Source organism: Echiichthys vipera (genome assembly GCF_963691815.1).
Source record: "Echiichthys vipera genome assembly, chromosome: X".
Classification (NCBI taxonomy): Eukaryota; Metazoa; Chordata; class Actinopteri; order Perciformes; family Trachinidae; genus Echiichthys; species Echiichthys vipera.
The window spans coordinates 28,123,014-28,194,659 of NC_139825.1; the positions used below are offsets into that span (position 1 = coordinate 28,123,014).

Sequence of the window (71,646 nt, forward strand, 5' to 3'; positions counted from 1 at the left end):
AGCTGTATGTCTATTTATGTGTAAATTGAGAGTGACAAAAAGCTGCAGTCAAATTCCTTGTATGTTGTAAGTTACTTGGTCATTAAAGCTGATTCTGATATTAAATATAGTCACGTCACGATATTGATATAATCGGTATACTGCATAGGGTAGAGGTACACAAGGAGAAACATGAGCACAACTAAACAAGTGGATGTGCTTGTGGGCGCGTGCATATGGACATGATAATGAGCGCGCGCGACTCTCACTTCATTCATTCCTGCCTGTGAGACTGAAGGGGCTCGCTCTGCTCAGCACGCGGGGAAGAAGAGGCGTTAAACCGGGACTATGAGGGGCTCGTGCCGCCCGAGAAACACACGGGACAGGACAGGTAGGCTGCAAACTCCTGCTGCATTCTCACTTTTGTTTTTCTTATGGTTTTTGTCTGACACTCTTGTCAGTCGACATTGTGTGCAGTGAGAGCTCCAGAGCAGCTGGGCCAGCGAGCGGATGAAGTAAACAAGTCTGTGTCACGTAGGCATGCTTCAGAGCTGACAGGGCTGCTTCCTACCGAGGAGAGGCGGGACTGGCTACGACGCACAACCGCGACATTTAGGATAGACTGGGGTTGCTTCAGATTTCACGTAGCAAAGAAATAGTTTGCAAATGCCAAGGCTTGCTTTGGGTAGCTATAGCATCTTCCTATTTGCTGCTAAGCCTGGCTGCAGGCAGCTGCTGGTTTATCTAGCCTGTAAGCTACTGTAGCCTGTGGATGTAAACACGACTGTTTGTTTCAAGAAGCTTTTCAAACATAGTGCCACTTATTCTAATGTGTCAAGGCTTAAGCTGGGACTCAAAAACGTTTGAGAAATGTATACAAATATTAGTAATTGTTATGGATCTGCTCATGCAAAGTAAATACTACTGTGTGACAGGAGGATAGAGTAAAACGTATCATCTTTGCATGACCTGACCTCCAGGATTATTTTACTTGTGTATACAGGCAACCACTGGTTTCCCACACATTTAGGGGCTGTCCATATGGCTCACTATAGTGGTTCTTGTTGCCTCAAAATATGTGCATCAGAAAGACTGATTTTAATAAATGTGTATGTTAAATGTGTAACACTAGATGGGACAGATGGAGAAGAGATTTCAGTGTTAATTTGGGTCCAGAGTCCTGGTCTAACAGGTGCTGGTTTGTGTCAAAGGCGCTGAATGTACCTCAGCAATATGAACTTTTGTGTGTTAACTTTTGCATGCTCACAAACCCAGTCTACTGTATTCTCCCTGTGATTGAAGTTCCTTCATGAAAAGCCTACTCCGCATACTACAAAAGATTATGTGCATATGAATAGCATCTGGACCAGTGCTAATACTATGGCCTATATAATCCAGAGACTCAGTTATTAAAAGAATAGGCTATTACGTAACTCTATTCGACATGTACATGCCTGGAGGGCCTGTTTAACGATGTGTTACTGTGCTGTCATGTTGACAAACACCATGTAGAGAGACAGACTCCAACACGTCTCCAATAGACTTTGCATCTACAGCGTCTTGTACGAATATGGTCACAGTTGTTTTAAATGTCTGCAGTCCGAGCTGTCGTGACATATGTACGAGGGATGAACAGCTTGGCGAGTAGAAGATGTGCTCTGCTGCTGGCTTGTCTGTCTGCCAACACAGAGAAAGAGAGGTGGGGCTAAGCAGAAAAACAGGAAAAACATGCTAGAAAGTTCTATTCTTGTGCATTTGTGGGGGCTCGTCCAGTTATTTTAAGTAATTATAAACTGCTACATTGTATTTTCGCTTCAGTAGAGTGATAACAGTTTACATGCATATTAAGCTGCACCTCATGTTAACAGTGATGTCCACATGATATCAAGAAGATACTGGTTGGGAAAGCATTGAGTTAGCTTTGAGTGCCCAAATAGCCCGTATGTGTTTGCAGGCGGAGAAAAATATGCTTCGGTGGGTGCAGCAGACACAACACACAGATGATATCCCTACATGCACTCCGCAGTGGGAGTGGACATTTACCCACATGCCTTAGATGCTGCCAGCTGCAGCAAAACTACCTTTTCCCACCCTCTATTTCCAACTCTATTATACTCAATAATCCTTATTTTCTCAGTTTTTATCTCAGTCAGATCCCTACTGTGAATAATCACATTAAATCACTTCCTATCATCCTTGTTCATCGACTCTCGCTGGCTTACTGCACCTCCCTCCCTCCCTCCCTCTCTGTGTCTGCTCTCTATCTGGGGGAAAGTTCACCCGCTCACTCAGAATCTCATTATAGGCTTCAGGCGGAGCAGCAGCCTCCATGTGTATGTGTAATGTCTATGCAGCCATCGTGTGCCTGCTCAGTGCACTGACCGAGCTGATGTTTTGCATCTGGGAGCATTCAAGTGCAGCGTTGTTTGTGTTGTTTATGTTGTTGATGTTTGCAAATGTAGCTATATTTATGCACAATGGAGAAATTAGTCTTGATTGCTCAGGCTCAGACAAAAATGCCTTTTCTGTCCTCCTTCGTCGCATGTAACACAGGAAACTTATAGAGCTATTCTGGCTTGCAGCATTGCACAAATAAGTGCCAAAAGATTAGTCCACAGAATTAATGGCCAACATTTTTGATGATCAAGTATTGGTTTAAGTCATTTATCAAGCAAAAATGCAAAAAATAAAAAATAATAATCTGTTTGCAGCTTCTCCAATGTGGGTGTTATTTTTTTGTAAAATTAATGTCTTTGGGTTTTGGTCTGTTGATTGGACAAAACCAGCTATTTTAGGGCGTCATCTTGAGCTTCATGTGAATGCTGCGGTGCCACATAATTTTATTCGGATTCTGGTTTTCATGGTTTGGGCTAGACCCCTTAGTTCTGCTGGACATGTTAATGGCACAGCATTCAGTGGTATTTTAGGCAATAGGCAATTGTGTGCTGTCGTTTTTTGTGGTGTTGTGGGAAATTTGTCATTAAGATTCAGCGAAGAAAGATAAAGAGACAATCATATCGGCTTCTCCATGTGAGTTTATTCCAAATCATTTCCTTGCAACGAAAGCCGTCTTCAAGACACCTGCACAACCGGCTCCTGTCTGGATGTTTTGCCCTGAAGGTCAGTTTCTGTGGAGTTTAAATACAGATAGCACAAACAGCCCAGCTGGCATGACGTTTACAGCAACAGATACAGATTATAAGTATGACACAGAGTCATAATTATAAATTTCGGTCCCACTTGTATCACAGGATAAAGGGAAGTATCTTCACAAGATATACTGGGCTGTACATTGCGTGCAAAGATTAAGAAAACTTCTGCATCACGAGGAGATAAAGAATATGTTTTGTCCCCTGTTTTAAAACACAAAACATGTTAATTTGAATTCCCGTCCCAGTGCACAGAGGTCCTGTCATCTTGGAAAGGGAAAGGTCTTCTCCCCCAAACTGTTGCCAAACTAGGTTCATAATGAAATGTTTTTCTTGATTTGATGCATAGGAAGTTGACTGGCCTGCACAGAACCTTTTTCAATGCAAGTATGAATCATATATTGGTGTAATGTTGGCCTTGAATTATATACAAAGAAGCAGAAATGAGCCAAAATGAGGTCCTGATCTTTTTAAATTTAAAACAACTGGATGTGCTCTTGCCTAAACCGCTTTTAGATTATAGACTCAAAATTATGTTTTATTTTGTTTCTGTTAATACAGGATCCAGGCTAGATAGTGTAAACATGGTACGCAAAAGGAGGTTTAACCGTGTATCAGCTTGCTGCAAATAACACTTGGAATTGTAAATGGACTTGTACTTATATAGAGTCCTTCTGGTCTTCTGACTACTCAGGTCACTTTTACACTACTTGTTACATTCCCATTCATACACTGATGGCAGAGGCTACCTGCCCATCATCTAATCTAATCTGATCTAATCACTGCAGCAATGTCGGCTTCAGTGTCTTGCTCATGTCTACTTCGACATGTGGACTAGAGGAGCCGGGATCGAACCGCTAACTGAGGACGATCTGCTCTACCTCTGAGTCACAGCCACTGCACACTTCACTGCCATACACTGATCACACTCAGAGCTTGACACTAACTTCTTTGATCACCAGCCGCCCCTTTTCAAAAGTTACTAGCCACTCAGCATTCTCACTAGCCACAAATTTGTATATATAGTATATTAAGAAAGAAATACCCTATTAAAGGGCAGCTTCTTATCCATATAGAAAACAATGGTGCAGGGATGTAGAAGATTAATTAGAGAGATAACTCTACTGAAAAAAACTGGGAAGATGAATACTGTCTGTTTCAATACCGCATTTATTAACAACATCATTCATCTACATGTATAACAACAATAACACTGAAGTCTAATGCAATTCAAATACATACAATTCATAAAACACAGAACAAAGCCTTACTAATTACTCTATATGCAGGATATCTAAGCAGCAATCACGTACAGGTGCATCTCAGATCAATAGACCACCATGACATTTTTCCCCCCATATGAGATTACTGAAACGTTGTTCTGTTACAGTTTCAAATGTGAAGTTTGTATTACAAATCACAAACGAAACCCCTTTTGCTTTTACCCCGCCGTAAGAAACTACAATCTGTGCAGTACTTTGTTTCCCTAATGGCATCATACGTTAGCCGCTCTCTACCTGCCTTCCACATGTAGTTGATCTGTCTGGACCTACTTCTGTAGTTGTAGATGTGTTTCTCGACGTAACTGTCTGTCAGGAGTGCTCATGGGAGTTGAAGTGTTATTGTATCACTTTGCCAACAGTTTATTAATTCAGATGACCTTTGAGAAGACTCCAATTAAGTTCAACCATTCAAAGTTGCTAGTAGGAGCAACTGTGTTACCCACCACAGCTGAAATTCACCCGCATTTTGGTGCATTTGTGTGTGTGTGTGTGTGTGTGTGTGTGTGTGTGTGTGTTTGTGTTTGTGTTTGTGTGTGTGTGTGTGTGTGTGTGTGTGTGTGTGTGTGTGTGTGTGTGTGTGTGTGTGTGTGTGTGTGTGTGTGTGTGTGTGTGTGTGTGTGTGTGTGTGTGTGTGTGTTGTGCTGATGGGATTAGTGCTGCTGACTCACTGACTGTCACTGCGACAGCGTCCTGGGACCTCTGGATGTGATTACTGTCACAGTGGACACTGAACTGATAAAACAGCCGCCTGTCAGATAGCCTGATTAAAGCATGGGCCGATACCGAGTAATGATCTGATACCAGTATTTAATCAAGTGTGTGAAAGTGTGGATCACACTTTTATGTGTAAGACAACATCCGGCTTGACTTAAACATTACCTTCCTAACTATGCAAAACAAAATGTAAACAGATAGGTAATGGATATACATTTACTGAATTGTTATTTATTAATAAGATGATTTATATTAATGCATCCGTGCTACTGCTCAGAAGAACACTTGGCCTACATCCTTGTCTCAACTATCTTCCTCACTGAAGTCCAAACTGGCCTTTAAGGCAGTGCACAGCGCGGCCTGGTGTTTCAACTGTGACACTACAAGTCTCATCAGGCTCAGAACAAACACAAAGTCGGGATGTTGTAAATTTGACATGTCTCAGTCATTACTTTAAAGTGAAACTTGAACCAGTTGTGTATCGTTGCTGAATCGTTGCTTGTTTTTTTCTTGTCTTGTGCAGAACTTTACTGTTGTCAAGTCAACATTTTCTCACGTTTGCATCTAATGTTTTAGTTGTGCAAAGTTTAATCGCACATTCTACGTATTCCCTGCAATGAGACAACACTGATGCATTTATGAAGACGTAACTGTACTTGAGAACACATCACTGGTCTTGTGCTGGATTGATTAGTCGATTAACCAATTAGTTGAGCCGCAGACTCTCAATGTGAAGTAGGGCTGGACACTATGTCCAAAATCTTCTGTCCTGATATAGGTCATTTCATATCTCGATGACTATTTATCACAATGTAGCATTTTTTCTGGTAATTCAATAAATGAATAGTCTTTTTCAACCACATATTTCATAATAACCAGATGGTAAACGCCTGTTTTTATACTCCTGTGTGAATTTAATACATGATAAATTAAAAATACTGAGGTTTTTCTCATTTTTATTAAGAACTTAAGTGCAAAATATAAACTTTAATTAGATTTTCTAAGAAATTTGAGTTAGAATGTGTTTGTTTTTTATCAATTTAGATATTGTGTATCAAAATATACACATGTTTTTATATAATTGCAAATTTTTTTGGGTTTGGGATTATTGATTAGACAAAACAAGCAACATACTACACCATGACTTTGTTCGTCATACTATGACTTACTACGCTATGTACTATAGAGAGAAACCTTCTCTTGTTTGTTGTGGGGGTTTTGTTGATCTTTCGGGTCAGTTTTAAAATGTATTTTCATGCAAATTCAAGATGGAGAATACAACTAATTACATTTTTTTTTTTTTGCTTTAATCCATGTACTCTGAAAAATAAATATCTATAAATTGATGAAAATCTCTAAATGTACTATGTTTTAATCCTCACAATGGATTTACCTGTTGTGTGACTGTCTTTCTCTTAAAACTAATAATAATGATAATAATAAATAATGCAATAATGCATTTTTTTACATTGTTGATTAGGTTCCCGGGGTCATGGATACGGTGTGATACTCTGTGGGGCCCGTGGCTGGGTCGTGTAAAACTTATGACTTTGGCCGTTTTCGTGACGTTGATCTGAGCTCCATGCAGTCAGCACGCCCTCCCCATCCCCGATCCGCCCCTCCTATTGGCTGCTGGTCCGCTCTTCTCTCCCCTGATTGGTTCAGTTGTAACTGCATTCACTGCTCATGTGTGCTGCATGTGAACAGCTGAACGCTTGTTTTCACCAAACATCTGTTTTTTTTTCAGCTTATCTTGCTCACTCCCCGCGTCATTACGGTAATGTTTAAAACGTTTTCGTTGAAATTAGTATTTGTTTGCTTATGGTCTGGAAATATTTAGGAAAAGATTCAAGGAAGTGCATTTGATGACAAACGGAAAGTTAATTAAAATGTAAAACATAACAACCCTGACCAAAAGAGACAAAAACGTGCTGCAAAAAATGAATAACTCAAACAAAGCCTCCTGTGAATAATGACTCTAAATGTGTTTATATAATGGATTACAGAGGATTTGCTTTCTATAAATGATAATCTGGGTGTGTTTTAAATTAATATTTAATATCTAGTTTATATACTATGGATTTCTCATATATATATTTCTAATACGTGTTTTCAAAGCTACTAACATATAATTTGTCTTAAAACATGGAAAGCAGTAGGCTAAAATACCAAAATGGTCTCTTAAGTGCATGGACTGGTCATACAAGCGTCTGTCTCGTGTGTTTAAGAGAGATGCTGTTATATTGTTTTATATACTAGAAACCAAATCATGTGATAGTGGTGCACTGGGTTAATTTCTCGACTTCTGTTTATTTTCCCACAATGACTTCCAGTCCCATATAAAAGTTTTTTTTCTTGTTTAAAAGTGCTGAATATCTTTCTACATGACACAAAAGTTTAGTCAAACTCAAAGAGAAATAGGTGCGTAAAGAAAAATTATGAAAAACGTCCTCTTCCTGTTTTTAACATCTGTAGTTACTATGACACCCACAGACGCTCTCAGCTGATACACCGACAGTTAGCCATTGTCTTTCTAACCTCTGAAAAAATATGCTAAGTAGACATGGATTCAGGATGATTTTGTCAAACATTAAAGCTTATTTCTATTCATCTTTTCAATTAATATATCATGACTGGCAAAAGTCCCTTCCAGTATTATTAGTGTAGGCCTATCTGTGTCTGGGATAACACTGTAACACAACATTAGTGAACAATTGAAAACACATTGAGGCGGTTATTTGAGGTTAAAACAACACGACTGAAATGCTGGTTAAGCAAAGTTAAATCCGGTATCGGGCTCCTTGCTGTGCTTTCTCACTTTTGTGTTGCGCTCGCTCTCCGTTCGTTACGGTATTGAGCACCGCCTGTTTCTCAGCTGATATGACATCCATCCCTCCTGCAGCCCTGCTGAATCAGACTGCCGGGGTAGCAGCCCACCGCCTCAGTTTCACGTTAGGAGGGTAACAGCAGTGATCCGGCATCCAGGATGTTAGACAACGAAGAGTTCATGTTGGAGACTTCCCCGCGGGAGCTCACCCAGAACCCGCTCAAAAAGATCTGGATGCCGTGCAGAAACGGGCACATTGCGCAGAGACGGGGTAAGATGCAGCTGGCCGGCAAGTGCAGCAAAGGATGTAACGGGGAGGTGATGTGTGGCATCTGCCGGTATTCTTTTCCCATCATATTTAATTATTTAAAATCACCTGGATCCGGGAAAGGTCTTTTAACTTCAGAAATATTACGTTATGTGACATTTACGCACGGTTGTTTTTTTTTTAGATGTTGCGCTCTTATTAAAAATGCTCGTTCAAGTATTCTTGCCTTTTTCTTTTGCACTTAGCAGTGTTGCATCAGCTAACCCGGCTCATTTTCACTTCTTTCACCGCAGGCGAGGAGGCACATTTGATTCGCGCTTGGGGTAGGGTGGGGGTAATTGCAAGCTTCACTGAATTGGATTTGACCATATGACACACACATGACCAATTTGGATCAATTTACTCCACTCACACAGCCAACATGTCTGATGGGTGTTGACCTGTTCGCGTGGATGGGAGAGTGAGCAGCTGTGTTTTTCTCTCTCTGCAGGTCGGCTTGTTTCTGCTGAGTCAGGCTCTGCTTTTTTTATTGTTTCTTTTCAAGCAAGCAGTCCGGTCCTGCACTAAAAACCGAACGCACACTTTAGCTGTAGCTCTAATCACTATACAGATGAATCCTAAATCCTTTGACTGCGGTCATTTGAGATGAGGGAGTGTGTCAGTGAACATGCAGAGGCAGGCATGAGCCAATACTTTTTAAACTAGTGTAAGTTATTAAGAAATTAAAGGAAATTAGGTGAAATCATTTGTCTGCAGAATCTAAAAATGCTGCAATTGCTTCTGACATTCCTGAATAAAGTAAATTAAACCCAGAGATAGCAATTTTGTTAAAAATAAGAAAAATACGTAGAAAACAGAATGTATTAATTTATTTAACAAAACATCCTGAATGTTCAGAGATACAGCTTCCAAATGACCCAAAACTCGGACGCCCAGTATGGCGTGCCTTTCAACCTTACCTTTTTATGTTCCACATCATGGTGCTGTACTTAATTAACCAGCGTGTGCCTCTGAGCAGCTTTTTCAGAAGTATGTGAGGGTTGGAATATTGTAGAGCTCACTTTCTGCCGTCTACGTGCTCACGTTAATATGATTCTTACATTCAGTCGTTTGTCATCTCGTCATCTTTTCTCATCCTCCTTAAAAGCTTGTATAGGGACATAAATCCCAAATGAAATGCACTCTTTCTGTTGTTGTAGTGGTGACAACTCTGCTCTCTGTTGGGTGGTTTTCTGTAGCGATGTGTGTCACTGTCACACACAGGAAGCTAGAATCTCTCCGAGTGTTCCCACTTTCTGGTGTAATTACGAGCAACCTTCCAGACTAATTAAACTCTTTTGCCAATTGGAACGTGTCGACGAGCCATGCTCGGTCGATTAAAAACTTTTAAAATCTATTTAAAGTTTGTGTTTTTCTCCTTCTCTCTTTCTCTCACAGTGTGTATGACAAACTGCCCGACGCTCATTGTGACTGTTGGACTTCCAGCTCGAGGGAAGACTTACATTTCAAAGAAGCTCACACGCTACTTAAACTGGATAGGCGTGCCAACCAAAGGTGCCAGCTACACCTCCAGCACATGTACACACACATATTTACAATTAAAATATATTTACTTGCATATTATTATACATATTATAGGAACCTGTTATACTCCCATCTTCTTAAAAATACATAATTTTCATCTGTATCAGAGTTCAACGTTGGCCAGTACCGGAGGGAGTGTCTGAAGATCTACAAGTCCTTTGAGTTCTTCCGTCCAGATAACGAAGAGGGCTTAAAAATCAGACGGTAAGTCTTCACTGATTGACCAACAGTAAACAATGACGAGCCAACAGTCTGCAGGTTTTCAGGTGAGAGGTTGAATAAAAAACATGCAGACTTTAGGCTTTTGGCAAATGGTTGACCACCCAACTGATATACACCTTATAAGATAAGATTGACCTTTACTGATCCCCAGCTATATATATATTTATATATATACATATATATATATATATATACAAGCTGAATGTAATGCATGTGAGGCTGTGCTACTATAGCACAGGATATGTCTATAGATCAGATGACAACCAGTTATATTTCTGAAAGTAATGATAAGTGAACATTAATGACATTGCCCAAATTACTTTAAGTTACTTTGTGGTTAAACTTTGACATATTGTGCACACGCATTGTATTTTAATTATTATTTGAAAGTGATGGGTAGTTTTCTATCAGTAATAACCCTTTAACATCTTCCTTTTGCTTTGAGCTTGTTGGATTCAAGTTTCTTTTGTCTTAAAAACACCTATTAATTATTCACAATACAATAATTTAAACCATTTTTAATTCACGGTGTTCTCATATTGTTTATCACATATAATGTGACAAGTTTTTGCAGCACATACCGTCTAATGATAGAGTTGAAATTTCAGCAGTCGATGTAGTTTGGTAACAAACAAATCTTCTCACTGACTCTGTGCCTGCTGCCCTTCCACAGTCAGTGTGCCTTGGCAGCACTTAATGATGTCCGGCAGTACCTGAGTGTCGAAGGAGGACAGGTGGCGGTGAGTCCTGGATGCTGACCCTAATTTCTCTATACCAAATGATCATCAAATTAGTACATTAACTGTACATCAGGGCTGCATAAGGAGGGCTTCTCCTGCTGTTTCAGGTGTTCGATGCCACAAATACAACAAGAGAACGAAGAGGGACCATCGTCAAGTTCGCTATGCAAAATGGGTTCAAGGTATGTTACCCAAGGCAAGGCATTATTGAATTCAATGAGTCCCTTTGACTTGATGAAGTTTCCTTTATTGTCTCGTCGGTCCAGGTATTTTTTGTGGAGTCCGTGTGTGAGGACCCAGATGTCATTGCACAAAATATAGTGGTAAGATTTCCCTCTTTTTATTCGATCCAGAATAAATAACTGTATATTTTTTTAAAGTGATTTAAAAAAGATCTGAAAAAGTCACTCTTCCTCACATTTGATAGTTTCACATTGCCCAAGTGTGGGGGCATTTTAACACAAGCATCTTAGTCCAAATACAAGAGCACTTTATCTTAAATGCACAATATGTAATTTTCTGCCACTAGGTGTCTCTCAATCAAAACAATAAAAAAGAATTACTGAGTTTGGTGACGTTGTGAAGTAGCGTGGAAACAGAGGAGCTGTTAACAGACAAACTCTGTCTCTCCCCTTGTAGCAAGTTAAGTTGGGCAGTCCAGACTACATACACTGCAACACAGAGGAGGCCATTGAGGACTTCATGAAGAGGATCAAGTGTTACGAGTCCTCCTATCAGTCCCTGGACGAGGTTCTCGACAGGTGAGGAAACACAAAATTACTTGGATCAGATTTAACTACCTCCTCAAGATTGCAGATGGATAACTGACTCTCTCCCTCCAGGGATCTATCCTACATAAAGATCATGGACGTGGGCTGTCGTTTTCTGGTGAACCGCGTCCTTGACCACATCCAAAGCCGAATTGTCTACTACCTGATGAACATCCACATCACGCCACGCTCCATCTACCTGTGTCGCCACGGGGAGAGTGACCTCAACATCAAGGGACGAATCGGAGGAGATTCTGGCTTGTCAACCAGAGGGAAAGAGGTGTGTGTGTGTGTGTGTGTGTGTGTGTGTGTGTGTGTGTGTGTGTGTGTGTGTGTGTGTGTGTGTGTGTGTGTGTGTGTGTGTGTGTGTGTGTGTGTGTGTGTGTGTGTGTGTGTGTGTGTGTGTGTGTGTGTGTGTGTGTGTGTGTGTGTGTGTGTGTGTGTGTGTGTGTGTGTGTGTGTCACGTGTGATTTTAAATGTAGTCTGAAAGTCATGTCAGTATGATTTTTGAAGAGAAATTACTGTTCACAAATGATGGATTTGGTGTCTTGCTTTCTAGTTTGCCAAAAGTCTGGGGAAATTTATCCGGGACCAGGACATCAAAGATCTAAAAGTGTGGACCAGTCAGATGAAGAGGACAATCCAGACAGCTGAGTGCCTGGGAGTGCCATACGAACAGTGGAAGTCTCTCAACGAAATAGATGCTGTATGTTGATTCCCGTATTCATCAAAATGAGCACAACAGCCTTATTTTAAGCATTTGTGTGTTTGAGCTAAACACATCTTGTACCCTCTTTATAAAGGGGGTGTGTGAGGAAATGATGTACGAGGAGATCCAAGAGAATTTCCCTCTGGAGTTTGCACTAAGAGACCAAGACAAGTACCGCTACCGCTACCCTAAAGGAGAGGTTAGTATTCTTATTCTTTAGAAGTGAATGTTTGTTTGTGTCCTATATGTGTTTTTGACGGGTTTGTGATTCCCCCGTCAGTCTTATGAAGACCTGGTGCAGCGGCTGGAGCCTGTGATAATGGAGTTGGAGAGACAGGAGAATGTTCTGGTCGTTTGTCACCAGGCCGTCATGCGGTGTCTTCTGGCATATTTCCTGGACAAGACTGCAGGTATGAAGGATTTAGCCTCACATCTAAATACATGGGTCATAGCTCATCTCTGTTTATTTCCGTTTTGGCGCACAACTCAGCGGCCCGCCAAAGGTTGAAAACGACATAGAACTGTGACAAAAAATAAATACAGTCTGTTTAAAATGTATTTAAATAAATACCTCATTACACCAGAGGCAATGCGACGCAACAGAACAACCTTGTGGGTGTTTTTACATTCATGTTAAAATAAATGAATCGAATCGATGTTTATCCACGATCCGGTTAAATAATAAGCTTTCAAACCTGCATAACCAATTTGGCAAACTCAATATGCACACAGTGAATGCAACCAAACGCTACAAAGACGGAGTGATATAGACAGAATACAATATTCATAATTAAGTTTTCGTTAGCTTAGAATGAGCTCTCATGTCTACATAGCTAGGGGGTTCCTCTTCCACAAAGCCGCCATGTTTTGCCACCATGTTTCTATAGTAGCGCAGAATCGACAAACCAAACACTGGTTCTAGAGAGGACCTTTCACTGTTTATAGGGTACCTGAAAACCACTGTAGGTTCTACTACACACTTGAAAAAGGAAGGGGTGAGCAGAGGGGTATTGTTGGTTAGTTGGTTACAATCTGCAACCTCACCGCTAGATGCCACTAAATCCTTCACGCTGTTAATTTGAATAAAAAATGCTTCCCAGATGTTTCATAACTTTCTGTCTCTGCCTCCACAGATGAGCTGCCTTATCTTAAGTGCCCTTTGCACACAGTGTTGAAGTTGACCCCCATGGCTTACGGTGAGTTCTGTAATTTTCTAGGTTTATATTGACATATAATATTATTATTACACATTTAGTTACCCAAAAGTGCATCCATGTTTTTTTGTTGCATCATTATTTATTCTTTTTAAACTCGGCCTTTTAAAATAGTCTTATTTTCAGTTCAGTGTAAACTTGCCACCTAGACAAATATTATGACCAAAGATAACCCATCAAGTTATTATTAATAATCTTTGCTCTTTCTCAGGATGTAAAGTCGAGTCTGTGTATTTAGGCGTGGACTCGGTGAACACACACAGAGACAGACCTGAGGTAGGTATCCCAGGCAGCACACAGACAACTTGAATTCGCTTTAGTGGTGATTCACCTCAGTTTGTTTTCCATCCAGCTCTGTGACTGAGGGCTCAGTCAGGAGAATGTGTGTGTGTGACTTTCCATCCTCCATCGTATTAAGTCGGCATCTCCCTCCTGAAGCAGGCCTAGCAGTCAGTGCTGACCCATCCCTCTCTTCTTGCTGCACAGAGAATGTAAATTTTTCATGCACGGCAGAGGAAATCGTGTTCAGTCTCCGTCCACCTGTGATCCCTGACAGCAATCAAGACAACTGTGACATCCCTTACTATACACACTCCTACCTCCATCCTGTCAGCAATGTCCGTTTCTCTCATTTCATCTTTGTCTTTCAGTCTTTTGCAGATTTTATTTCACTTAAATCTTTTCCTATTTTGGCCCTGAGAGCTCAACGTACTGCAGCTTAAGAAAACACATGAAATGAGACAAAACTCTGAAAACTGAAAAAACACAACCAAAACCAGAAACTCTGCAAATCACACAGAACACAACAGAAATAAGTTAAATAAACTAGTGCACCTATTTTGGTAGCACTTCATGGCAAGGGTCCCTGAATTATCATGAATTTATGCATGCATCATTTCATGTAGTACTTCAAGAATTAATAGTATATCATATTTGAGTTAATGTAAGAGCAATACATTAAAGGTGCTATAGTTGAAATAACCCCGGGTTGGGATTGCCTCCACACGGCTCTCACCGACGGCTCCCCCAACTCGTCAAATACCACTGTTATAATAATGTTCTGAATGTCGTGTACGACCCCTTTAATTAATAACAACTTAAGTATCTCAATCATCATGTTTTTTCTTATTTATTAATGATGTGCATGTCTTCTTAATTTGTAAGTCTGCAGTTAAAGGGACAGGCTAAAAAAACCAGCAGTCACAGCAAAGCGCACGTATTCTGTTCAAGTGTTTTAATCGTGATTAACTCAGCACTTTTTCATGACTTCATTGTGTTTGTGGCCCTTCAAATAAAGTGGTGACCTGGTTCATCTAACACTGATAAATAACATCATTAGTGGTGTGTATGGTGTATTAACCGTTTGTTGCTTGTTGCTTATGACCAGTCAAATCACTGCTGCGACTGGTTAGTTTGAATTCATGCATCTGTACCGTAAAGCATGACCAGCAGATATCTGAATATCTGAATCATGCAATCAGAATGTTCAAAGGAAACAAATCTCTCATCGTTTGCTCATTTTCAAGAATTCAGTTTCAGGACAAATCAATTCGCTGTTTGTGTCTATATTTGTGAGGACCTTCAGGGGGTTCAGACTCAGTTTAGGGGTAGGAGTGAGGGAATGCATTTGTCAATTAGGTTCCTCACGTGTGTGTGTGTGTGTGTGTGTGTGTGTGTGTGTGTGTGTGTGTGTGTGTGTGTGTGTGTGTGTGTGTGTGTGTGTGTGTGTGTGTGTGTGTGTGTGTGTGTGTGTGTGTGTGTGTGTGTGTGTGTGTGTGTGTGTGTGTGTGTGTGTGTGTGTGTGTGTGTGTGTGTGTGTGTGTGTGTGTGTGCGCGCGTCGTGTGTCGGAATAAGTAGAAAATGAAGGAGAGAGCACGACAACAACCACATCATTAATATTGTTTTTAAATCTGTCTTTTGATACCCTGTAGGATTTAACATTGTGTTTCTTTAATGAATGTTTAATGATTGTAAGCCTGTTTTTTTTTATATATTTGTGTATAAAACTGACAAAAACATTTAACCTCTACATAGTTTGACTGCACATGAATTGATGCACAATATAATTTTCATTCCAGTAATGTGTCTGTTGTCTCTGTTAACACTTGTTTACTGCTTAAATGTAAAGGGTTACTCTGCAATGTCCACAAACATTTTAATCACTAGACCTCCACTCAACTCAAGATGTTCACTGGTCGTTGTTGGAGAACCCATATCCTAAAATTATTTCTTCATATGTAACTTTTTGTTTTCCGATTTTTTTGTGTTTGTGAAGGTTATTGTAAATATAAAAATCCAAATTTGATAAAACCAAAGCAAATCATCCTGCTTTTCCTGTTACTTTATTCTGGTGAATACATTAGTGATCATCATTGAGTCACAATGACTATAATGTGTCTGTAAGCACAAAACTCTTTAAGCCACAGGGGGGTTGAGTAGGAAAGGAAGGATTTGTCTCAGCAGCGACTAACATGAAGTTATCTACAGTAAAATGACCACTTCTGATTAAATTACTCATTTTTTAGATAGTTCTGTGACAAAAGAAATGTGAACCATGAGTAAGTTTACCTTTAAGAGATATATTTCATGACACTTAATTTAAAAAACACTTTTCCATTCATATATTCTTTGAATGCCAGATGAAAGCATGAGTTCTCCCATCATTAAACTAAATGTATCAGAGTCATACTATCAATCAAGATCTGAATATCAAGCGGCGTATTCAATGAACGAAAGTCAATTAATAAATGTCAGATAAATAATGTAGGATTATAACGCGGTCCTTTTCTGTCATTGTTCCAGAATGTGACTGTGCAGCGCACCACAGAGGACGCTCTGCAGACAGTCCCAGCTCACCTCTAATCCTGCACTTCCTGATGCAGCTCTTCGACTTTCTGTTCGGACCTCTGAGTTGAATTATGGGAGTGGTGCTGTTCAACTGCCCAGACTTAAACTGTAAAGCACTTTCACTAAATGTACTCCATTTTTATACGTAAACTCTGTCTTCTTGTGAACTACACTGAACTTCTACAGTAGCTCAACTCCCCGCGAGGAAAACGAAACGAAATGAAAATGCCAATATTTTTTATATGTGGGTTAATATTGAGTGATGATAATCCCTTGAAGCTCGGCACCCTTTTCCATGAGTATATCAATATCTATTATATATTGTGCACTGTGTATACTGCCATATGTTTTTACTGTATGCAAGTATCATAACCCAAAAAAAAAAAAAACTGTCAAGACTCTATAACTACTCCACTTAAGATGATTTTGATCAAAACCTTTAAAGGAAAACTTTAACCTCAAAATGACCATATGGATATCAGCACCTCATCAACTGTGACTTCGACTTCTTGGAAAAAAAACATTTTTGTGACATGCATCCATGGTAAACAGGAATGCAAATAAACTAAGCAAAGTCTTGATGCATTGAAGAAATAAGAGTCAGCGTTTAAACATCTGCAAAACTATGTCAAAACAGCTGTTTAGGCTCAACTCGTTCAACAATGTTTCCTTCAAGTATTCAAGGGAACACTCAGTGACTAACTGATATTCTGGTCATTGTGAGGGTGAAGTATTCTTTCAATCCCAAAAGTGAATGTGTTATTTATTTATTTTTTAATTGTTTAACTTTGCTAGTTATATGAATGCAGCTTTTGTGCTCAGTGTATCTATAAATATCTTTAAACATTCCAGAGGTGAAGATAAAATCAGTTCACCACAAAAGTTTGGAAATAATAATAACCGTGAATGCAGCCGACACAGATGTAGCTCATCTTGGAATGATGCCCTTCCCCTTAATGTTTAAACCAACATTTTTGGTGATAGACTTGATGGGGCTTTAAGTGATGCAGTGAAATGCTTTGATAAATCTTCAGTCATGAGCTTGTCTCTCAAAAAGGAAAACTTTGACTGACAAACTATGAAATCGTTCGCCTGTCGAGAGTATAAAAGGTACTGTGCAAACTCTAAATGCATGTTTGTTTGATGTACTTTTTGTGTGTAAATCCCAACGTATTTGTAACGTCATTTTTGGAGAACTCTGTACAATTTCTGTAATATTACACATTTGATATTGTATATTACCGTACTGAAACTATGACTCCAAATGCCTTGTTTGTCTCCAGCTGTTAAAGTCTCAATAAAACTTCAATGTATGGGTAAAGACAGAGCTGATGTTTGTGCTTCACACACATTTGAAATAAATCACTAAAATACAAAGAAGAATGTTTTTATTTATCTTCACTTTCAGCAAGTATGTTTATTTTCATAATTTCCATCTACAATAGGGTTTATTCTGTGAACTTTGTTACTAATACAAGAAATGTGCACCACCAATTGATTGCCCTCAGGTCTATGGTCTGTCAACAAAACATAGCTAAATTAAATTTGCGTTCATATAATATATATTAAAATACATTAACATTTAAATCCATATTACCCTGTGCTCATGAATATTGATTACAAATACCTTTTTAAGGACCCGCCCTGACTTTGAATGTTGTAAAGGCAGAAATTAATGTGTGGTGTGAATAGTCATTATCTACAAAAATCAATATTTTTGAGCAAAGGGGCATTTTTCAGGTTAAAAGGGCAAAACCCCCATTGGCCTGTACATCATCTGTTTTTCCACTTCTCTTGGCTGGAAAGATGTGGTCTCTGCTCTGTGATGTGAAAGCTCCACAGTGACGGCCAAGATTGCAAAAGGAATGCGTTTGCGTGTTTTCTCTCTTTCAGAACTGCAGGAGAAAAACAGAAACAATGTCTAAGCTTCAGTACATATAAAAGACATTATACCAACTTTTTTTCTGCTAATACCTCAGTCACCTTTGGTAATAGTGACATTATTTCCCTAAAATAACAGCACAATATATTACTCAAAGTCCTACCATATAAAACTGCAAAACAAATGCAAAAATTAAACCACTAGTGCTACAACTTACATTTTTGAGGAACTCCTCAGCGACAATACGAGCCCTGGCGTTGACAGACAGCTTCATTTCACTGATCTCTTTGTCAATTTCCTCCATGAAATGAATGACAAAGTCCACCAGTTTGTGTTTGTACATCTGCTCTGTGTGGAAGTTGGTGATGAGAAAACTGATGTCATAGCCCTGCGAAATGAAGACGGATGACAAAACTTTAACACAACTTTAAAACAGCAATAACTAACAATAATGCAGGTTATGTTTCTGCTTGTAACAAGTAATTTTGCAGGACATTTCCTGGATATATGTGGAAAACATTTGTGTAGCTTAAAGATAAAATGGCAATCATCATTTGAACAGTGAACAACATTCAAGAGCTCTAACCATTCAAGGCATTCAATGGTGAATGTATTGCATTTATAAAGCGCTTTTATCCAAAGTTTCAAGTTTCAATTTCGCCTCTCATTCACACACTGATGGCAGCAAGCTACCATCGGCTGGTCAACCAGCTTTTTGAAATTCTGTGTCTCAACCAAGGACACTTTCACTCGTGGACAGGAGGAGCCGGGATCAAACCACTGACTGTCCAGCTCTGTCCAACTCTCTGTGGACAACCCACTCTACCTCCTGAGCAACAGCCGCCCCACACCCGCCCGCATTACAAAACCCTTGCATATCTTTATCTTGTCCCTGACTATATTAACTACACTCATATTTGGTGTTTTATAATATTTACAACAGTTTATAGAACAAAAGAATTTTCATTTTTGTTACACATTACCTTTCAAAGGGCACCTCACTGCTCATCGGGCTATTTTGAGCACTTTTCCATAACTGTACAAGTATGTGAAGGAACCCTGTAATCGTTACTGACTCACTTTCAATGCCCACTTACCTCCACTGGCTTCCTCCTCAGGATGAAGAAGTTCTCCGCTCTCATCATCATGAAACGCATGAACTTATGGCACAAAATCTTCTCGATCTCATCTGCCTGCAGCAACAGGATATTTAAAAGGAACAGTCAGGATTACAGATACAGATCTTTTTATCAATCACATTAATCACTTTTTGCTGAGCAACCATCTGTTTAGTATCAAGGTCTAAACGTAACCACTGGCACCCAGAAAGCAGCCTGACTGACCTGCTTGACAGCGATGCTGACTCTGACAGAGTTGATGGAGCCCTCAATCAGAACTTTCTCCTTCTCGTTACGGCTGACGATCACAGGCTGGAGGAGCAACTCTTTACTGCTCCTAAAAGTGGGAGAAACAGAAATAATTACATTTCTCCACAGTACAAAGGCACTAAGAGTTGAACTCAGATTTCATGACTCACCGTACTTCCACCTCTGGCTTGTTGTGTCTCTCCACCACTTGAGAGGAGAAATTCTCCAGGCAGAGGGCAGCCTGCAGGGTGGCACGAACTGCATTGAGATATGGGCGCAAGGTTGCCGTCTGAGGGAGAAAAACGAGAAAGATTAGATGAGAATCATTCCTAAATAAAAATGTCTCAATCTACAGGCGGGTACAACTGAGGCTAAGCTGTGAGAATTCTTGAGGATCAACAAGATCAAATACACGCTCCTTCATAGTTTCACTCCAGCTGATAAAAATCTACAGTAACAGGACACTGACGGCCTAGAGTGAGCTTCTTCACATGAAACAACCAGTAGATCATCTCAACTCCATTGTGCAAGAAAAGCAATAATATAATGAATTACGATAATGGAGATTAATGCACTCAAACTGCCAAAAATGTCACACAGTTTAACTGAAAGGTTTTTTGTTACTTAAAGAAGCACTGTGTAGGTTTTTCTGCCGCCTTGTGGTAAAATTGCATATTGCATTCAAACGAATAGTGCTCTCTAACGCTTCACTTTTTCAGAAACTGCAACTACTGTAGGGGCATTGTGCCAAGAAACTGACAACATGTCATCCAATACTACTACCATGTCGTCTTGAGGTGAGCCTTATGGGAATTACAGAACTGCAGAATAACACATGTACATGAAGTTTTAGTGATGACAATCTGCAAAACATCCATGCATTTCTGCCAAATATAATTATTGAATTAATATCACATAGTGATATTAATCACATAATATCACATGTCTTCTAATGTGTAGATGTTTATTTAAGATATAAATGAGGTTACTTTGGCACTAAGACTACTGCAAAAACACAGCGTTAAGGAAGAAGCATAGTTACTCACATTGATAGAAATAACCTACATTTTACTTTTAGTGACTATCACATGTAGCACTTTGTCCACTGTTGCACTTTGTTGTATCACATTTGTCACAAATTGAACTATTTCTTTCTCTTTTCTTTCCTTCTTTTGAAAAAAAAAGCAAAAGCCAAAACATCCTAAAACTATACCAAAAGTAGACATTATTACTGTAACTTCTAAAACTAAAGAGTGTCCTTCAAGTTAAGACACAGTTTTGTTGACACTGACAAAACACTGAGCTGAAGCAGACATACTGCTCAGGGATATTTTCCAACAAACAGAACTTGACTGGTAAATCAACAATAGTTAATCACATATATAATATTACTGTACATGACATGTCATCACATATGCAATGTGAAACAGAGTTGCCAAAAATAGGATTGAGGTATATTATCAGTGTCACAATACCAGAACTTTAACATTCAATATAATACTATTGTAAAAAAATCGATACCTAATCGATGCGGTAAAAAGAAAAAAGAAAAGTCATTGGTGAGTTTGTTGCTGAAGAGAATGCCATAATGTGCACAGGTTCAGGACCAGTGGATTCCCCTCCCTGTTGTTTCATTTGTGCAGCCTTGTTTGATTGTAGATCAGCCTTTTTTATAGCTTCGGTTCTTTCTATATTGGCAAATGTATAATTAACAGAGATCGTATCATTTTAAACATGTGGTTATGGATACTTTTGACAACCTTAAATATATATATAGCCATATATAATTTGTTTATAGTCTGTGGTCACCACCTTTTAAAACTATCAGTTTCCTGCCATTTTCAACACCAACAGCAGGCAAACCAGTCAAGTCTTTGGCTGGTACCAGCTGTCAACATGATGTTGAGGAGGAGTAGCAAATCCCCTCAGCTTTTTTCAACATACGGTTAAATTGGTCACCACTTTTTAAATAATTGTACCTGCCTTGCTCAACAAGTGTAGTTAATTATAAATATGGTCTCCAATATATTATTTATCAACTATAAAATGCTGCACTTAGTCCAAAGCAAAGGTGGGGGACTCATGTATGTGAACAACCGCTGGTGTAACTAAGGACATATCTCCGTAAAGAAAGTCTCATGTTGCCGGGACTTTGAGTTGCTAGCTATGAAGGCAGCACAGCAGGAGGTGAAACACTGTGTGAGGGAAGCTAAGGACAGCTACAGGAGAAAGGTGGAGGAGAAGCTGAAGGAAAACAACATGAAGGAGGTCTGGGAAAGTAAGGACCATCACAGGTCACAACACAAAGACCAGAGCTACAGGGGGGACAATGGAGAGGGTGAACGGGCTGAATTACTTCTTCAACAGGTTTAACCAGCCTTCGTCCCCCCACCATCCACACCCCCACTGCAGCCATCTCTCCTTCTTCCCTCTACCTCAACCTCTGTTGGTGTGGAGGATGCCATCCTCTAAATGCTGCACCAAGTCCACTCCCAACTGGATAAGGGAATCGGCAAAGCGAGGATTCTCTTCTTGGACTTTCCAGTGCCTTTAATACCATCCAGCCCCCTATACTTCAGGACAAACTGAACAGGATGGGAGTGGACCCTATCTGGTGGACTAGGTCAGAGACTACCTCACTGACAGGCCACAGTACGTCAGGCTGGAGGACACCACGTCTGACACTGTGGTCAGCAGCACTGGAGCCCCTCAGGTCACAGTTCTGGCCCCTCTTCTGGCCCCATCTTCTGTTCACTCTCTACACCTCGGACTTCTGCTACAACTCAGATTGTATATTACTACTACTTACTGTATTTTTTTTATTCCTCCCTTGTGTTTTTGAAAGCTGCTGGAAATTCAATTTCCTTGCGGGAGTCATCCAAAAGGTATCAATAGAGAGAAGTTTCAGTCTATAATCTTTGTCACAACTCCTCATTGATCTCACTGTGGCGCAGTAAAAAAAACACAATGCCAGTAGAAGCAAAAAGCCAATACTAAGTTACCCTTTAGAACATACACCACATGCTGTTGAGCAAAGCAGGTACAATTATTTAAATAGTGGTGACCAATTTAACCGTATGTTGAAAAAAGCTGAGGGGATTTGCTACTTCTCCTCAACATCATGTTGACAGCTGGTACCAGCCAAAGACTTGTCTAGTTCGCCTGCTGTTGGTGTTGAAAATGGCAGGAAACTGGTAGAGTTTTAAAAGGCGGTGACCACAGACTATAAACAAATTATATATAGCTATATATATTCATAACTAAAGCTTAGGGTCAACCATAAAAACATGGGGTGTAAGCTGATTGCCTGCTGCCGTGGTCCTGCTTGAAGCTTCCTGCTGCTATTATCACTATTACTCATGTATACTATCATAAGTTTTAAAATTTGTGTACATTGTCACCAGTAATGTATGTCATTGTATCACAGCTGTTATTACCACTACTCATCATTGATCATATTTACCAATACCAATTATTATCATTGTCATATTCTATCATCATAGCCGTGCTTGTTTCTATTATTCTTCTATATTTACTGCCATAAGTCATACTCACATTACTATAGTTATTATTATAGTTACTGTTACTTTTGTGGTTGCTTGCATCTCTGGGACTGTCTGTCTCTCTTAGTCTCTCTCTGTCCATCTATCTGTCTTTCCTTCCTCCCCAACCGGTGCAGACAGATGTCCGTCCTCCACAGAGATGGGTCTGTCTGACGTTCCTGTCTGTTATAGGGAAGGTTTTCGTTGCCGCTGTGTGCTAAATGTGGAATTGTTGGGTTGTTGTAAATCATAATTAAGTGTGGTCTTTATCTGCTCTGTAAAGTGTCCTGATATGACTTTTGTTATTCATTGGTACTGTAAATAAAACTGCATTGCATCGGTTCAGCTGGTTCCAGAGTCAGCTAGTTCACCAGCTGTGTCCTTTACTGTAGTTCAGATTCTACGTTACTTAGCAACATGGAGCTACGACCACGGGTAATAACAATAACGTTAACGTTCTATCACCATGTTCACGAACTATGACGTAGCAGGATTCTATTATTTCCTCTTCGAGCTAGGAAACAGAGCAGCTACCGTTAGCCTGTTAGCTCACTGCCTGCTTAGCTAGTGCAAATACAACTGGAAGAAAACCGAGCTGCGCCTTTCTACATACATGCAATGTTAGCCGAGGAGCGGTAACGACTTAACTTCGACGCGGTTGGAGATATGTTCGTGTTAAGTTGTGTCGGTTTATCACCACATATGTCTAATTTCTCTTACCATTGCTCTGTGTGATGAGGCGGCTAAAGGCGGAAGAAGCTTCACTTGTCAGGGCTTTTCCGGGAACATACCGGACGTCAACTCTGCAAACACGACTACAAAACTACATTCTGGCAGTAAATATTCTGAATCTAAAAATACATGTAATTAAACTCTGTGTCGTTCAGAAAAACTATAATGAAAGAAAAAGCAGAATAATTTTGTTCCTCACCACAGAATAACAACCTTTTCAATACCAGTCTACCTACTTTTAGTACTACTATTACTTTAAACGAATATTTGTTTAACAGGTTATTTTATTTTTCAATTCAACTTCCTATACTGTCTTGGCCATAGTCAAATTCTCATCAAAATAAAGGTTGAATATGTAGAATCTTCATTAAAAGCTATATTTAAGTAATAATAATAAGAATACACCCATTATGCGTTTTGAGGGGTACAGAATGAAAGTATTGCTTTTCCATAAAAATGTTTTTTTTTAGTTTGAATTAATATTTAAAAATGTTTTGGTTTGACAATGACTTTCTATTTCCATTGTAGCAACCAATAGCGTTGGGCAGTGTGGGTTGCCAGGGTTGTCTGTTGTTGGGTGCAGCTACTTTAGGCTGGCACTGGTGAAATGGAGTTTGCCGATCCTGCAGCTGCTTATTTGTCACTGCAGCTGAGTCACCGGGGACGGGCAAATACAAGAGTCAATTTAGGCCAAGCATTCACTCGATGGACTGAGATAAAGGAGTAACAGTAGCTGTCAGTCAAACTCCTCTAATACTTGTTTTTATGGTGCAATTTGCCGGAGGTGATGGGTTCAAACAGGCTCAAACAGACTCCGGTCTCCTGTAGACTACTGGGCCGGGTCTGACAAACCTGGCAATCCGACCGCTGGAAAGATTTTTTGTTGTTGGGATCATAATCTTGAGACACTAGATGGCGGTGTTCTGCTCATTCTCAATATTCAACCTGTAACATCTGGATGACGGGAGCCAGTGGGGTTGTCATGGCTTGGTGGTGTGCCATAATCTCAATTACTAACAGCACAAATGCTATTTCTGTTTCATTTGATTATTTTAGCATACAGAAAGGTAGCTCTGTACAAGCTCCTTTTCTTGTCCTCTATAATATTTTTTTAGCAATCCTGACCGCTTGGAAAAGCCTTTAAAATTCTGAAAAAGAACTTGGCCCATGATAGAAGATATTAAATATACATGAAATATAGTTGAAGAAAAAAATGTAGATTGGTTAGTGGCTGGTCAGTCATTTCTGAAGTTGTGCCATTATATTTCTAAAATCCTGGCTACAGCCCTGGCAATGTGCACTTCTAGTACTATAGTTAGGCAAAGTACAGCATAGCAGATTCAGTGAAGGAAAAAGTAGATTATCCGCATACTAGATCATATTATATACTGAACTGTGTTTAGCTTTAACAGGCTTGGGGATAATCCTTTTTGTTTTGTCACAGAAAAAAACATACAGGTGCAACATAAATGATGGCTCAGTTCCATCAAGTTTCTCAGTAGGCCATAACACTGACCCATCATACACAAACCCAGGACCCTAGAACTGGCTCACCTGTGTTATCAATGCTTTTCTGGCTTTGGCTGCTGTGAAAAGGGAATGTATCGCACAGTAGGAACAGCACAGGTGTTTATAATCTAATTAATTGGTATTGTATGCTGATTCACTTGTTCATGGGTTTAGCAACACAGGTATTTACAACTAGTGTGCATAAAAGATAGCATTGTGTTCTTCAAGGACATGCAGACCCAACAGTCTGCAATTATTGTGCCTGATTCAATTTCATCCAAGCTTAGTATCACACACATTTCATGTTTCAACTCACTCTTGTACAAAATCCTGGAGAGCAAAGTGAGAATTTTTTAAGTGCTTTCTAGTGGTCCGTATTGTTTGGTTGTTGGTATTCTTGCCTGTGGTTATTATGCTACTTAAGGGCGATGATTGTCCCCCGTTCCTCTTCCCCCCACGGCCCAGGCCTGCTTGCCTCACATGTCTTGAAATGATCAGAGTTCAACAGATCATACATCTATGTTTTGGTGCACTCTTGTGGCCATAATGAGTATTGCAAAAACAAAACAAAAAAAAGAATCCCTGAATACATATTTTTCTACCGTTTTCACAAATTAAAAAAGGTTGAAAACAGACAAAAAAAAAAAAAAGACAAAGAATTTGACAATGTTTTTCCACGATGAAAGAAAATTCTCCTCTTCCTAAATCATAAACACAGAGGAGGAAACAATTTAGATCAGACTCCTCTTGTGTACACAAATACTTAAAAAAGTAATTATATTCATATTTTAAAATTCAAGTGGATACATGAAGTGAAAGAAATCAAACAAACAATATTGAGACAGCGCTAAGACCATTGGTATATTCAACATTTTTTTTTAATTTGACCTCCCAATTTTCTTTGACAACATCATTGGCATCGCAGTTTGTTTTTTTCCATAAGGAGAAGGAGTAACCTATTTCAGTTCAATCCAATAGCCATTTACCTTTACCATCTATACACTAATGTACAATCCGTCAAAAATAGTAAGTGCTTAGCCAACCTGAGCTACAAGCAGATAGAGAGAACAGCAATAACAAAGACATGACAGAAGACAGGTGAATGCTGTGTTGGTGATGGGTATTGTAATTCCACAGCGATGAAAGCTGTCTGATGAAGGACAGAACAGGTACAGCAGTAATAATAGCAGTACAAGTAATGTTAAATAAAACACAAACATTAATATATCAAGGAATGAATCTATGTTTTCCACTGTGACTGGGTTATCAGCTTTTACTTAATATCTACGTATGAACATTTCTGATTGTTCACACAACCTCGAAGGGCAAAGGCAGTACAATCCCCAGTGTTCAGCAGATTCTCAGGGGATATTTGACAGGGTAAACAAGAGGTATAATTTGAAGCTTACTAAAAAGGCGCGTGGTAGCAGACATTGTCTAAATCAGTCATCCCTCTATAATATTTAAAGGCAAAAACATAAAAAGTGCAAAAAAACAAGAATGTTTATCAGACTGGCTTGAGAAACAAAATCAGCTAATATTTAATATTAACATATAGATGTGTATATATATTGATTATCTTTTTGACAGAAAAGAAAATAGAAAACAGAAAGAGAATATTATATGACATTAGCCAACAGCATCTCACATCACAGAGCTCCAGCTAGTCCATTTTAAGTTCCCAATTTCCCCCTCATTGTGAGAGTCAGTGACCAATGTCAGAAAAATAGGTGGTTTGGACAAAAGATCACTCGCTATCGCATCAGGGACTGAGGTCAGAAGAGATGTTCTTCTCTCTTGTGATCTTGGCACTGGATTTGTAAGCGAGTGTATGCTAGTGTATTACTTTGTGTACTAAGTAGGGGGGAGGGGGCACATCCATGTGCAGATTACTGCATGAGGGGTTGTGTCAATGGAATGAACCGTGGCGTGAAGGAGGAAGACCAGTAGGGAAGTCCTTTCCCTGGGAGCAAGGTGGAGGTGATGGTGACAGGGTGTTTCAGAAAGCCGAGAGAGAGAAGATGGTCCAAGTTGTCCTTTAGCAGCTGCAGCTTTCTGCTGAAGGTTTAGCTCCGTCATACTTATCCAGTTTTATGGGCTCTGGGAACTCATTATAAAACTCCCCCTCTGTCTCCTGAAAGGCAGCAAAAGATAATAATCAGCAATGGAGAAAATTAAACGGATAAAGTCATTAAGACTGAGTTTTGAATTATACTGCTATCATTGTTGCATCAGTATCTACAAATAAAGCACACAACTTCACTTTCTTTCCTTTTTCAGTTCAAGCAACTGTTAACTCACTTGTTTGAGGGCGTTGCGTGCAATTGTCTGGAATGCGTGATCTACATTTATGGCTTCTTTGGCGCTGGTCTCAAAGTAGGGCATGTTGTTCTTGCTCTGACACCAACCCTGAGCCTTTTTGGTGGTTATCTGTGTGTATGAAGAGGAAGAGATTCATCAATATGGTGTGCTGGAATGTTCAAGGGTGAGTTCAAGGTTGTCTCCAAATGAAAAATCATTTTACATGAAGTCAGAAATGTTAAACTTAAAAGATATGTCACTTTTTTTGACAAAATTGATTCAAGATCATGATATGGCATTTAAAAAAGTCAGCATGGTGCAAAAAGATGGAAGTATTTCCACGTAAATTAAAGCCAAACTTATCATAAAACAAGAACATACCTAAGGGTAATTGAAACTATCTAAAGTTATAGAAACTATATTTGGGAAAAAGGAATTGGCGTATACTTTGATTTCTTTGGGTTCTGTGTGAAATCACAAAAAAACCCACAAATCCCCCAAAAGAATAGAGATGCACAATGGTTCTAATGGTTCTCTAACATTTTGACATCATTCCGCACACTTTGCGTGAACAAGACGCCTGGCAGCAGTAAGGCTTGAAAGAGTGGATCTTGTTTCAGAGCCGCGTTTATGCACAAATGCTAAGTGTGCCTGGCAACGAACTCCCCTCGCATTTCCCCAGGACGGGTCTTGAGCCAGATTTGCAGTGCACAACAGCGACCCTCTTATCTGCAGTAATCTCAAAACAGCCATTACCTCGCCAAGTGGTTCCGCTATGTTGGCAGTGTGGCTCAACTCCAGCATCAGCTGGACAGATTTAGTTTCATTCTCATAATATGAGAAGATTCTGAAAAATGAATTTGTCAACTAATGGAGCTGAATGATGACTGGACCAGGAAAATTATTAGTCAGGGCAGCATCAACAGACATTGCTGATATCACAGCAGCTGATGTTTCTTTTAAAAGCCCAATAATTGTGATGACACAGTGGCCTCAGCTGTTACTGTGGGGGAAAAAAAAATGTGTTGACATGAATGTGACTTCATGGTCCCTGTATCTTTTCTCTCCATGCCCTTATAAATGTAATAATCTATACACTTGTTTTGTATATTAATTATTAAAAAATGAATGAAAATTGAGGTCTCTGACTGACACCAACCTGTCTGTTCTCCAGGTCAATCTTGTTGCCTAGCACCACAAAGGGGAAACTCTCAGGATCTCGGGGGCTGGCCTGGATCAGGAACTCATCCCTCCAGCTTTCTAGTGTCTTGAAGGTGCTGGGTGCAGTCACATCAAACACCAGCACACAGCAGTCTGCGCCACGATAGAACGCAACACCCAAAGACTGAAACCTCTCCTGTCCAGCTGTGTCCCAGATCTAGACCGCCACAAGGAGACAAAATGGACATGAATATTAACAATTAAAATATTAGCAATCCAAAACTATACAGTGAACCCACTATGTAAAGCCTTTAAATGTAATTTTAACAAACTCAAATTTTCAAGACTAACACAACTTTGGCATTTTTGTGTGCAGAAATCATGGTGTTCCCAACAAAGCAACACTAAACTGGAGATTCAGTATTTGACATGACTTGCAGCAAACACTGCAATTTAAAGTTAGGCAATCACAGTTTGATTTCTGAATGCTCTTATGCAATGTTGAGGAGCTGAGTGCATCATTTCCTCCACATCTCACCAAAATGAAGTAATATCTGAGATTTTGCCCAACACATGAATTTGCTGATGCGATTCACAATTCAACCATGTTTCCACCAGTGGCGGCTGCTGGTCTTTCAAGGAGGGGAAGCTAATTTTCCCGACCTACATCATAAGTTTGTTTATTTATATGTAAATTCTAGCCTTCGTTCCTTTTAGAGTAAATGATCTGTGACCTTGTTGTACCAACTAGGAGTCTTTTCCAGGGACTTGGCCAGTGTCCTCTCAATGGCAGCAGAGCTAGGCTGCTTAAACGGCCCTGGCCCAGCTGGAGCTGGACGGGAGAGAAGCTCCGCAGCTGCCGCTGCTCGTTCGGGAAAGAAACCGCAGAGTGACAGAACAGAGTCGGCAAACACAACGCTAGTTGTTTTTAAAAAAGACAAAGTCCCTGGGGGTCGGTAAGGTCTCCGAGTTCATCATGAAGAAGCCGAGTGTCTGGGCCAGCCCACTGTCCCATAGACCTTCAGAAACGCTGAGCGTCCGATGGGCGGGACAAAGCCCAGCATTTATCCGATGACCGAATATTAACAATCGTGGCTTTTGGAGATAATGACTTTGGAAACATCATGTATTTCTTGAACTTTTGAAAAAAATGTTTTTGCATCAGTGGATTTTCTTAACTTTAAATACAATTGAAAAACAACCAAAACACAATATATTATAAAATATAGTATAATAATGATACATAATATAATTCAGTTTAAAACTATATCCTTACTTCAGAATATGTTCTAAATGTGCGAATGGAACCGTGATTAGGCTGCAGTATTGCTTAAGCAGACAGAAGGAAACATGGAAACATGCCGGTTTTTTCTTTATTAAGAAACATTTCATAAATAAAGTCACAACAAGTGAAACCATATTCCAGGGTATGTGTACAACATATTCTGCTCACAACCTACAGAAAACTTTTTAACATGTTTTCAACACTATTCAACATACTCCAGTCCCCCCCAAAAATGGAATTAATAACACAAACGAGATAGTCATTGTGAAACTGAATGTAGCACAACAACAATTTTATCTCCATTATCTTGTTTTCATAACCGTTGGAAGCCACAATCCTAAATGAAAATAAAATTTGATTAACTGAGCAGCCCTTTTTACAGACAACAGTTTCATTCTCTGTATCTGTGATCGTACTGTACCTGCATTGTAACAAGCCGGTCGTCCACCATCACCTCCTTGGTCAGAAAGTCTGCTCCTATTGTAGCTTTGTACTGGTTACTAAACTTCTTGTTCACATACTGGTTCATTAGGGAGGTCTTTCCAACACTGAAAGTAGAAGACAACAGACAGCAGGATAACAGATAAGAATGCAAATACTTTTCACAGGCAATAGCAGTGATTATGTCTTATTACTCTGCAGAAAAACGTGTGGCTGAAAAATGTAGGGCTGTTCTGCCTGGATACAGCTTATGGGAGAGTCATAACTCCTGCCAACAGGGAAGTTAAACTAACACAAACAAATCTTCAATCATTTGACTCAACAAAAATAATATCTTGGCATTTAGGGTTTTTCCCACCAAACTATTTTAGGACAGACCTAACTGGCCCTGAATTACTGGTTTTGACATGTAGGAGAGAAATATCCTGTGTTGTGACTCACCCAGAATCTCCCAGGATGATAACTTTCAAGAGTATTTTCTTCCTGGATGCCATTTTTCCACAGCTGCAGAAAGACAAAACAAAACTTTAGCATGGATACAGTACTCGAAAATGCCTTCCTAATTTTTTCATGCCAAGTCATGACCTAATCACCAGTTTCCTATTGTTCTGGGACAATAAAATCAATACAATAGGTAAAACTGTTACTAGAAGACAGACATGTTGGGAAGCAGCAGCCTACAAATGTCATGTGTAGTGTTTCATGCACCAATCAGGTTCAAATACCATTAATTCCAGTCATGTGCTCCCAAAGCTGTGAACTAATCACAAGGAACACATACATTTTTTCAACCATTTTTCTTTCAAGCATGACAGGAAGTTACCTCCTAGAGGACTAACTCCTCCTCTGTGCTACCAAGTCCAAACCAAGACAACCTACTACAGCATGTGTTGATCTGAGTCTACTCTCAAACATTGCATCTGACTGATAAGATAATTTTATTAAAAATAAATAAATAAAACAGCATTTGCAACATGCTTTGGGAGACACGTCTATCTAAAGCCCTACTGTCTGTATACAATGTATCAAAAGTGACTTTTAAAAAATCCAAAACTATAAAGTAAACCCACTATGTAAAGCCTTTAAATGTAATTTTAACAAACTCAAATTTTCAAGACTAACACAACTTTGGCATTTTTGTGTGCAGAAATCATGGTGTTCCCAACAAAGCAACACTAAACTGGAGATTCAGTATTTGACATGACTTGCAGCAAACACTGCAGTTTAAAGTTAGGCAATCACAGTTTAATTTCTGAATGCTTCTTATGCAATGTTGAGGAGCTGAGTGCATCATTTCCTCCACATCTCACCAAAATGAAGTAATATCTGAGATCTTGCCCAACACATGAATTTGCTGATGCGATTCACAATTCAACCATGTTTCCACAAGTGGCGGCTGCTGGTCTTTCAAGGAGGGGAAGCTAATTTTCCCGACCTACATCATAAGTTTGTTTATTTATATGTAAATTCTAGCCTTCGTTCCTTTTAGAGAAAATGATCTGTGACCTTGTTGTACCAACTAGGAGTCTTTTCCAGGGACTTGACCAGTGTCCTCAGGGCGCAATCACTGTCCATCCGTACCGTGCCCAAACAGGTTTTACGGGTCAAGTCTAGTTTGATTGACCAGTGTGAGTGCAACCGTACCGAGTCTAGCTGCAGCACGCTTGCCGGCCACTGACCGTTTGGGAGAGGTGGGCTTTGGTAAAGCACGTTTGCACATGTACCAGCACGAGCGTGCGCACGTGTACGAGCATGAGACCTACAGTGGTTCTGACGTAATTTTATGTGCACCTTTTCGAACATAGAAAAAGATGCACCACGTGCGGACATTTAAAACAATGGCGGTGAAAGGTTCACGCTTGTGTGATGCCAAGGTGGAGTGTTTACTGCAGATTTGGACAGATGAAAATATTCCAAAACAGTCCGACAAGATGCACAAAAACTCCAAAACAAAAACAAAGCGACGCATCGCAATGACGTCAATCAAGGCGTGTGACGTGTTACGGCGTGGTGACGTATAGGCAGCAAGAAGCATTCGCGCGAGGCCAAGGCAGTGTGAGTACAAATGGGCCTGGCCCGCGGAGGGAGAGGGAGGACAAGTGCCGTAAAGCACGGGGCACGGTACCGACGGACAGTGTGAGTGCGCCCTCAATGGCCAGCAGAGCGAGGCTGCTTAAATGGCCTTGGCCCAGCTGGAGCTGCTGCACCAGGCTACTGTGAAGTGTGACCGCCTGTGAGTGATCATGACGGGGGAGAAGAAACCGCAGAGTGACAGAACAGAGTCTCCAAACACGCTAGTCGTTTTTGACAAAGACAAAGTCTCTGGGGATCGGTAAAGTCTCCGGATCAGTTCAGAACAACGGAATGAAAAACGCTCCGCTGGATGTTTATTCTTAAAGATCGTTGATTCGCTCATTTAGCTGTCAATCAAAAAAGGATTCTGCCTCAGACAGCTCATCCAATCACCATGCAGTAGCCGAGCGTCCCATAGACCTCCAGAGACGCTGAGCGTCCGATGGGCGGGACAAAGTCCAGCATTTATCTGATGACCGTCTAGTTTCGCTGCAGTGGAAACACCCGCTCTACGCTTCCCCATTGAAGTCTGAAGAAGCTGAGAGTCCGACTCTGTAAAGCGCTGTGTGTTTCCACAAAAGTGAGGAAGTTAACAGTGCAATCCCAGAAATGACAGCAAGGAGCAGTGGGTTGCATTATGTATTACTCCTTGAGGTTTGGTGAAAATAAAAATCAGCTCAGTCAGTCGTCATTGGTGTCTGAGATGTGGAAATGACGGAGACTCAGCTTTAGTACATGACACTAAAGATAATCTGAACTGTGACTTTGGCCAAATCAATACATGGGTATTTACAGGTCATAATGTACAGACAAATAGTCACACCGTTCCACGGGTAAAAGTCTATTTCGTTTGACCAGTGTGAGTGCAACCATACCGCACCTAGCCCGCTTGCCGGCCACGGACCGTTTGGGAGAGGTGGGCTTTTGTAAAGTATGTTTGCACATGTACGTGCACGAGCGTGGGAACCTGTACGAGCCCTGCGGCAGCTCTGACGTCATTTCACATGCACTTGTTCGGACATAGAAAGAAAGAAAAAAAGACGGCCCATGCGTGGACATTTAAAACAATGGCGGCGAAAGGTTCATGTTGGTGTGATGCGGAGGTGGAGTGTTTACTGCAGATTTGGTCGGATGAAATTATTCAAAAACTGTCGGAGAAGACGCACAAAAACTCGAGGTCTATGGAAATATTTGCAAACAAAGCGACGCATTGCGATGACGTCATCAATGCGTGTGACGTGTTACCTCGTGATGACGTATAGGCAGGCAAGAAGTATTCGCGCGAGGCCTAGGTAGTGGGAGTACAAACGGGCCTGGCCCGCGGGGGGAGAGGGAAGGGGCAAGTACCCTAAAGCATGGGGCACGGTACGGACGGACAGTGTAAGTGCGCCCTTAGTAAAAAAAGTCTGTTATGAAGAATTCTGTTCCTGATTTGGCAGAACAAATACTTTCATAATTTTAAGCCAGTGAAGCACGACAACCTGTCAGATGACGACTTAACAGAAAACACGACCACTTCCCATTAGCGCTCCACGTAAGTAAACATACACCATGCACGCAAAGCACACAAGACATTTCAGACATGCCAGTCTGCCACCTTAAACAGGTTTTTGTTGTGACCCAATTATAGAACATAAGCAACCCCTCCCAAGACAAAAAGATGGAAAACAACTTTAATTCGACTAATAAACAGAATCAAACCCTTAAACTAAATCCAAATTCTGAAATGAAGCCTACACAAAAAAAACACTTAAGTTCCCATAAGAGCTGGAGAGTACACTTGAATTCCTTCTGAAAGGAACGAGCACAGCCCTCCAGTGACTACCATACTGTGAAGCACAGTATGTGACACAAGGTCGGTCATTCTAACAGTTGTACTAAAGTTAAAGTTCCTTCTGTCTGTAAATCACTGGCAGCTGGAATTCACAGATCACCTCTGACATACATTATTCACTGGACTAAATATAGATTAGAAAAAGTCAGGTGTTTCTCAAGACTCAAACCATCGTCAGAGATCAAAGTTAGGCCATCTTTTTATTTCCTGCTTAGCTACGTAATGTGCACCTTGGTTAGTGCCCATGTGATGAACAGATGGTTCACTGAGCCAGGGTTAACAGAAACTGTCACGTCAGGGTGGTCAAAGTCAGCCATATTGATAGAACGAAAAACAACAAACTCATTCTAAAATAGTGTGATTAATGCACTATACTGTGGCATTAGTTCACAATATTGTGTGCAGCAAAAGTTTTCTATAAATAATGCTTTAAAATGAGATGTTTTCCATACATACACAGATTTAATGTTATTCTAAACTATGCGTTTCCAGCACACACAAACAAACTCACAATAGTAGACCTGAAATTAAATACTACCTTAAATAGATGGATCAAATTGACAACATTTTAGTAACCTCTCCAACACTTCTCATTTTAACCTGCTGATGTTGTAATTCAATTTCAAATGGAAACAAATGCTTTGAATGAGACGACTGCTTTCCACAACAGCATAGAAAGAAATCTAGACATTCATATATAAACACCTAAGTACTACAGTACAGTGGAACAAACTGGAAGGTACACCGTGCAGCGTAAAATGAAACACAGCTGTCTGTGCTACAGTGTTAACTGTCTGAAATGCAGGCATTTTTGTCCATTACAAGCCTGCAAATGCATGAACATAAGTTGTGCTGAACAACTCATTCAAAAATATCAATCAATTCATGCCAACTCAGTGGATACAAGTCGATCTCAAACTAGAGCTGATCCAAAACTAGCAGGTGCATTAGATGTAAACTAGATAATATTTGCTAGTTGCCAGTTTACTATAACTATTTATTAAAAACAAAAATCACAGCAGTACCATGTCTCAGTCGTCACACTTGGAACATTATCTGAAGAGAATGAGATGACACTATTTGAACTTGAATCGGCAAGCTTTTTCGGCACAAGTAAAGGGGGCGTTGAAGCCACATCAGATTATTGAATTAAGTGCATACGATCAAACAAATAAACTGGAGGACATGTACCTGCGTGACTATGAGTCACAACTGAAACAAAAACAACTAAGCACAGAAAAACATGTTGCAAGTCCAGTCTGCCTGGTAACAGACATGTAGACACATTTTATATATATATATATATATATATATATATATATATATATATATATATATATATAGTTGCATATACATATAACTTTACATATAAAGCTGCTCCTACTAGCAACTTTGAATGGTTGAACTTAATTGGAGTCTTCTCAAAGGTCATCTGAATTAATAAACTGTTGGCAAAGTGATACAATAACACTTCGACTCCCATGAGCACTCCTGACAGACAGTTACGTCGAGAAACACATCTACAACTACAGAAGTAGGTCCAGACAGATCAACTACATGTGGAAGGCAGGTAGAGAGCGGCTAACGTATGATGCCATTAGGGAAACAAAGTACTGCACAGATTGTAGTTTCTTACAGCGGGGTAAAAGCAAAAGGGGTTTCGTTTGTGATTTGTAATACAAACTTCACATTTGAAACTGTAAAAGAACAACGTTTCAGTAATCTCATATGGGGGGAAAAATGTCATGGTGGTCTATTGATCTGAGATGCACCTGTACGTGATTGCTGCTTAGATATCCTGCATATAGAGTAATTAGTAAGGCTTTGTTCTGTGTTTTATGAATTGTATGTATTTGAATTGCATTAGGCTTTGGTGTTACTGTTGTTATAGCCCAATCCTGCTCCTGGAGAGCTACTGCCCTGCATGTTTTAGGTTTCTCCCTGCTGTAACACACCTGCACCAGTTTTTATGAAGCAGCTACCCTTTATATAGGGTATTTTTTTTCTTAATATACAATAAGTAAGTGTGTATCTGTCTATCCAAATGTGTGGCTAGTGAGAATGCTGAGTGGCTGGTAACCTTTTACAAACCACTAGCCACAGTGGCAGGTGAGCAAAAAAGTTAGTGTCATGCCCTTTGTTTATATAAACACTCGATACTTGAGGACAGGTTGTCAAAATCCACCTTGACATACATTTTAATCAAGCATACAGAAAGAAGGTGGCAGTTTTGCGGTGAAAGGCTGTGTGCCTCATTCATGTATAAACTAAAAAATAATACCATTTAGAAACATCAATCTTCCCTCTGTCGACATTTGGCAGATGTTTTTTATTACAATGCTTGATTCGCCCGACCCCTTCAGTCCCCCGGCTCTTTCCTCGTTGGACCCAGAGGAGCCACCCGGCCTTGTTTTTGTCAACCAGCTTCTCGAAAACACATTGCACCGTCGTTGGCGTTAAAGGATGAGTGAGCAAACACTGTACATAAAAACGGACTGTTGTCGTTTCAAGAACTTACTTTCGGCCTGTACTTCGACTTCTTGACGGAGACCGAGCCGGCTGCCAGCTAACTAGCTGTTATTGTTCAGGACAGTTAGCGTCAGCCGCTAACTAGGCGTTAGGTTAGGTTAGCGCTCTAACGTACATTTGGCAAAACATACGTTTGGATTTCTTACGGGAAAAACGGTCGCCTTTGTCGTGATCACTAACAAAACCGTGTCGTAAATTGACGTTGGAGAACTATCTACAACTGGTGTGTAAAATTGTCACTTTGCTTAAAGGTTCACCTACCAGCGAGCTCAGTTGTCTGCTACAACTTCCTCTTCCAAACGACGGCAGCGTGCGGTCAGTCGCATCAGCGGAGCGTCTCACCCTTTTATAACATGGTCTAACACGAGGCCACGCCCCCATCCCGGTGAAAATAAACTGGAAACATCTTGTGTAAATGATCCTTTAAAATTACTTGGATTTTACTGTAATTACGAATTGGCCCTAAACCAGGTGTAGTCCCCTTTTTAAAAAAAAAAAAAATTATTCATTGTTTGAGTCAATTAGGGGCTTTTATTTTGAAGGCGCGTTTTTCGTTTGACGCTCAGTTCCCTTTGGACATCCGGGTGCAACTGCGCCAAAAATAGCACACAAGCTTCAGAGAGATGCAGAGAGATGTCGCTGTTTCACTGTAACAAAGTATTGAATAAATAAGAAAACCCGCAGCACCTCTCTGGAGAGTGAACAAGGTTTGATTTTATTTGTTACGACGAATTAGTTAATGGTTTGCACGGGATATGTTCTGTGTGTTCACTTGCTAGTGTGTGTGTGTGCGTGTGTTGAAAGTGCATTTAGGCTTCTAGCTCAGCCCTCCATGTCCATGATGCTGATAATATTTTCTTTGATATGAAAATTAATTAATGTGACTATTTCTAAATGTATGTGGTGTGTGTGTGGTTTGCAGCAGGGGCCTAGTATTTTATAAGGTTGACCACTTGTTTCTGGTAACTCTTTTTTGTGTGAAATTACTTACTACACATGTTAAGGGCTATTGTTTGTATAAGTATGCAAAATGTGCAGTTTTGTTTGTTCTTTTCACTCAGCTCTTACGGTGTGTTCAGGATTATGCTCTGTGAATAAAATCTTCATGGACCATCAGTTTAAGAGTTAGCCATTGCTTAAGCTGAGGATGCTACATCCTGTAATGACTAACGTTAGTCAGGCAGACAGCGATATTATGTTGTTGCCGAGCGATGATTGACGTTATATGGAAACAATTAAAGAGTTTGTCCATACAGCCAACCGGAGGAGAAGTGGGTAAACGACCCACTCAGTGGCCAGAGGTGACACACCGTCATATTTATTTTTCCTCACTTTCTCTGTCGTTATTAAAGTGTCGTTTTAGTAGGTTCTGTGAAACAAAACAAACTGCCAATAATTTGTCGCCCTAAGGTTAAAGAGCAACTTGCAGGTTAGGGAACCCTGTTAATCAATGTGTAGGAAAATGATGTAGAAACTGAAGAAATATATATATACACACACACTATATCGACATCTGGAGTCATTTTTGTAAAGATATTTTACTTCTGCATCAAAAAAATCACCTATCCAGATGTGATGTAGGAGAAGGGAGTCTTCAGTTTCTTATATGGATCACAATGCTTATTTTGAAAGTTGACAGGGAGAGGAGAAATAACTGAAAAATATCGTTGTGTGAGAAGTGAACAGCTCTCTGTCGACCTCTGTTAGCTGACAAGCGCTAACAGCAGCAGCTAACAGTCACATCACAACACTGCAAAGTTACATCAGCCTTTAACTAAACTAGTAATTGTAATAATAATATAGCACAGGCACGGATATTAATACTTGCCACTAACAGAAACAAATGTGTATATGTTATCAGTCATATCTGGAATTACATTAAATAACTCCACACTACGTATATGGCGCTGTCAGGAACCACAGGAGAAGAGCACGGATCGAGAGAGGCTGAAATCATTTATACCCTATTTACTTTCTTACCACATGTTCTAGACCAAGTTTGAGTGTCCAGCAGCTTTTAAAACCCAGAACTCATTGTCTTTCATACCATATACCTAATGTTTTATATGTAAGGTTGACTTATCTCTTTGAACTTGCAAATACCACAGCTAAATAAATAAATAGTAACATTTTAAAACATGCAAACCTACAAACCTATGAATCAAAAAGTAAATTGAAAACTATTTTAAAACTGAATCTGGGCAATTTTCTGGACTTTTACAAGTATTACCTAATCACTACCTATATCTACATTTGATGTTAATATAATTAACTGTATATAATGTGTCCCTATCACCAGACACTCTCATTACACAGCTACTGTAAGATGCAGGTCATCTGCTCGGCCGGTGGCAGACACATTACAAAATCCTTACCTTCACGTCTGTCGTCATCAGGAGACAGTTTCCAGAAAGAGGAGGAATTTAGATTATGAAATGTCTCATTTGGGTGACAATCTACAAAATTAATCACAGTGTCTTACTGTATAAAACAGTTTATGCACTTGAGATCACATACTGCATTAATGGTTAGGCCTCCATACAGAAGTAACAAGACTATGAACCAACGTCCCTAAATATACAAACTATTAATGTATTCTTATATTCAGGAACTGCAGTTAAGGTGGAAATATTCTGCAGTACAAATGTAAGCTAAGCGTTTACTCCACCAGCAAAGCTCAAAACACATGATATGATTTAAAATATGGATGTACCATATGGTGAAAAGTAAAAAAGAGGATGTATCCATTTAAAAGAAGAAAGCAGTCACTAAAACCGTGCAATCCTAAATTATCTATTTTAATATTAGAAACGTGTTTTAATTGACTTCAAGTTTTAGATCAAAATGCACACATTGACAATCATGATATATGCAACTCAACTATGCAAAAGTGAATAGTTATAAAGGTAAAAACAATGTCTTGCAATGTTTAAAAAACTTTTATCCATGCCGTTGAATCATATGAATTGTAGACTTTGATCTGACTTTTTCTTGATGAATGATCTTAAGCAGTAAACTTTCACACTGATGTCCTGTGTTAAACTGTGAATGTTGTGTGACAGGCCAAATGTCCCCGGTGATGTTTTGGCAGGTGTGGAAAGGGAGGTACAGCAGTCTTTGATGAGATGATGATGTGATCTGTTAGGGCAAATGCGAATGCTGAGGAAGCAAACATGCTTTTAAATCAGATTCAGTGATTCAGTGTCTCACTGATAGGGTGATCAGATGTCAGCATCACTGGTCCATCAACCTCTCAGGTGCTTGCCAAGAGAGCCTGGAGAAAATGCAGATTATGCAGCTCAATTTTATAATTTGTGAAGAAACACAGAGGTAAAGACAATATAGTATAAAAATAAAATCTAGTATGTAGAAAACCTGTTAAAAAATGTAGTCTGACACAAGAGCCCCGCAATGAATTCTATGTACATGAAGTTTACAATGTTTTTTGTTCAAACTGTTTTAGAGATGATTAAGCTTTATTGTTTGTTTTTTATTAGTCTGCAGTTGAATCATATTTGAGGTGTTTATAAGTCCAGTTTTGAGATGAGTTCATCACATTATATGTCATTTGTAACGGGTGGTGTATGGACCCAATTGCAGTACAAAGGACTCAGAAACAGTGGTAAAAGTTCAACGGTTTACTCAGACTCAGGCAGACAGGCCAACGGTTCAGAAAACGGCAAACAGGAATCAGGAGAGGAGAGGCTAAACTATTGGTTTGGGACGGAAGGCTGGGTCGATTTACCAAGATGCAGACGAAGCAGGGACAGGCGAGGTCGGTACCAGGAAGACAGGCAGAAGAATGCTGGAAAGTCTTGCATGGCATAGAACAATCTGGCAAAGGAGTGAATGTGGAGCTGGTGATTATATACTTGGCTGATTGCATGTGATGAGAGGCAGCTGTGTGCACAGGTGAGTAGAGCTGAGTTGGGCAGAGGCAGGATCAATGTCAAACTACTGAGGGCTGGATGACTGAACTGTGACATCATTGAGATTATCATTATATTATCATTGAGGTCAGAGGGGTAGAGTTGTATCTGACTGCATTATACTCAGTGGTGTTATGTTACATCCTGTGAGTGGAGTGGATATATCTGTTTACTATAGAACATGTACAATTAACAGTTCATCAGAATCAGAAATACTTTAATAATCCCAGGGGGAAATTATTTTTGTTACAAAACTGCTGATATACAAACAACAAATATTATACAGACAACATATATTGGAAAAACTCAAATTTAAATTTACAGAAATTGATTACTCTAGGAATTGCCCTTAGGTGTGAATGGTTGTCTGTCTCTGTTCGTCTCTATGTGCCCTGCGATAGACTGGCGTCCTGTCCAGGGTGGACCCCGCCTAACGCCCGATGTCAGCTGAGATCGGCTCCAGCCCCCCCGCGACCCCGACCCCGGGATAAGCGGTTGAAGATGAATGAATGAATAAATATTATTTACAGTAGTGAAATATATACAAAATCAAAAATGCGGGACTAATGTGCAAAAGAACAGATTGTCTGTGGTTGAGTCTGAATTACAGAGAGGAGGTGACAGGATCTCCAAGGGATGCATTGTATAGTTTAATGTACAGAGGCAGGAAAGATTTCCTGTGGTGCATCTGGGTGCGAGGAGTCTTCTGCTGAAGGTGCTCCTCTGCTGGGCCAGTATGTCGTAGAGAGGGTGGGAGACATTGTCCAGGATGGACCGGAGCCTGGGCAGCATCCTCCTCTCTGCCACGGTCGTCAGGGTGTCCAGCTCCTCCCCCACGACATCCCAGGCCCTCCTGATCAGTTTGTTTAGTCTGTTGGTGTCTGTGTTAAGGGTCCCAAGGATGAGGACCGTGGTGACAAATATGTTACCTGTAGAAGCAGATGAAGAGCGGAGTAATGAAGACACCATGTGGCTCCGTTTTCCTCCAGAACGTGTCTGAGGTAGCAGCGGAAGGTGGGGCTCCTTTACCGTAACCCCCCTCAAAATAAAATGACCACTTTCATATGGTTCATTCATTATTTCATCTTCAACTGCTTGTCCCTATCGGGGTCGTGGGGGGCCGGAGCCGATCCCAGCTGACATTGGGCGTGAGGCGGGGTACACCCTGGACAGGACGCCAGTCTATCACAGGGCACATAGAGACAGAAAGGACAGACAAACATTCACACCTACGGGCAATTCAGAGTCATCAATTAACCTAACACGTGCATGTATTTGGACTGTGGGAGGAAGCCGGAGAAAACCCACGCAGACACAGGGAGAACATGCAAAATAAATACATATATTAATGAAAGTGTCCCATAACATAATATTAATGTGGCCATTCCCTCTCAGGGCTGCCACACGCTCCCTGACAACAAAAGTGGCTCCTGACACTTTAACCCAATTTTAACTTAAAATAACTGTATTCTTACCAAACCCCAAAAGGATAATACTCAAAATTCTCAAGTCATATCAAAACTTAAAAGCACTTACGAATGTTAGGTTCCCGGGTAAGTAAGTAACCAAGTCTATTATAGCTTATGTGTGTGTCATATGTGCATTATGGCAGCTATTTCTTCCTAATAACTACCTATGGGATAAAGAAAAGATAGGTACGGAAACTGGACGAAAGGTGGACCTTGGAATGAAGGCTGGAAGTATGGCTGTAGATGCCACAGGTCAACAGAAGGCACAGGGTAAGTACCTACAGTAGTGGGCCGTGACTGGTATGTTGGATGACCTAAGGATGAATAGGTGAGCATTTGGCCTGGACGCCTCTGTCGAGTGGATCGCCTCAGTGGGGTTGGTGGGCTAGACTGAGAGTCTGTTATCTGCTCCTCACTACACCTGTGCTGAGGGGACTCAGGCTCGGCATCTGACTGAGGTAAGTTAAGGGCTGCTGAACTATCACTGCTCTCTAAGTCATCTTGGTAAGTCTCAACTTCATCCCTCAATTGCCACTCATCTCGGCCTGCCCTCCTCTATCAACACCACATCATCCACTAGTAGTGTGGGAACAGTCTTGTGTTCCACCTGACTCTCTCTTCCTAATTGACATCCCTCATGGATCCCAGCCATATCTGGCAGGCCCTCAACAATGTCTGTGGCTTGCATTACAGGCATCCTTCGCCCAGTCTCATCATGACTCCTCGAACCCTGAACAGATTTTTCTTCAGACAGGACCTGTGGCTGCCTCACTGGTTCCCTCCCGTTCTGTCAAACAGCTTGCTTCTTAGGAGCAACTGCTGTTCTGGGTTCAGCCCAGGTTGGTGTTATTCTCAACCAATAGCCACTACCTGAATCATCATCTGAATCAGAGGTCTCAGCATTTCCTGTCTGTTCGTCACGGTTCTTAACCCTCCCTCAATCATTTGCCTGTCTATGCGTTGGTTTTGAGGTTGGCTTAGTTGGTTGTTGTGGGAACTCCACTGGCAAATCATTGACCAACAGGAGTAAGTTTCGGTGCAAGGTTCTAGTTATTCCCATCTGGGTGGACTACATACACTGGGTTATCTGAAACCTATTCCCTGACCACATATATCATGTTCTCCCAAGTGGGAGCGTAATTTGCCAGGTCCACCCGCTCTCCTAGGTTCCTAACCAACACCCTATCTCCTGGTTTCAGTACTACTCCCCTCACCTTCTGATCATAGTATGACTTTCTCTTAGCACTAGCAGAGAGGCTATTTTTGTTAGCAACCTGATAGGCCTCTGTCATTCTTTTACGCCATTTTTCAGCATATCCCTTGTGCAACACAAGGTCAGCCTGCTCAGCTAAACTAAAAACGAGATCCAGCCGGAAGACGGGGTGACAACCAAAAAGCAAGAAGTGTGGCGAGTAACCGGTAGACTCATGACAAGCACAGTTATACGCGTGTATAACTTGCGGAAGATGATCTTTCCATGTTTCTTTTTTTTTGTCTGTCAGGGTACGCAACCTCTGTAGCAAAGTGCGGTTAAAGCATTCTGTTGGATTTCCCTGGGGGTGGTATGGGGATGTTCGAGAATGACCAACCCCTGAGAGCTGCCCGAGAGTCCGGAAGAGCTCGTACTCGTATTCTCGCCCCTGATCGTGATTGAGCTTGTTGGAGAACCCGAAGCAAGGTATGAAATCATTATAGATCCGCTCAGCTGCTGTGCGACCGGATTTGTTCTTGGTCAGGTAGGCTTGAGAAAACCACGTAAAGTGGTCGACCATAACCAAAAAAGTATTCGTACCCCCCTTTGCCTTTCTCAAGATGCAGGTAGTCGATACAAACAAGTTTGAGTGGCACGTTGGACTTCAAGCTACTCATGGGTGCACGCACATGAGCTGTTGGCTTTTTTTGTTTAATGCAACAGCATTTCTTTGTTACGTAGTCCTCGATACACCTCTTCATGTGAGGCCAATAGAACCTCGCTCGAGGGTCACTTCATCTCTCGCGAGATGAAGTACCCTCTCGGTACCAACATGGCCCATATGGTCATGAAGATGCTTTAAGACCATGGACTGGTACAGGAGAGGTAAGACTAGTTTTTTCCTTTCTGGTGTTCGTCGGTACAAGATCCTGTTCTCAAGTTGTAATCGATCCCACTCGCAAGAGTTTACAAGCGGATCCTCTCAACAACCTCCTGATACGGTCCGGCACTGTTTTCTGGTTCAATAGACGATAGTCTATGCAGAGACGGCGTGAACGGTCTTCCTTCCACACGCACACAATGGGAGTAGCATAAGAGAACTTAGATTTTACTATCCATCTTTTCACCAGGAGGTCTTGAACATATTCTTTAACCTCCCGCAGCAGTGGCTTCGGTATGGAAGTGTATGCTCTCTGCACTCGTATATCATTTTTTAAATTCATCACCATTTTCAGATCAGGATTACAACCAATGTCATTCCCGTACCTCATGAACTGTTACGGTAGGGTGAGGTTTGTTTGGGGCTTCAGCCTCCACAATACGTTCAACCGGCTGTAAGGTCTTTCTTGTCACGGTAATGTCATGTTTAGTGTTGTTACTTAGAGCGATTGTGATGTAGGGCATAGCTTAATTTTGTATTTGAACTAACCCTGTCAAGACATCTAACTGCTCTAGGGCCTGGCTGCCCTCATCAGCCTCAAACAACACCAGGCAATCGGACTGGTTCATGGTTGATGGAACCCGGCACCTTGTCCAGGTGACCTGTCCAGCATGGATAACCACGTCCCTTTCGCCTTTTCTTAAACGCCCTTGTGTCATGTTTGGCTCTACCGTCTGGATGAATCTTATGATCACTTCCGCTTTCTCAGGGGGAAGATGAATGCCATTACAAAGCAAGGTGACAAGAGTAGGTATCAACCGTTCTGGTTGTCCCTCAATGATCTGTTCCAGAACATTGAAACCAATCAATGGTTTGTCCATAGGCAAAGTGCTGATGAGGACCAGAGTACTGATGGAGAGTTTGGGGTCCTCACCCCCAGGTAAATTAATCATGATGGGTCCAGCCGTCAAATGGTATGGTTTCCCTGTTGACCGCGCACACTTTAAATTCGTCCATTTCCTCGATGATCTCTGACCCACAGCAGGAGCTGTGGAAAAAGTCTTTCAGACACTAGACGTTCAGCACACGCGCAAGTAACAAAGGCACTGAACCAGAACTATGCCAGAATTCAAGAGTCACTGCAAAAGTTAAGTGATGACACAAACCAAAATCTAATCACTCGAAATGAAGCCCGGGCACTGTAAATGAAAATGGAAAAACTAGAGAATGCCTTTCTGTGTAGTACGTGAAACAACATACTCCAACGTTTTCACAAGACCAGCACGGCTCTACAGGCATTTGTACTGGATTTATGTAACAGTGTTACTTGGATCAGCTCATTGAGGGATCATTTGGCCAGCCTATGGGATGATTTTGACAAGTTTGAGAGTGATGCAAAAGTAATGTCTCCAACTGTGTCTCAGCACTACAAAGTGGACTCACAAAGGCAGAGAAAAGCAACAGTTTTTATCACTGTCATACACCGACTTGCACAGAACTGGATTGGAGGTTTCTGTCCTACAAACACATTCAGCAGACATTTGGATTTCTAAACAACATTCCAACCATCTCCATACACGATCTTTGTACAGGAGCGGCTAATCCGCAGAAGAAATATGCAGGTGATCTGGATAAAGATTTTGTGAACTAAATGAAACTATTCAGGGAATTCATTAAAAAAAAAGACACCTCAGCAAGATCACTGTTGCAATTTATAAGAGGAAGGAAACTACAGTCATTATTTCCAAATGTTGATATTGCTCTCCGATTATTCATGACTTTGCCTGTAAACAACGCCAGCGGGGAGCATTGTTTTTCCAAACTGGAGATCCACAATCGGCCAGAACAGGCTAAATCACCTGTCTCTGATGTCCATCCAACTTGACATTCTGCGCAAACTGGATTTTACCAGCCTCATTAAAGACTTCTCTACCAGAAATGCGAGGAAAAAAAACTTCTAAAAAGGTACGCCTGCAAATATGATTGTGCTGTTATTGTGTGCTGTTACCGCTGCATTGTGTATTGGATTGTAATTTGTTGTTATTGTATTGCACAGCATTTTGTGTTTAAGTCAGGACGTTGTAATTATTTCTCACTAGCAGGCATATTCCAATGTTGGCCTGCTTGTTGGTTTAGATATCTAAAAACAGTTATCAATTAGCAGATGCTCTGTGAATGACTTTTTCTGTGAGAGCGTTATTTACAGTAAAGGCTGTGTCAACGTGATCAAAAAATCAGCGTGTGTGTGTTAGTACGGCCAAGTGTGCGTATGTTTGCTGTGTAAAATTACAAGTGTTTCTTTTTTTCTTTTTCAGTTCATTAGCCTGGTCCACACGGTCCTCCAACTCCGTGCTACCAGTCTTCTGGAACCCAGTGATGGTTCTCATGTCACTCCACACATCCCTCATGTTGATATGCTGCAGTTTGTTCTCCAGCTTTCTCCTATAATTGGCTTTAGCCTCCCTGATTTTAAGTCCCCTTGCCCTCTCCTCACCTCATCACGGTTGCCATCTCTGAATGCTCTCTTCTTTTCATTCAGGATGGCCAAGGTTTATTGTTGGCGTAGCAGGTCACAGTACGAGCTAGGACATTGCAGTCCATGCAAAAATTTATGTAGTCTGTGATGCACTCAGTGAGCCCATCGATGTCCTCCCCGTGCGGCTCACAAAGTGCAGTCAGTCACTTCAAAGCAGCCCTGCAGTGTCTCATAAGCCTCCTCAGATCACCTCCTCACAGTCCTTGTGGTTGTAGGCTTCCTCTTCACCAGAGGAACATAGCAGAGTTTTCAGGGGAACCAGGTTATGATCTGACCTGCCCAGAGGGGGGAGAATAGAGGAGTTGTATGGGGTGCCAGCCGGCATTAGCGTGATAAGCTGTTCTCCGGAGTAAACAAAGACAGCGTGTCCCGGTGGAAGCGGCATTGATAAAAACACCATGAAAAGAAACACGAAAACTAGCGAGGGCAGAACTTCACAGAAGTTAGGGTGAAGAAACAGAATGAGCTAAAGAAGAATAGAAGTTAAGAAAGTCTAAAAAAGCAAACTCAAAGACTGGAGCAGTGACAGGCAGTGTGCAACTTTTCAAGCATGTGCAATAACTCATGCTAGATATCAGAGTAAATGTACATGTATTTGCTCTGAATCTACAACACTGTAGCTCTGTAACATTGTGCATCTGTCCCTAATGTAGGGCCTACATTAACGTTACTGGCAGTCTCTCCATAAACCTTATAAACTGACGTTAGCACACCAACAGCTGTTAACTTTACTTGCCTGATACCTCCGTTTTAACTGAGTATGTGAGCTGTCTGGAACCAGATAATAACAGCCTGTTACAACCATACATTATATATGCAATAGCTGTTCAAACATGATCACAATCTAACGCTCTGTAACTACAATTCAGGGTTTTAACATTAGTGAACTGACGTTACATATATAATAACATTAGCTTATTAGCTGGTGTGTTCCACGGCTGCTTTATAGCAACAGTACAAAACACAGCTCGGATCTTATGACTGATACCATTATGCTGGTTCATGTGGAAGCTGACAAACATCGGAAAATTAAACTTAAGGTGGACAGTTCATGTTTTCGTCCAGCTGAGTCTCCATGATAATGACATGTTAATGTTAAGATTGATTTTGATTGAGATGAGCTGGCAGAGTAATATTTACTATTCTTCAGGGATTCAGTCAGGAAGGACAGAGTCACCAGTGAGAGTTGACTGATTTTACTCATTCAATCGGACTGTATTACATCGAACACAAGTTGTAGTGTACAATGGTGGAAGTTTCTTTAATTAAATAAAGAAAAGAAAAAGTGGTACATTACTCTTCACATGCAAATAAAATAGACATGCAGGTATTTACACACTAAGCAAGCAAAACATAGTTGCAAGTATTACCACATGAACACAGTTAGCTAGTTAGTATACATTAGCCTCATAAACATCATGCTGATTCAATTAGCTTATCACAGTTAACACCCACAACATGACAAACCAATAAGTCTGTTTAGACATACAGTTATCCAAGCTAGTGCATATAAAGAGATAAACATCAGATTAATAACTCACATCGTCAAGGACTTTCAACATCACAAGAGAATGAATGGAACTGGTGGTGCGCTAGATTATTTATGCTAGTTGCGTAAGCTATGCTAGTTACGTGAGCTACGCTAGTTACGTGAGCTACACTAATTACGTGAGCTACGTTAGTTACGTAAAATACTCTAGGTGAATAATTGACGTAACAGACGCTAAATAAAGAGGCGGTACTTAGAGAAGTCACAACAGCCGCCCCCACATTAGAGTAGCAAATGTGCAATAAAGGGAATTCTTAAAGTGTCCTCGTCGTCGGCTCCAAGTGCGGGTAGCTGAATCAGGCGGTCAACCGGTCTGATGTAGACCTTCCCCTCACCAAGGACCTCTGCTACTCTGACACATCCGTCTTGGCTAGGCACAGTCTTTGTGACTCTTCCCACCGGCCACTTGGCTCTGGGAAGTTGTGGTTCAACTATCATGACGATGGAGTCCACAGCCAAGTTCCCCAAAGATTTCTGCCACTTCTGACGTGTCTGAAGAGTAGGTAGGTAGTTGCGTGTGAAGTGGATTGAACTTAAACCGGATTTGGTAGTCAGCCAGAATAAAACCCCACATCCCCAACGTTTATCAATGCCCCTGGCAATTCTTCAAACTTAATTCCCTTTCATCAATGCCCCTGACATTTCAAGTGCTCCTAGCACATCTTAAACACGTCCCTGACGTATATTGTGTCCCCAACACATCAATACAACAATTTAATAATTTATCTCTGGCTCCTAGCCTTGTGTCCCGGACACATATCAAACAATCCAGACTTTATTTTTGGCTCCCAGCCTTTTGTCCCAGACACAGCAATTTCCCCGACATTTAAACATGCAATTCATTAAGAATATTCTTTGATGTTATTACATGTATACAAAAAATTATTTGTATCCAGAATTTAATTACCTTCCTCATCTCTCATCCACACTCATAGGCTAAACACAGGCTCTGCTCACCTTTTCAGTTGGGCCCAAAATGAGTGTGTGAGGAGATCCAGTTTAGGCCCAAATCCAATTCTCTATTGCTTTGACTTCAGATCACGTCGGGGTCACCCATTTTTTTTTGTGTTTTACTCAAGGAAAGGCAGAGTTCTTCCTAAAGTTTATTATAAAAACAACAGCAAATAATCTTCAGCTTGGCCAGGGACTCTCTCTGGGGTCAGAAGTCACAGGTATCTTGATTTTCAGCGAAGCTGTTGGCAGTTGGTTTTTGAATACAGTCAGTACATCAGTCCTCTGATGCACCTGAACACATCATCAGTGATGTAATCTGAGATCATCAGATGTTTCGGGTCTTTCAAACATCAGACATCCTACTCCGGTGACCCAGTCACGCATGATCAAACCGGGCTTGGGTTCAAGAGGCATTCACTTTTCCCCATGGTTCTCCTCTCCGAATCCAGAGCCATCTCAAGGCTTTCTCAGCTGCTTCGGTGATGTTCTTGATGGCTCTGCTCCTCTCTGTTCCTGAGATGCCCAGGGAACTTAGGGCTTTGTGGAGCGAGTGCCCCACAACTCCTCTACTGCCGACTTCGATGGGCATACACCTAGCCTTCCAGCCCTGTGCACGATAGTCAATGACCAGGTTATCATACTTGGTCCTCTTCCTTTCATGGGCCTCCCCCAAGCGGTCCTCCCATGGCACCGTCAGCTCCATGATTACGATGTTCTTTGTGCTCTCTGAGACCAGAAAGATATCTGGCCTCAGGGCGGAGTGGACAATGTGGTGAGGGAACTGCAACTGCTTCTCCAGGTCTACAGAGAGCTGCCAGTCTTGTGCTGATGCTCGGATCCTGGCTGGTGCCTTTTTACGGCCTGCCTTTGGCTGGTCTCCTGCTTTGACAAAAGCGAAGCTTTTGCTGATGGCGTCTGCAATCGGCTTCAGAACCTGGTTGTGGCGCCAGGTGTAACGACCTTGGCTGAGCACAATTGCGGAGCACAATTGCGGAACACAATTGGCGGTTCGGGGTCTCCACTTTCCCCCAGGTGAAGAGGTTCGCCGGACTAGGGAGGACATCATAGACTGCCCGGATCAGGAAGCTGATGCGGTGTGGCTCAGACTGCCATAGGTACTGCCATAGGTCCGACCAGGTGACTTTGCGGTCCATGGCATGCTACCATCTGGTCCAGGCCCCCTGCTGCCCATGACCAGCCACTCTGCTTGTCCTTCCTTCCTCCACTGCAGTCCTGACCTCATCCTGTATCTGCCTGCGCTTCTCCTTCCCCTTGCCCTCCCTGAGCAGAGTGGTGTTGGGAACATCCCCAGGCCTGCTCTGCCATGGGCCACCACTCCCACCAGCTCTCTGTGGTGCAGTCATGATTCTGCGTCCAGCACAGCAGACTGGGCACTCCACTTCCTTCCCTTCCCGTCTTCACCACCACACCTGCCTGGGCCACCTTTGGGTCCCGTGAGTCTCTGCACATCAGCACCTCTCGTGTCCGTGTCACCTTGAACTCCTCTTCCGAAGACTTCAGGGGCAACTGGAGCTTTGTGGTGATCCCATAGAGGGCGATGTTGCTGAGGCTTCTGGGCAACCCCAACCATCTCCTGAGACAGGTACTGACTTTCCTCTCCAGGGTCTCCACCGTGGAGATAGGGACCTTATACACAAGTAGCGGCCAGAGTGTCCTTGGCAATATACCATGCTGGTATATCCACGCTTTAAACTTGCCCGGGAGGCCAGATCTGTCCACTGCTTTGAGCCAGCTGTCCAGTTCCTGGCAGGTTGCCTAGACCGACGAGGAGTCTTTGAGGCTGCTATCAAAGACTTTGCCCAGGCTCTTCACAGGCTTCTCTGAGACTGATGGTATCATTGACCCTTCGATGCTGAAACGGAACCTGTCTGTGACCTTTCCCTTCTTCACCACTAGAGATCTGGACTTGGCTGGTTTGAATCCCATCCGAGCACAACAAATTAGTCTTTCCAGCCCTTGGAGGATCCATCTACATCCTGACACAGACGGTTTGGTGACTGTCAGGTCGTCCATGAAAGCCCTGATTGGGGGCTGGCGCATCCCTGATTGGGTCCGTGGGCCCCAACTCTGGCTCTGCAGACTTCACAATCATAATCATCGCCAGCGCGGACAAGGTCACATGGTACAGCCTGTGATTATCCCAACTTCCAACTTGTGCCACTCTGATTTTACTTCTCCCGCTGTGACTCTCATCCTGAACTGATCATAGTAATCCAGGATCAGATCTGCAACGTGATGTGGCCCATGGTGTTTGGTCATGGTGGTTTCGACCAATTTGTGTGGGATGGAGCCATATGCATTGACTAGGTCTAACCACAGCACAGTGAGCTCTCCCTTGTTCTCCCTGGCTTCTCGGATGAGTTGGGTCACCACTTCAGTGTGTTCAAGATACCCCGGCACTCCTGAGATCCTTCCCTTTTGCACCGATGTATCTATGTAGTTGTTACTGGAGAGGAAGACCTACAGCCGCCTTGCTACTATGCTGAAGAAGATCTTGCCTTCCACGCACAGCAGTGAGATTATCCTGAACTGATTGATCTTCTTTGAATCCTTCTCTTTAGGAATCCAGACACCTTCAGCGAAGATCTTGTATGGGACACCACTTGGTCCAGGTGCTGAGCTAGCTCTGGCCTTCTTCACAACTTCCTAGACCTCTTTCAGAAGTGGCTCCTTGTTGTCAAAATCCTTGGTAGGAGATGGTGGTTCTACCAGGAAATTGCACTGGCCCAGATCTTCCTGTCTGCAAGGGTCGCTGTAGGTGTCATGGAGATGCAGGTCTATTTCCTCCTTGGAGCAGCTCAGGTTCCCATCCCGTTTCTGCCCCAGTAGCTGCTTCGTGAAGCCAAAAGGGTTGGCTATAAATCCAGCATGCTTCCTGGATCTCTCTCTCTCCAACACCTCTGGTGCCACTCAGCTCTGCGCAGGGTCATCAGCCTTTTCCTCAAGATGGCGCGCAGCCCTGCTAGGGGGGGACGGTGGTCCTCACTGGCTTCCTTGTACTGCTTCTTGAGAGACTTCAGTTCCTGACGAATTTTGTGGATCTCCGCAGCCCTTCGGTTCATCGCATAGGATGTCCGAGCTGGTCTCTTCTCCTCTGCACCAAACCTTTCCTGGGCCAGACTAATGATGATGGTCTTCATTGCCTGCAGCCTACGGTCCACATCTCCCTTTGCAGATGCTTCAAGCACTTTGTCGTCGTCCTCGTCAAACTGCTCCCAAACTGTTGTCTTACAGGCCAGTGGCCACTTGATTTGATCCTTCGCCAGGGGCAGAATTGGGGGAACAGGTAATGCCACATGGAGGCTCTGGGCACTGTGCGGTGCTTCCTGGCCCAGCTCCTCCTGCGTTTCATCAGATGTGGTATCTGTGCGCTGTGACATGTTCTGCTCCACCAAACACTTCATCCTGGCCTGATGAATCATCTGCATACCGCGGCCGTAGTCGTTTGTCCATCGCAATTGGTCGGTATTCTTAGTTTCGTCAGATTGGGGTGCTCATCCTCCCCCCCTCTCGGGCTCCCCTGGGGGTATTTTTCCATGAGTCGATCTGTATCTTAATGATGGGTTTCTTCCTCTCAGATGAAGCGGTTTAGGCTGCAGACCCTCCCCGTCCCGGTTGCTGTCTTTCCAGGCTGCCAACTGTCTCTCCAGTAGTCGCCAGTCTTTTCCTGGTTGTCAGCCAGCCTCTTCCTGGTTGTCACTGGCTTCGCCAGAATAGTTAGTTCTTGAATACATCAGTCCTCTGATGCACCTGGACACATCATCAGTGATGTAACCTGAGATCATCAGATGTTTCGGGTCTTTCAAACATCAGACATCCTACTCAGGCGACCCAGCCATGGGTGATCAAACCGGGCTTGTGTTCAAGTGGCATTCACTTTTCCCCATGGTTCTCCTCTCCGAATCCAGCCATCTCGTGGCTTTCTCAGCTGCCTCGGTGATGTTCTTGATGGCTCTGCTCCTTGCTGTCCCTCTGATGCCCAGGGCACTAAGGGCTTTGTTCAGCGAGTGCCCCACAAATCCCCTACTGCCAACTTCAATCGGCATACACCTAGCCTTCCAGCCCTGTGCACGACAGTCGATGACCAGGTTATCATACTTGAAAGAGCACCGACCCCCTCCTTCACAAAGCATTTAAAGAGCAATAAAGTCATTGAGTTGTTGTGATCCTAAAACCAAGCCCCCACCACAGAGACCTCCTGGTTGATCCAATGAGGAAGCCAAAAACTGCAGTTGTCCGAGTGTCCAGTAGGAGTAGTTTGCACAATAAAGCAGTTTCTCATTGACCCCCATGTTAAACAGGCCGTTTTCACAGCATAATTAAACCTACTTAGGACTTGTTTATGTGGCAAGGAGGAGGTGAAAAGAGAAGAAAACTAATACTAAGAGCTTGACAACGCCACCCTGGGAATTTCGATGGCCTTGCAGCCCTGTGCACGACAGTCGATGACCAGGTTATCATGCTTGAAAGAGCACCGACCCCCTCCTTCACAAAGCGTTTAAAGAGCCATAAAGTCATTGAGTTGTTGTGATTGGCTCAGAATGTTTCTAAGGCAGTTCCTGGTTCCATCACTCTAGGACTGGATCTCATTTGTTCACAAGTTGAATCCTCCGCCCCCTGGTCACACATTTCCTCCAATGGTCCACCAGCTCCTGTAGAAAGAATACTCCCTTCTCTGAAGAATCCAGCCTTCTGGGGGACTGACCCTCTCATTTTACTGCACCTAGTTTTAAAATGGGGTGACACCTGAGAGGTGGCTTGAGTCTCTGCTACAGCTCCGGTAGCTGGCAAGATGGATACAGAAGCAGGTTGAGGGACCAGAAACAGCAGGTCATCATCACAGGACAACTCATCATCAGAGACTGGCGTATACAGGAGAGGTGGATTACTGGCAGCAGCACAACCAGGCGACTCTGCTCCAATCACAGCCTTTAACAGGTCACAGTGAACATGCTTGACTTTAGATTGATCATCCCTTGGGGTGATAGAATACACAGCTCCCCCTTCCTTAGGTGCTTTGATGACCCGGTACACAGTGGGGCCCCATAGGTCTTGCAGCTTGTGCCGCCTTCTGGCACTGAAATCACGCAACAAAACCGCCTGACCTTGCTTCAGGGGTTCACCTTGAATGTGTTGATCATGAGCTTTCTTTCTGCTTGCTGCAGCAGTCTTCAGTCGTTCCTGTGCACCATTGAGAGCCGTCTGTAATCTGGCCTGATGCTCCTAAATCCATTCATGAACCTCTCCATTCACAGGGTCCAGAAGTCTACCCAACAAGAAGTCAATGGGGAGTCTGGGCTCCTGCCCAAACATTAAGAAAAAGGGAGACTCACCGGTTGCCTGAGGGGGTAGTATTATAACAAAAAAGGACTTGACGGAGGCAGACGGTCCAGTCTCTTTTTTCGGGATGGAGGCAGTGTGTGCAGTAGGTTGTGGAGGGTTCGGTTGAAGCGCTCACACTGGCCATTGGCGGCCAGGTGGTATGGCGTGGTGCGAGACTTCTGAATGCCATACAGACTGCAAAGCTGCTGGATGAGGGTGCTCTCGAAGTTACGTCCCTGATCAGAGTGTATCCTGGCTGGGATCCCAAACTTTGAGAACCACTCTACCACGAAAACCTGGGCCACAGTACTGGCATGCTGATCATGGGTGGGGACGGCGAGCGTGTATTTGCTAAAGACATCTGTCATCACCAACACATTTTCAGTACCATTTCTAGCAGGATCCAACAGGGTGTAGTCGATGGCCAGAATCTCATTTGGCCTGGATGCCAACAAATGTCCCATGGGGTTCCGTGCAGTGGGTTGGCTGTCCTTTGCAAACTGACACCGCTCACACGCCTGGCATCATGTTTCAACCTTTGGGGTCATCTGTATGGTAAAAGAGCTAGAGTCTGTTCCACCCCCTGATGGCCATGCTCTTGGTGGACCTGAGTTAACACCTCCTTGATTAAAGGCACAGAAGTCTGAAGATGTTCTCTGAGGCAAAACAGTCACAGTTGCTTGATTTACCATCATTTTGTCCATGTTCAGGACCTGCTGGAGGGGTTTGGGAAGTGAGGTGCCAGGCAGCATGGCTTTGAAGTCTGATGGGCCAGGTGAGTACTGACGGGACAAAGCATCTGCATTTCTGTTGCTTCGGCCAGATTGATATTTCAGCTCAAAGTCAAACAAAGCTAGTTGGGCTGCCCAGCGCTGTTCTGCAGCACCAACACCAAGCTTTGCAGTGGATAAGTGACTGAGTGGATTATTGTCCGTGTAAACAATGCAACGATGGCCGAACAGATAGTCTCGAAATTTCCTCTCATTGCCCACTTAAGGGCCAGGAACTCCAATTTCATTGAACTAAAGTTTGACATCGATCCACGACTAGCATGAGCTATGGGTCTCAGTTTGCCTTCTTGCTCCTGGGAAAGCACTGCTCCCAGCCCACCATGACTGGCATCGACCTCGAGTACGAAGGGCAGAGAAAAGTCTGCGTAGGCAAGCACTGGGGTATTAGTAAGCTTTATCCTCATCGCCTCAAAACTTCCTCGGCACTCCTCGTTCCAGTCCTCGATGGCAATCTGCATGGACCTCCGCTTGGTCCTGGTACTTCCCAGCTCAGCTACCAGTGGAAGGGAGCTGCCAGCTTTGCAAAGCCCTCCACGAAGCGGCGGTAATAGCTTGCAAAACCCAGGAAGGACCGGAGCTCAGAGACAGTCTTGGGAGGTGGCCATTTTGCCACAGCCTCTATCTTGGATGGATCTGTGGAGACACCATTAGCAGAGATTACGTGGCCAAGATAACGCACCTCTGGCGGGAAAAAGGCGCATTTAGAGAGCTTTGCCTTCAGTCCCTCCTGCTGAAGCCAACCCAGTACCACTTCGAGTTGCTGAAGATGCTGCTGTACAGTGGAAGAGTACACGACAATGTCATCCAAGTAAAGAAGCAATGACTGACCCTGTTGATGACCAAAGATTCTCCGCATTAATCTTTGAAAGGTACTGAGTGCTTTACAAAGTCCGAATGGCATACGATTCCATTCGAACAGACCAAATGGAGTACAGAATGCAGTCTTGGGTTGATCCTTCTCAGCAACTGGGACCGGGTTGTACCCACTGGCCAGGTCCAGGGTGGAGAACCATCGCGCACCTGTCAAAGGATTCAATGACTCCTCAATGCGTGGCAGCGGAAACGCATCCTTCCTGGTCTTATTATTGAGCTGCCGGTAATCAACACACATGCGCAGACTCCCATCCTTCTTCTTAACTAGCACAATGGGGGAAGCGTAGGGGCTGCTACTTTCTCTGATCACCTGTGCAGCAAGAAGCTGATTAATGTGCTTTTTTACGACCTCATAATCGGAGGGAGGGACACGTCTATAGCGTTGTTTGGCTGGGGTCTCATCTGCAAGAGGGATGTCATGAGAGATTAGATTGGTGCAACCTAAATCACTGTCACGAGCAGAGAAAACAGATATATAATTCCTCAGGAGGGCCCTCACCTGACCCTGATCTTCTGAGGACAATGACGACAGATCTAAACCCTCCATCTGGTCCTGTACTGTAGGTAGAGCAGTCAGAGATGCTACAGTGGCTACTGTGGATTGAACCTCTGTGACTCCTGTAGGCAAGCTAACTACATTCACCTGTTCCAGAGTGCCAACAACTGTACGTTGGTATAATAGAACCTCGATGGAACCAACATTGACAATGGGTATGTATGCTGTACCCCTAACCACCCTCACCAAAGATGGAGAAGCTAGCAGGCCAGCAGGTAAACCACAATCCAGGGGTTCGAACAACACTAGTATCAGAACACCGCTCTGAGCATGTGGCTGCTACTATTTTAATTACACCACCTGGAATGCGGTGTGCACAGTTACCCCTAACCATTACCTTTACTATCAGCTCTGGAGGGATCTGCGTGGTCACTTGGTGGCACTTCTGTAATGCCTGTGTCATGGGTTGAGAGGCCTGAGTGACAGAAGACAGCTCAAACAGTGCTAAACCATGCTGCACGAAAAGCTCTTGGCAGCATTTCCGGATCACATTCATTCCCATCACACCTGGGACCTGAAGGGAAACATCACCAGGAGGATCCCTCACTACCAAGATACCGCACTGCGAGATCAACTTGCCACACAACTCAACATTTAGCTCCAGATAACCAAGGAAAGGAATATCCAACCCATTAGCTGCCCTAAACTGCAACCAGTTACATGACTTAAGGCGCTCTTGACCCCATGGTTCAAAATGCTGCCGAAAAAACTCTCTGTAACAGTGGAAACCATAGAACCAGTATCAATTAGACATGGCACCTTAACTCCCCCCATGTTAACCTCTAAATGGGGACAAGACGAAACCAGTTTTGACACAGCCAATTCACCTTGCGCAACATTTGAGCCTGTACAGACCCCACCAAAACTGTGGCTCTGAAGTTTGGTGGGTGCTAGTTTTCCGGAGCTGGGGCTGATTCTGGCTGCCTAGCTGAGGGCCGGGGAGCTTGCAAGGAGAATTGAGAGCGAGAGGGAGCACGCACACCGTCACATTCCCTAGCAAAATGGCCAAGTCGCTGACAGCGTCTACATATTACACGCCCATGCTGCCTTGAAAGACTATGTTGAAGAGGACGCTGTATTAGAGCAGTGGTTTGAGTTTTATACAGTCCATGGATGGCATACGACAAGAACGCCCGTCCCTCGTTTTTCTTCTTCTTCTTCTTCTTCTTCTTCTTCTTCTTTTTCTGCATTACTTACAGGGTTGCCAGATATTGTGACAAATATCCCCCACAAGCTTACTTGTTTATTATACTGTAAAATCGGGAGATTAGCGGGAGAAATTGCTGACCGGGAGCACCGCAGGAGATAAGGTTAAAAATCGTGAGTCTCCCACGTGTATCGGGAGAGTTGGCTAGTATGCATCATTTTATCAATACATATGGAAATACTTACTCCAGGTAGGGAATGAGTCCTTACCTCAAGTGAAGGAGTTCAAGTACCTCAGGATCATGTTCACGAGTGAGGGGACGATGGAGCGTGAGTTTGGCCGGAGAATCGGAGCAGCGGGGGCGGTGTTGCAGTCGCTCTACCGCACCGTTGTGACGAAAAGAGAGCTGAGCCGGAAGGCAAAGCTCTCGATCTACCGGTCTATCTTCGTTCCTACCCTCACCTATGGTCATGAAAGCTGGGTCATGACCGAAAGAACGAGGTCGCGGGTACAAGTGGCCGAAATGTTTTTTTTTTCAGGAGGGTGGCGTGGAGTCTCCCTTAGAGATAGGGTGAGAAGTTCAGACATCCGTGAAGAACTCGGAGTAGAGCCGCTGCTCCTTTGCGTTGAAAGGAGCCAGTTGAGGTGGTTCGGGCATCTAGTAAGGATGCCCCCTGGGCGCCTCCCTAGGGAGGAAGACCCAGGACTAGGTGGAGAGATTATATCTCCACACTGGCCTGGGAACGCCTCGGGATCCCCCAGTTAGAGCTGGTTAATGTGGCCCGGGAAAGGGAAGTTCGGGGTCCCCTGCTAAAGCTGCTGCCCCTGCGACCCGACCCCGGATAAGCGGATGAAGATGAGATGAGATGAGATGAGATATGGAAATACTACTTGTATTTCCTCAAATGTAATCAAATTTATTTTTATAAACTGAGTACTCACTATCAGGGCCTGAAGTTAACTTTTTTGGCCACCTGTTACAGTGTTTTTTTACCAGCCCAATTTTTTTTGTGGCTAAAATAAAGGTGAATGACTCAGAAAATGCATAAGAATGATTCTTGAACTTATACAGCATACAAATTAAAGTGCTGTTGAGTTATTAACCAACTTAATGTCATTAATGACTCGAACTACATAATGACTAGGTCAACTGTGTCTGACCTGGTGTGACAGGCATTTAGAATTGAAACTAAAGAAGAACTGAAATAAAAACCGCCAATAATCTCATGTCTCATTTATTAAGTTAACACCGAACTGCAATCTATTAGTCACTGTTTCTTTGTCACAGTAGTGTCATTAGATACCCAGGTTCAACATTTTTTTAAATTTTAGATTAACAATAACATTACAATTATAACAAATGCCTTATAAGTGTATGTTGCTTTTCAAGAAAAGACATATTTTGACTATTTTGACTAAATAACACTCAGATAAACAATAACAATCATAATAATTTACAGAAACTAAACTACATTACACTGTAATGTCAAGGTCAGACAATGATTGAAAAACCCTTTCACAGAGCAAAGAGCCCAGACTGAGGGCTCTGAGTCCTCAAAAGATGAGGAGGAGCAGACACTCCCCTCTGTTTCCTCCACTTGCCAAACATATGGCAATACCGACAGTGCATCACCTCTGTTGTGGCGTTGTACACAAGCCAGTCGCGAACCTTGCCATCCCTTTCCACTTTGTATTTTTCTAAATCATCGTCCTCATCCTCTTTTTGTTCAGTTGCAGCCAGCGGCTGTCCAAGATAAATGGCGGGGCTTGCTTAGCAACAATAGGCTACCTGATTGGTCAACAACACACAACACTTGCTCAGTGTTGTGTTTTATGGCTACAGTTTGACCCGCCAATCACAAAAGTTAACTGCATTTGTGTGGGCAGGTGCCAATTTCATGCCCTGATCAATACTGTTTTTCGTATTAGTGCCTATTGAGAATGAGAATGTTTCGCCCCCGATATCATGGTATTCGCGATCTTGGCATAGGTCCCGTCAAACGCCTTCTTTGTTTTTGTTGGCAGAGGAAAAACTCATTCACCTTGCATTCACAACGTTAGTGGCTTTAGCCTAACAAGAACATCATCTTGCTCTGTCTCACACTCAGGGGTTCAAGTATGCCGGTACTGGCCGGCAGGCCCGGAGTGGCTAATCGGGAGGACCGGGACAATTCCCGGTGGGCCGGTCTGACTTTTGGGCCGCGAGGGCCGGTGTTCAATTATTATTTTTATTTATTTTGTGCCGGTGTTCAGTCATGGCACTGAGTGGAGTGGGGATCACGTGTATGCTGTTACCGCTGTCGCTGGTCATATCGGGGAGCTGGCGGTCTGTTAGATCATGCCAATGAAACCGGGACGCGGACGCAGGTTAAGGGCATGCCCACCGACAAGACACAGACGCAGACGCAGCCTGATGTAACGTAAGTGTCGTGCACTAGTCCGCACACTTCAGTGATGTTTGCCTAGCTCCAACCACAGATGTACAAGGAAAATAATAACCCAAAATGGAAAATCAAAAGAGCAAGGGTGGCGCAGAAAAAGCGAGGATTAAAAAGAGAAAAGCCCTGGAGACAGACGCAGCCAACTCTCCTCTCACACTCGTTGACAGCGTCTTATAACGATCATATAATAGTATAATATAATTGTATATATAATATCACGGCCAAAAGCTCTATGCGCCTCCGGATGGCCGTAGCACGAGGAGCTCTCGTAGGGATTGGGCTTCCCAGGGTTTGTTTACCGGCGTTGCTGTGTGGAGCCGGTCTTCCGCGTTCCACACAAGACCGGATTTTTTTTTATTACTGGAAAAAAATAATACAAAATAACTCGGTGTTGGCCTCAACCACTGGTAATACCGCATACCGCGGCAACCCTGATTGTTACTAATAATTGCCATAATAATTTCTTATAGCCTGTCTAACCTAACTTTACATAATTTAAATAATATTATGATGCAACGCCACATAACTGGCCACAAACTTTGATTTGTAGCCCCTCAGATACAAGATGCATCACCAAGCACCAGCCATCAGCCCACAGGTCCAGAGTGTGCAGGTAGGATTGCTCATTAAGTGAATATTATTAGAATGAATATAATGAAGAGTATGGTGTAGACCTAGCCTGGTCCTACCAGACTCGTACTTCATTTCATTTGCACAGAGAGTCTGGACCTACTCAATTGATAGACTTTAACTAACTTGGAAGGCAGGTGTCTGTTGAAATTTAAAACTATTGGATCTGCCCAGTGCCACTCTGGATCTGCCATAACCAATCGCTAACGTTTGGCCGGGAATCACGTTGTGCGCAGGCTGTAAACAAACCAAACACTGCATGAAGATGTAAACGAGAGCTGATTGGACCCAGATTGCAATTGATGATGATAGAGGATTCAGCACTACAATAATGAAACTGACTTGAATTTTTGTGACGAGATTTATGAACATTTTTATGATTTAGAGTCAGAGGCAGAGCCAGGAGCCAGTGGTGAGGAAGAAACAGGTGAGCTAGTGTGTGAACAAGCAAGCATCAGTTCCCATAAAACCACTTTCTATGCCCCAATGATAGTAGTGGCCAGTTATACTTTTGATCATTAGTAATAGTAAGAATTACAGTAGGAATTACAAGGCTTTAGAGAACAGTGCACTATTGTGTGCTTAACATATAAAGTTATAATTACATTATTTTAATATAATAGGTCGTGATCTAAAGTGGGCCGGTCTGAGGTATGAAACTCCAGGGCTGAAAATGAGTCCCACTCCGGCCCTGCTGGCCGGTACGGCGTACCACTAAAAGATTTGGAGGGGGTACGCCGTACCGGAAAGAAATATATACTGTCTCTGAAAAAATTGCACTTCCAACTTGAGAAAACCTTCTAACGTCAAATTACCAGAAGCAACACATTTTCCCTAATATACATTGAATAGAAGTCGCTCTGAACTTTCTCTGAATCATGTCTGAAACTTCTGTGCAGCATTTCACTCGACAGACAACAAGCAAGATAGCGTACTTAGGGCGTAACCAATCGTACGCCAACATACGCAACAAACTCCTTTTTTACGAGGAATGCTGGTAGGTGTGTTTAGATTTTGTCTAATAAATTCATTGAGTGGAGGGGTAGCCATATGATGAAATATTTTATATACTAGTAGGATATCTGCTAATTTAATCATGTTATCCCAGTTTAAATAATATTAAGTTAGGATTTTACAATGATGATATGATTTTGACTTTTTGTCCAGGGTTTCTAAGGTCTGTTTATACATTGCTTTAACAGATCTTAATGTGGTCTGTCCTGTTTGTGTCCAGCTGGTGATACAGTAGTTCATGTGTGATAAAATCATGGCATTCATGTACAACTTTGAAGCCTCTGTAGTTAAATTATTCCTGATGTGTCTGAAATTTGCCAAATTAAATTTGATTCTGTTCACTACTTTTTCAACTTGTGATTTTTAGTCTATTAATATCCCTAGATATTTAAACTCTTTTACCACTAAGAGTGCCCTACCTTCCACTGTAACAGGAGGATCTGGGATCTCCGTTTCTGTGGAGTGGTTTTTCCGAAACCCGAATTGCATAGGATGCAATGGGACAGATCCTATATTTAAATGGGTGGTAGTGTTCTGAAGAGGCTTGCGCAGGCACTTAATCTCGACACAGCCTTTCCCGCTACAAGTGCAGCACACAAGCGCATTCGGGGTAGCTCTAAGTTCAGGAAAAGAGAGATTATGAAGCCACAGTGCTCCACTTCCATCTCCCTGTGCCCATCTCACCCTGTATCACACAGGGTGAGATTGCTGTGGCTTTGTGGTCTCTCCCCCATTTAATGACCTCTGGCTCTTTTTCTGGAGGTCTGCGGATGTTTTTGTGAGGATAGCAAACCTTCTTGACTGTTGAAAAAGCTTGCGAGGGTGACCACAGCACAAGGTTGGGTCGCAGGTTGGTGGAAGCGATCTCAGGTGGGAGGCAGAGTTTCTTGTCCAGGTCTGCCAGCAGCTTCCAGTCTCGTGCTCTGCCCAGCTGTCCAGTGTCAGCTCTTATGGTGCTGAGGCTGGCCTGTCCCCCTCGGACAAATGGTGTTGGCTGCCAATGGGACGACGGGGGAGGAAGGGCATTCACGCCTCTGCGTTGACCCTCCAGCACTGCTGCAAGACACCTTAGCACCTGGTTGTGCCGCCAGGTGTAACGGCCCTGGGTGAGGCTGGTCCTGCATCCCACCAGGATGTGCCGCAGTGTTGCGGGACTTGGACATAGGGGGCACATGGGGTCTTCACCATACCACTGGCTTAGGTTTGCAGGAGAGGGCAATACATCATAGGCATCCCTGATGGTAAAGCTCACCCTGAATGTCTCCATGTCCCACAGATCTTTCCAGGAGATCTTCCTCTTCTCCACTCCTTCCCATGCCATCCACTGACCTTGCTTTGCCTGTGTCATGGCTTGTGCGTGCCTTCCTGCTTCCTCTTCCCGCCATACCTCCTGAACCACCAGCTTGTGTCCCTCAGCCAGATTGGCCTTACTCCAGGCCGGTGTACTGGCCCCGAGACCAAGACCACTCCTCCCCTCCTAAACTCGGCCCACGATGTCCCTATTTCTGATTACTGCCTTTGCCTGCTCAGTTGCAGCCTACTGGGTCCACTTCCTTCCGGCGGCCATGATGGGTGCTGCTTGGGCTACAAATGGATCGCTCGAATCCAGCAACATAATTTCTAGTCAGACATTGGCGCACTTATACTCCTCTGTCAGACTGGAAATGGGCAGGTGTAACATCCCTTTGCCGTATAATTTGGTTGCCCATTCCCTCCAACTTCTTCATGATGGTGCCTTTCATCCCTCCTAGGACGTTGCAGAGATCAGTGTTGACCTCCTTCCACAGCGTCTTCTCGCAGGACTTGGCCGGTTGACTAATGGCCTTCGCCCCGGGATTGTCTTCTCTGCTGGTGGACGGGATGTGCTGGATTCAGGTTGCTCTCCTGTGCCTTGCTCCTCCTCCTCTGGGACAGGGGTGACAGTGTGTGTGTACTGCTGCTGAACTTCAGTCGACTGACTCAGCCTGCTTCTCAAAAAGTAGCCGTCGATGTGATTTCCCTGTGATGTGATTACCCTTCTTTAGGCACTCTTTCTTGCCCTGGTGTAATCTTTGTCCAGCCACATACGCAGTTCTGGGGCATGCATCCTGCTGTAGCTGTCGGAGCCTCCGGTGTACGGATCGTCAATCTCGTAGTCTGTTCCGTTCCTGTGTTCATTACCGTGTTATCTGCCGATGAGCCATCTCTCGCCCCTGCTCTCGCAGGCTCTAGGGGTATTTTTGTTCCCAGAATTTTTCGTAGCAGATTTTGGGTGGGGCCCATTCATCGCTTGTGCTGGATCCCGCCACCACGGCTAGCTAGCCCATGGGGACCCCGGTGGGGTCTATTCCCTCCTGTGAGAAGTGTTCCCTCTGTCAGCTGTCTCTCCACGCCGTCACAAGGTATTTTCCTTGTTGCCAGCTGCACTTTCACAGCAGTCACTGGTTGACCAGATGATCAGATCTGTTGTATACGACTAGGTGTTGATATCCCTCAATACATTCACACTTAAGGCACCGAAGGGACTCTGTGGAAGTCAAGTGAGTGATGGCATCCTTAAGGTTGTCAAGTGGGCGCCCTCTTTCACTGGTGTTTTGCTGATTGACCCAAGACACCTCCAGAGGGTTCAGCAGTGAGACCCAGCGTCCAAGGTTCACTCGCCAGATGCCATCAGCTCACTTGAAGGCCCAGGTCAGATCCTTTCTTTTCATCCACAGCCACCGACTTTCTTTTCTCAGCAGCCCTAGAGAGGTCCTTGACTGCCTGCCTGTGGGCCTTCCATCACACTGCCATCTCCTTGAGTAACCTTGATGTAGAGGTGGCTATAAACCCTCTGAAGCCTGCTTCCACTGTCAGACTGGAAATGGGCAGGTGTAACATCCCTTTGCCGTAGAGCCCAATGCTGCTCAGGCTCGTGGGAAGGCCAAGCCTTCCTTGCATATGAGTTAACCAGTCTCTCCAGCTTTTCCACCTTTGAGATCGGAACTTCCAAGAGGGTTAGTGGCCACAGAAGACGTGGGAGTAGTCCAAACTGCATGCACCAGAGCTTCAGCTTGCCCGGAAGTAGGGTTCTGTCGATGTTCTCCAGACCACTGGCTACCTCCTTCCTGAACTGCTCCACCTGCTCTTTGTCTTTGAGGAAAGCATCATACCAGCAACCTAGGCTCTTCACAGGTTTCTCGCAGACCGTTGGAATGGGTTCCTCGCCAATGTGGAAGCGGTGGTCTGACAGCTTCCCCTTGACAATGGAGATGCTCTTGGACTTGCTCGGCTTGATCTTCATGCGAGCCAACTCGATCTTATCCTGGAGTTTTCCTAGCCGCCGTACTGTGCAAGCCTTGGTTGTGGTCAATGTCGTGATGTCATCCGTATAGGCTCTGACTGGCGGCAACCTCAGCCCAGATCTTATTTGCTGTCCGCCAACCACCCATCGAGAGGCCCATATGATGACCTGCGTGGCTAGGGTAAGGGCCAGCGGGGAGATGGTGCAGCTGGCCATGATTCCCAATTCCAGATGTTGCCACGCCATGGTGTACTCTGCTGTTGTCACACAGAGCTGGATGTCCTGGAAGTAGGCCTTGACCAGGGTTGTAAAAGCTGGTGGGACTCTGAAGTAGTCAAAGGCTGTCCACAGGAGGTTGTGAGGGACTGAGCCAAAGGCATTCGCAAGATCCAGGAACACCACATGGAGATCTTTCCCCTCCTTCTTGGCAACCTGAATCTGATGCCAGATGAGACTAACTTGTTCCACACATCCTGAGAAGCCTGAAATGCCTGATTTCTGAATTGATGTGTCAATCATGTTGTTTGTATCCTGCCAGCCTATGAGTGACCACGCTGAAGAAGATTTTTCCCTCGACATTTAGAAGGCTGATCTGGCGGAACTGGACGATTTTTGATGAGTCCTTTTTCTTGGGAATAAGGATCCCTCCGGCTCTCTGCCAGGATAATGATAACTCCTTCTTTTGCCACAAAACTTTCATCAGCTACCAGAGGCGTCGCAGGACATCTGGCGCATTTTTGTAAAGCTTGTATGGGACTCCGTCGGGGCCTGGGGTTGACGCAGCCCTTGCTCTACGCAGGGTTTTTCAGATGTTCGTCCAGGTTGGCCTTTGACACTGAGAAACTTCCGCTCTTCTCCTTTGTGAAGAGACTCTTCACAATTTTGAAGGGGTCTTTGTAGAAGCGTGATCTTGTTTGCTTCTTCCTCCTGCGTTTCTTCAGGAGGTTTTCAACTCTCCTAAGTGTTTCAAGCCTGCTCTGAATCTCTTCCTGCAGCAGGTTTATTCCCTCCTTCTCCTTCTCTGTGGCCTTCCTCCATTTCTTTTTCAGCTGCCTCCTCTCCTTGACTAGGCGGCCTATTTCTGTCTGCCTTCTGGACTTGGTGGGATTTGATGGAGTAGACCGCTTACCTTCGGCCACTCCGAACCGTTCCGCCCCATAGGCATAAATTAGGTTGCCCATTCCCTCCAACTTCTTCATGATGGTGCCTTTCATTCCTCCTAGGACGTTGCAGAGATCAGTGTTGACCTCCTTCCACAGCGTCTTCTCGCAGGACTTCGCCCGGGGATTGTCTTCTCTGCTAGTGGACGGGATGTGCTGGATTCAGGTTGCTCTCCTGTGCCTTGCTCCTGCTCCTCTGGACAGGGGTGACAGTGTGTGTGTCCGGTTGCTGAACTTCAGTCGACTGACTCAGCCTGCTTCTCAAAAAGTAGCTGTCGATGTGATTTCCCTGTTGACCCTTCTTTAGGCACTCGTTCTTGCCCTGGTGTAACCTTTGTCCAGCCACATACGCAGTTCTGGGGCATTCGTCCTGCTGTAGCTGTCGGAGCCTCCGGTGTTCGGATCAATCCCGTAGTCTGTCTCGTTCCTGTGTTCATTACCGTGTTATCTGGCGATGAGCCATCTTCCGCCCCTGCTCTCGCAGGCTCTAGGGGTATTTTTGTTCCCAGAATTTTTCGTAGCAGATTTTGGGTGGGACCCATTCACCGCTTGTGCTGGATCCCGCCACCACGGCTAGCTAGCCCATGGGGACCCCGGTGGGGTCTATTCCCTCCTGTGAGAAGTGTTCCCTCTGTCAGCTGTCTTTCCACTCCGTCGCAAGGTATTTTCCTTGTTGCCAGCTGCACTTTCGCAGCAGTCACTGGTTGACCAGATGATCAGATCTGTTGTATACAACTAGGTGTTGATATCCCTCAATACATTCACACTTAAGGCACCGAAGGGACTCTGTGGAAGTCAAGTGAGTGACGGCATCCTTAAGGTTGTCAAGTGGGCGCCCTCTTTCACTGGTGTTTTGCTGATTGACCCAAGACACCTCCAGAGACCCAGCGTCCCAGGTTCATTCCCCAGATGCCATCAGCTCACTTGAAGGCCCAGGTTGGATCCTTTCTTTTCATCCACAGCCACTGGCTTTCTTTTCTCAGCAGCCCTAGAGAGGTCCTTGACTGGCTGCCTGTGGGCCCTCCATCACACTCCCATCTCCTTGAGTAACCTTGATGTAGAGGTGGCTATAAACCCTCTGCAGCCTGCTTCCACTGGGCGTACCATCGCCTTCCAGCCTTGTTGTTGGGCCTCTGCTGCGAGGTCAGCATACCTTAGCTTCTTCCGCTCGAAAGCCTCCTCCACTGCACCTTCGCAGGGCCACGTAAGCTCTATGATGTAAACGAGCTTGAGTGAGGGTGACCACAGCACAAGGTCTGGTCGCAGGTTGGTGGAAGCGATCGGCCCACGATGTCCCTGTGTCTGAGTGCTGCCTTTGCCTGCTCAGTTGCAGCCAACAGGGTCCACTTCCTTCCAGTGGCAAGGATGGGTGCCACTTGGGCTACAAATGGATCGCTCGAATCCAGCAACATCATCTCCAGTCGAACCTTTCTGCAGAAATAATTGCAATTTTGTTCTTTGGCTGAGCAGTCGGATCAGCTGGAGTTTTGGGTTTGTTAGTAATGCAACAGTTAGTCTAAAGAATTAATCTTAAGAGAGAGTGTATATTTTATAGCATATTATGATTGATATATGATGATTGATATATGATATGATATATATATATGGTTTGGTTTAAGTCTAATCGGGTACATTTGACTTGTTATCACTCTTAAAAGCCTTCATATTTACACTTAAATTGTTACAATAAAAAAAAAACAACTTTGTGACAGCTACTTATTTCTGGGTGTTTGACAGCCACAAAACTCTGCTCCGGGAGCTTTTGAGTTTTGTATCCTGTTTTGCTCAATGTATTTTGACCCATTAAAAATAAAATACAAGAGAAGGAATTTCAGTTTACATTTTGAAGAGGCCTTATTTAGATGAACAACTGAAGCATTATTCACTTTTATTATCTGGTTGGAAACTGGACTATACCACCACACCTTTATACTCAGTGATTGCAGAGTGGTATGACTTTTTTCCAGTATTTAAACACTGAAGGGTCTACCAGGCATTCCCTTTTAAGAAAAATCTATTCACTGCAGTTTTGTTTTCTCCAGTGACGCCAGTCTGGCCACAATGGCCGCCAAGGCCGCCATTTGTTGTTGGAAAGCAGCTTTGATCTGTGTCGCCAACTGAGTCATCTGAGAAGATATCCCACTGATGGAACCCAGTAGCATCTTTTAAAACTCTGTGACGGGACTATAATGGGCTTTACTTTGCTCCTCTGCAAGACCTTCCCCCTCTTTGTTCTCCTCAGCCAAATTTTCCTTCTATGCATGTATAAAGTACAAATGCAGTATTGTTTAAAATTCACTCACAAATAACAGTATTTAGCAAACAACTGTAATACTCACCACAAAACCAGAGATGTTAGTACCTTCGTCCTCCACCGAATCTGAATCCATGGAGCTGAGGAAAGAATGAATGCTCTGGTTAGCTGTTTCGTCTGGAAAACAATCCAAGTCATAAAAGGGTTGAAAACAAAAAACAATGACAAGCAGGCATAATTTGAAAATTCCAATAGCTATAAATACTTAGTTTAGCTGTGAATTCGGTTTAATTACCTTTGACTGGATTATTATTGGTGGAGGTAGATCCTCAGTTGCACCAATCTCTCCCATGAGATGAATATTTTGGTCATCTGCACCATCATCTAAAAACGTCCACATTGGTATAGATAGGTTCATCATGCATTAGAACAGAGATGCTTTAAACATTCATGTTTTTTGTCATATGCACAGCAGAAATTCGTGAGTCTCAGGCTTCTTCAACAACACAACAATATAAGAAAAACACAAGAGAGCAACCTGATACCTAAATAAACCCAAAAGTATTGCAAGACAGTGCAGATTAAAATCTAAGTGAAGAGAGAGGTGTTGCAGTAAGTAAAGTGTAAACGCATACTGTATAATACTGGACATGAAATAATTAAAATAAAATAAAAATATAAGCAGAAGAACTATAAATTAAATAATGTACACAAAATATAAAAATGTGATCAAAGATCAGTTGACGACCAGAATAACACATTAGCGTTAAAACGGAATGGTTCTGGTTATTAAACATTGAAACACTTGTAAAGTAATTTACTTAAACTGACTTTAGGCTGCTGAAACATACCAGGCTCCTTAAACGTCCTGCAGCGTGGCTTCTTACCATTGTCTCTTTTCAGTGGTTTCATTCTTCTAACAAGGTTTTCTCAGGATCCAAAGACACTGCTGGCGCAAAATACCCGCGCAGGTTTTGTCATGAGTGGGTAACAGTTGCAAGTCCAGAACAGTAAAGGGTCCAGTGAGTTTGTATTTTCTACACCAAACTCCATGTCTAAAAAATACGTCCTCTGTGATCATAGTAGCCGGAATGAGAGAGTTTGTGGTCACAATAGGTGCGTTTCCACTATGGTTGACTACCCTGAATGAGGCAGGTCTTTCTCGCCAAAAATGCCCCTAATTTGCATGTGAGACGCTCAGGAGGCCGTTTGACCAGGTAGAAGGAGGCCCTATCAGAGAGCAGGGCCTCTTTTGTCCCCTGACTTTTACGCTATTGCTGATTGGATCTAGCTCTCAGCGGGATGTGATGTATGGAAGTACAGATGCCACAACAACACAGCGAAGTAGAGTAGACACTTTTATCCAGTAGTGTAGAAGAACACAGCGCAGAAAATGATCTGTGTACGGATTCTGGATTGATTTCTGACCACTGTTCCTTTGCTGCATGCTCCATACCTCTCTCTCTCTCTCTCTCTCTCTCTCTCTCTCTCTCTCTCTTTATCGCTCTCCCTCTCTACCATTTACTATGTTTTTGATTTTTTGTTATGGCACCGCTTTGTATGTAATTTTGTCTTGTCGTTTTTTTTGTTTTGTCTGAAAAAATGATGAAATAAAGAACGAAATAAAAAAAGGGGAACATTGGATTGGCAGAAATATAAAAAAAAGAATATTATAGAGTGTGGAGAGAAAGGAAAAGGAGTCAAATTGATGTACAGCAGGATTATTTAATGTGATTTAGTGAATACTTTTTATTTATTTTATTTATGTAATTATTTATTTTCTTTTTGTTTATGATGTAAGATATTATTTTGATCACTGATCACTATAAGGCCCACCACTAGATGACAGTGTCAACTCACTTTATGAATTAACCAAATGAACTGATGGTCCCAGACATTAGCCCACATTTATGTTTGAACCTCTGCAGAGTGACGAAGCACTCTGTGGTGTTGACTTTGTGCTGAGAAAGTGTTACTAAAGTCATAGATAGGAGCATGATCTGCTTCTGTGATACATGAAAGACTGTCTTTGTTCCCGAAACGCAAAAACACAGTGTTGGAGGAACGTCAAAGATGGGGGTGCAGGTCAGCCTCCACAGCCTTTCTGAAAACTGTCAATGACAGAACATTTGGTGGGGGTCTGTCTGTCTAATGAACCCCTTTTAGGCTACTATAACAAATTACAAAACACTCAAATCAGTATAGAGTTTTATTTAATAACATATAATTATGATACATAATAATGCAAAAATAACGTCTTTTAGTGCAAAATGTCACCGTAAACTCACAACTGAGTAACACAAACTCACTTCAAGTTCTTTAAGAAACAGCAGAAGTCTATTCATAACATCTTAAAATAGTTTGTTTGAATCGCAACTGCGGCACGTCTGTCAAGTAATAAAATGCAACTGTGCCTTAAATTTACAAAACTCTTTTTAGTTACACACATAAAAATTTAATTTGAGTTATATTAAGAAAAAGCTTGCCCTTAATAGGTTTTAAAAACGATGCCTTTAATTGAGCAGTGATGTCAAAACTATATAGGTAGAAAGTGCTGCTATGGTGCCATCACAGTCATTTCCCGGCTGCAATGATGGTGCAGAGACACAGAGAGCGCAGATGTGGTGCTAAAATGCAGTGTTTCAGACAGACAGCATGAGAAAAATATTATTTCATTAAAGCATACAAACATTTTCTAGTGG

General features: G+C 42.8%; 3 protein-coding genes across 7 annotated transcripts; 1 reads left to right on the plus strand and 2 right to left on the minus strand.

The window, feature by feature from the left end:
• The first annotated feature begins 265 nt into the window (after positions 1-265).
• Positions 266-17,668, plus strand: pfkfb4b (6-phosphofructo-2-kinase/fructose-2,6-biphosphatase 4b). 4 transcript variants are annotated; one of them, XM_083939890.1, is made up of 14 exons: positions 266-370; positions 9,658-9,774; positions 9,912-10,008; positions 10,700-10,766; positions 10,874-10,948; positions 11,033-11,089; positions 11,406-11,527; positions 11,609-11,816; positions 12,097-12,243; positions 12,341-12,445; positions 12,527-12,656; positions 13,380-13,442; positions 13,672-13,736; positions 16,264-17,668. In XM_083939890.1, exons 1-14 carry the CDS (start codon positions 328-330, stop codon positions 16,321-16,323), a joined length of 1,356 nt encoding a protein of 451 aa, XP_083796016.1. In that variant the 5' UTR covers positions 266-327; the 3' UTR covers positions 16,324-17,668. The 4 variants fall into 4 exon arrangements, with proteins under 4 accessions (XP_083796016.1, XP_083796013.1, XP_083796014.1 ...); XM_083939887.1 differs by lacking the exon at positions 266-370 and adding an exon at positions 8,092-8,223; XM_083939888.1 differs by lacking the exons at positions 266-370; positions 16,264-17,668 and adding exons at positions 8,092-8,223; positions 13,813-15,050.
• Positions 17,669-17,725: 57 nt separating this feature from the next.
• On the minus strand, positions 17,726-23,874 carry arpc4 (actin related protein 2/3 complex, subunit 4). The gene is made up of 6 exons (XM_083938419.1): positions 23,820-23,874; positions 19,728-19,846; positions 19,534-19,645; positions 19,288-19,383; positions 18,408-18,578; positions 17,726-18,203 (listed from the first exon to the last, which is right to left on the minus strand). The coding sequence occupies exons 1-6, from the start codon at positions 23,820-23,822 to the stop codon at positions 18,198-18,200; spliced, it is 507 nt and encodes a 168-aa protein (XP_083794545.1). The 5' UTR covers positions 23,823-23,874; the 3' UTR covers positions 17,726-18,197.
• A 2,357-nt stretch (positions 23,875-26,231) lies between these two features.
• Positions 26,232-37,277, minus strand: LOC310965615 (ras-related protein rab7-like). Of its 2 annotated transcripts, none has more exons than XM_083939317.1 (6): positions 37,226-37,277; positions 30,970-31,032; positions 30,509-30,635; positions 28,801-29,019; positions 27,642-27,770; positions 26,232-27,474 (listed from the first exon to the last, which is right to left on the minus strand). In XM_083939317.1, exons 2-6 carry the CDS (start codon positions 31,020-31,022, stop codon positions 27,379-27,381), a joined length of 624 nt encoding a protein of 207 aa, XP_083795443.1. In that variant the 5' UTR covers positions 31,023-31,032; positions 37,226-37,277; the 3' UTR covers positions 26,232-27,378. The 2 variants fall into 2 exon arrangements, with proteins under 2 accessions (XP_083795443.1, XP_083795444.1); XM_083939318.1 differs by lacking the exon at positions 37,226-37,277 and adding an exon at positions 36,954-37,099.
• Positions 37,278-71,646: the final 34,369 nt, after the last annotated feature.

Bases quoted from the DNA above. Each gene is read 5' to 3' on its own strand.
- pfkfb4b (XM_083939887.1), top strand. From the start codon at position 8,112: ATGTTAGACAACGAAGAGTTCATGTTGGAGACTTCCCCGCGGGAGCTC. The intron at 11,090-11,405 runs GTAAGATTTCCC...CTCCCCTTGTAG, and splicing joins TCATTGCACAAAATATAGTG to CAAGTTAAGTTGGGCAGTCC. The intron at 12,446-12,526 runs GTTAGTATTCTT...TTCCCCCGTCAG, and splicing joins ACCGCTACCCTAAAGGAGAG to TCTTATGAAGACCTGGTGCA.
- arpc4 (XM_083938419.1), bottom strand. The intron at 19,646-19,727 runs GTGAGTCATGAA...TCCCACTTTTAG, and splicing joins AAGCCAGAGGTGGAAGTACG to GAGCAGTAAAGAGTTGCTCC. The intron at 19,384-19,533 runs GTCAGTCAGGCT...CTGTTGCTGCAG, and splicing joins TCAGCATCGCTGTCAAGCAG to GCAGATGAGATCGAGAAGAT.
- LOC310965615 (XM_083939317.1), bottom strand. From the start codon at position 31,022: ATGGCATCCAGGAAGAAAATACTCTTGAAAGTTATCATCCTGGGAGAT. The intron at 30,636-30,969 runs GTGAGTCACAAC...TTCTACTTTCAG, and splicing joins ATCATCCTGGGAGATTCTGG to TGTTGGAAAGACCTCCCTAA. The intron at 27,771-28,800 runs GTTGGTGTCAGT...TCATACACACAG, and splicing joins TTGACCTGGAGAACAGACAG to ATAACCACCAAAAAGGCTCA.